The 72,089-nt window shown below is 43.7% G+C and overlaps 1 long non-coding RNA gene across 1 annotated transcript; it reads left to right on the plus strand.

The window, feature by feature from the left end:
• Positions 1 to 1,007: 1,007 nt before the first annotated feature.
• Positions 1,008 to 31,161, plus strand: LOC122464192. The gene is made up of 3 exons (XR_006288131.1): positions 1,008 to 1,106; positions 27,370 to 27,547; positions 30,639 to 31,161. It is a non-coding gene; the product is annotated as an uncharacterized LOC122464192 (long non-coding RNA).
• The last annotated feature ends 40,928 nt before the right edge of the window (positions 31,162 to 72,089 follow it).

Below are 72,089 nucleotides of genomic sequence, written 5' to 3' on the forward strand. Positions count from 1 at the left end.
AAAATTGAATAAAGCAAACTCATCTGCCACATATCTGTTTTAGGTAATATTTTAATCAGTCAACTAAAAGATTTAGGCCTAAATTGAAAACATGTGCAATGATCTCAGTTGCTTAACTTTGGACACCTTCAGGGTATCTGATGTTTAGAAGATGGATATTCAGCGGTCTCAGAAAAAACTAGATCCCTAATTGTTTATTTTACATTTTAATAGTGCTTAGAAGCACTGAGAGGATAGGGCCCCATTGGGCTAGGCATATATATTAATTACACACACACAGAAAAGATGATCCCTGCCCCCAAAGAACTTGGAGACTCAAAAAATGTAGGCATACAAAATTATTAGTCGCTTTTGAAAATCTGGGACTTAAAGTGAAGCTGTACAATGAAAAGTGATTTGGTAAATGTAGCACAGGGGGGATGCCATGTTCATAGTGTCTCAGTAACTCCAGATCAGCTTTCCAGTCTTAAGGGAGGATGCATATTCCTCCTTGCTCTGCCACCAGTAGTTTCCCCTTCTCCCAGTCCACTCTCTACTCAGCTGCAGATATCCAGCCCTGGGTCGCACTATCCATGGGGTAAGAAGAAAGAGGAACAGTGCTGCAGAGATAGACACTCAATACTTTGTAGGATGGGTAAAATTCCCAAGGGGCAGTCCCTTCATACTGGAAGTCAGAGGGAAACAAACAATTTATTACTGTACTATTAGTTAACAATTCTGTTGACAGTATGTGAACCAGAACAAATTCCATCTCTTCTAGAGTCTGCATTGGCTCTTTAGGGCTAAGAGGAGTGAAAAGCAATAAACGCTTACTTTGGTCAGTAAAATCAACAGCTAGGACTCTCAATGCATGCAGGGAACACAGCAGCCAAGTTAGAAGGTGCCCAATATAGAGAGAGACATTTTCAGAGCAGAATCACACTTCAGAATGCCTGTGTGTATTACATGAGTTAATTAGCACACCAGGTGCCTGCTGTGTTCTTAATGGCTAGAAGTTCCTGGGAACAGCTGAGAGAGGATACTAATGGATTAGTCAACACCCATGTTTAATTAGTTTGTCTAGATCAGAGCAGTGCTGACTGGAATGTGTGCTGGCTTCTAAACAGGTTAGATCGGGGTGGGCAAACCTTTTGGCCCAAGGGCCACATCAGGGTTCCGAAACTGTATGGAGGGCCTGGTAGGGAAGGCAGTGCCTCCCCAAACAGCCTGGCCCTCACCCCCTCCCCACCCCCTGACTGCCCCCCTGAGAACCCCCAACCCATCCAACCCCCCTGCTCCTTGTCCCCTGACAGCCTCCTCCCAGGACCCCCTGCCCTAAACCACCACCCCTGACCCCTATCCGCACCCCTGCCCCCTGCCAGGCCCCCCGAGACTCCCATGCCTATCCAACCACCCTGTTCCCCGTCCCCTGACCCCCTCCCCCAGAACCACCCCCTGACTGCCCCCGGAACTCCCTGCCCCTTATCAAGCCCCCCTGCTCCCCACCCCCTTACCATGCCACTCAGTGCACCAGGACTGGCAGCCGTGCCGCCCGGCCGGAGCCAGCCACGCCGCCGCGCAGCCTAGAGCACCGGGGCAGGCCGGCGGCTCTCGCAGCCGCACTGCCCAGCAGGAGCTCGCAGACCCGCCGCCCAGAGCGCTGGCAGCACGGCGAGCTGAGGCTGCAGGGGAGGGGGGACAGCAGGGAAGGGGCCGGGGGTAGCCTCCTCAGCCGGGAGCTCAAGGGCCGGGCATGAGGGTCCCGTGGGCCGGATGTGGCCTGCGGGCCGTAGTTTGCCACTTCTGGGTTAGATTGTCATATTGTTCTGCAGAAAGTCTTTGGCTTTTCCTTTCTTTCTGTTCTGTGTTAAATAAAAGTGAAGCAGCATTCTCTTAAAGCTGTCAGAGAGAATGCCTTGCAAGCCTTTGTTATATAACGCTTACTTTCAGTTACTCTTATCTTCATCATGAAAAGGGCTCACATATTAGAGCATGTTAAGACAAAATAATTATACGTTGGGCCCAGTCTTGCAACCCTTACTCGACAGAGTATATCCCATGCCGATATTTATCCATTCACATAACACAAGACCATTGGATTACCCAATGAAATTAATAAGCAGCAGGTTTAATACAAACAGAAGAAAGTACTTCTTCACACAACACAGAGTCAACCTGTGGAACTCATTGCCAAAGGATGCTGCGAAGGCCAAAGTATAACTAGGATCAAAAAAGAATTAGGTAAGTTCATGGAGGATAGCTCCATCAGCAGTTATTAGCCAAGATGGTCAGGGATGCAACCCCATGCTCTGGATGTGCCTAAACCTCTGACTGCCAAATGCTAGGATTGGACGACAGGGAATGGATCACTTGATATTTGCTGAAGCACCTGGCACCTGGCCGCTGTGGAAAGACAGAATACAGAACTAGATGGACCATTGGTCTAATAGTATGGCCATTCTTATGTTCTTATTGTAATATCATTCCTCTCTGGTATTAGAAGTGAAAGTAGAAACAAACACAACCTCCTCCTGCTTTTCAAGCATTATTTTGTGGAGAGTTAATCCTTATTTACTTTGAAAGTCACAATTTAATCTCTTTCTAAATCAGTTCTAAGTGTTTGGGTTTTTTAAGAAAATAAATCAGCAAATATTTGGTTCTGAGAGGAAAACGAGTACCCCAGAGCAGTGGTCTCCAACCTTTTTATGCACAAGATCACTTTTTGAATTTAAGGGCAACCTAGGATTTACCCCTTCCCTTCCCTGAGGCTCTGCCCCACTCACTCCATCCCCACTCCCTGTTGCTCGCTCTCCTCCACCCTCACTCACTTTCTCCGGCCTGGGACAGGGGTTGGGATGTGGGAGGGGCTGGGGCTGAGGGATTCAGAGTGTAGGAGGGGGCTCTGGGCTGAGGCTGGGGCAAAAAGTTGGGGGGCAGGAGGGAGTGAGGGGTGCAAGCTCTGGGAGGGAGTTTGGGTGCAGGAGGGGGGTCTGGGATGGGGCAGAGTATTGGGGTGCACGAGGGGGTACAGGGTGCTGGCTCCAGGAGGGGGCTTGGGGCTGGGGGTTTGGGGTGCAGGAGGTATAGGATGCTGGCTCCGGGAGGGGGCTCAGGGCTGGGGGTTGGGGTGCGGGCTCCTGCCGAGTGGCACTTACCTTGGGCGGCTCCCAGTCAGTGGTGCAGCAGGGCAAAGGCAGCTCCCTCCCTGCCTTGGCCCCACGCCGCTCCTGGATGCGGCCAACATACCCTGCAGCCCCTGGGGGGGGAGGACGTGGCTTCGCGCGCTGTCCCTCCCTGCAGGCACCGCCCCCGCAGCTCCCATTGGCCACAGTTCCCCATTCCCTGCCAATGGGAGCTCTGCGGGCGGTGCTTGTAGGCAGGAGAAGCGCACGAAGACCCCTTCCCCCCGCCCTCCCAAGGGGCAGCAGAAGCATGCTGTCCACTTCCGGGAGCAGTGTGGGGCCAGGTCAGGCAGGGAGCCTGCCTTAGCCCCGCTGTGCTGCTGGACTTTTAGCAGCCGGAGAGCACGATCGACTCTCAGAGGTTCCAGGATCGACTGGTCGATTGCAATCTACCATTTGGTGACCACTGCCCCAGAGAAATGCAAGCTAGTAGTTTGAGTGCAAGCCAGGGAGCCAGGAATTCACACGCCCCTTCTTTGGCTCTAATGCTGGCTCCTTCTGTGGCTTACGCAAAGAAAAAATTGTCATCTACATTTTCCATATGTTCTGAATTCTTTTTTAATACTAATGATTTATATATAAGCACTTTTCATCTTGAAGGATCTCTCAGTGCTTGACAAAACAGTATAAATAATAAAATAGAGTAGAAAATATCTACATTGTAAAACATAGACATGACAATTACATGCAAAACATACTACTAATCTACTGAATTGCTCGGAGAGTCCTATTATCCCGATTCACTTTTATTGCTCCATTTTATGACCACGTTATTTGTGTGTAAGTAGGGCTTTCCCCTTTTTAACCAGCACCCTCCTGCCTAATTCATTCAGTGATGACATAACCTAGTTGTGGTCATTTCCATGATGAATTGGATTTGTCAGACTCTGGACTGTGGTCTTATAATGTGCCATATCATTACATTTGTTTGCATTAAGACTCCAGTTAACTGAATAACCTCCTTGTCTTTTATTGGAAAGAGTCCACAGCTTTATTGAGTTACATAATTTACAACCAATAGCATAATCAATAAAACTTTAACAAACACGTAACCTTGGACAAACCTCATATATTGATTTATTTAAATATTCTTACAAGGTCTGCCTCTAGCTTGAAATATAGTCCCAGCAACAGCAGCGAAAGTTGCTAACCTTAAAGACACACAGTGTAGAATAGAAAGAATTATCTACTTGGAGACACCTCATCCATCCTTTAAATTCCTCAGCTCTATGCCAGAATTGTCGTCTCCCAGAGCCTCACAGTGCCCTATGGCAGTAAAGCTTTCTACTCTCCCAAAACCTAATTTCAGTTTACAAATGGAACCCTCCTAGCTTCATCTCTCCCACAGGTTTCAGAGACTCTCCCTGACTTCCTTTTTCTGTCTTTGAGGAAAGGGATATCTGGGATCCCAAGGAGATTCTTTTTAGCTCATGTGTAGCCTTTGACTTTGGAGAAGGTCTGATGCTCTCACCCTGGCCTTTTCTGCACTGGGAAAATGCATCGTATTAGAAAACGTATTAACTAACATGAAACATGCACTAGGAAACTAGCATGCACAAGGACAGTCATTTTTAAGAATGTGTTAGCGTGTCATGATTAACCCTGAGGGCAAGAGGGTGAGATCTTAGACTTAACTACAACCAGCTAATGCATTTTAAAACATGACCTGTCCCTGTCTATACTAAGTTGTGTTTAACATCAGGTAGGTGTGACATGCTGGGGTGCAATCCAGACCAGTCAGGGGCTGTGTCTCCTCACCCTGCAACCTTGGGTGCCTTACAATGCCTTGCTGCAGTAGCTTCCACCTGGGCCACTCACAAACAGACTTCCAACATGCAAGCCATACCTGGAGTGTGTGTGTGTAACTACAACCTGCCAGCCACACACAGGTTACACTCTGGCTTTTACCAGCCGTGGTTACTTCTGCAGGGTGACCCCAACATACTCCCAGTCCTGGATTATCCCCCCAAAATGTATGTCTTGTACTTCCCACCCCTCTCTTGAACAGTCCAAATATATTAAGTCCGTTGTTCCTTTAAGGGAATAATATACACTAACTTATTACCTTAAATAGAATTACCCAGAGAGACAATGTGAGTGAGGTAATCTTTTATTGGACCAACTTCTGTTGGGGAGAGAGACATGCTTTTGAGCCACGTAGAGCTTTTCTTCAGGTGTGGTAAGGTACCCCCAGCATCAAAGCAAAATGCTACAACTACATTGCATACATAGAGTTACCCAGACATTTTAACTCAAATACCTTGGATTAGATAAAACAATAAAACAAGTTTATTAACTACAAAGAGATAGATTTTAAGGGAGTACAAGCAATGAGGCATAAGAGTGAGAAATGGATACAAGAAAAATAAAGATGAAATGCTTTCTAGTGTCTAACTTAGTGGTGGGCAACCTGCGGCCCGCGGGCCACATGCAGTCCATCAGGGTAATCTGATTGCGGGCCGCAAGACATTTTGCTGACTTTGATCATCCGCAGGCACGGCCCCCCGCAGCTCCCAGTGGCCGTGGTTCGCTGTTCCTGGCCAATGGGAGCTGTGGGAAGTGGCAGCCAGCACGTCTCTGCGGCACACCGCTTCCCGCAGCTTTTATTGGCCATAAACAGAGAATCGCGGCCACAGGGAACTGCGGGGGGCTGTGCCTGCAGATGGTCAACGTCAACAAAATGTCTCGCGGCCCACAATCAGATTACCCTGATGGGCCGCATGCGCCTGTAGACCACAGGTTGCCCACCGCTGGTCTAACTTAACAAACAATATTAGATCTGAAGCAAAGTTTCTCACCCCATGCTTTCAACAGCATTACTGACAAACCTCTAGGTCAAGACCCCTCCTCCAGAGTCCAACAGCTGCTTCTTTTGTCTTCTCAGGTGCAATGAGTCAGAAGGACAGGGAGAGAGAGAGGAGGCGTGTCTTGGGGTGTTTGCCCCTCCTCTTTTTATAGCTTCAGTCCCCCTCTTAAATAAACCTTTCCAGCAGAGAACCAGGAGACAAAGGGTCTGTGTGAAAGAATGTTCCCTTCTGAGTTTTTTCATCTGTGTATGCTCACATGCAGGTTTTCTTTTGTTTCCTCTCTTCCCCCTTCCTGCTTGATGACTCTGTTTACTGATTAAATGCAAATTAAGGCAAACACACACTCCTTTGTTCAAGACAGGTCTGTTTGACCAGTTTGGTGCTATGCGAGTCTGAATATGCATTTTTAACACCATATGGGAGAAATTTAATAAATAATTTTTCTACACACATTTTATCATGATATTACTGATCAGCAAATTATGTCATATCTTGTACAGAGATTATTACAATAGTGTGTAGGGGGTGAATACAGGGGTGCATTCCATCACAGTAGGTAAGACTTTTCTAACATGATGTATCATGTTAAATTTATTTTCCCATTATACAAAAGGCCTCTGATGTCTCATGAGTGCAGTTTAGTGGATGATATCTGTATAAATGCAGTTATGGAATTGATACAACCTAGGAAGCTAGTATTTTATTATCCCGACTTCTCTAGTTTCAAGTCTATGAAAAAAACCAACAGACAGTGTCTGCTAGGGAATCTACATACATTATAGCAAGAGAGTTTTGCGTCAATGGGAATTTCACAGGTAATTTAAATCTGGATAAGACAGAGCACTAGAAAAAGCAATCTACACTCCTGCACTAGCATTATGCAGAGTAGATGATTTTATAGGTCTTTTCCAGCTTCAGTTTCAGTGGTTCTGTGAATATTACTGAGGTTATAGATATTATTAGGAATAATTAAGACGGTTAATGTTTTTCTAAGCTATGTAATATTTTTGTAACCTAGAGCAGGCCATTTATTTAGAAAACGTATATAGACTTTTCTTAGAGAATAACGCATTCATTGCCAAATGCTTTGAAAGGTTTCATTTTCAAAAGGGATGCGTGAGAGATGCTTCAATACAGCTTCCCAGGAAATGTTGGGGGTTGGTGTTCAAAGTTCCCATGGACCCTTTGTAGACTATTGTTCAACAGCCAAAACTGCTCCTTATTAGATCACTATAAGACAAGTGCCTGGAGGGAGTCAGAAATGAATTGAATTCTTTAGATGTAAATGATTGTGTGGGACCATTTTGGTTTAATAGATACCCTGGAGAGGTATCCTAGTGGAACATGGGAACTTTATTATAAGAATAATTGTTTAGCTAGAGATTTTTATCTCGTTAAATTAATGATTCACTGGGGGCTTATGCTGGAAAATGAAGGGAAGATTTCAGACAGAACATTAGATAAAATGTTTTAATGGAGCCATGTACTGAGATGGTCAGCAAAGATTTATAGGCTAGGGAGGTTAAATTGTTTAATATGAAAATTGCTATTGCCCTGTAGACACAGGGCTTCCAATAAGCTCAGAATCAGGGCTTCTGGGTATTGCTACACTGCAGCTGGGAGTGAGCCTACCTGCCCAGGTAGACAGACTCGCACTAGCTCAAGCTGAGCTAAAAATAGCAGTGTGGACATTGCAAAATGGGCGGTAGCTCAGGTTCTCAAGCCACCTGCCCCACTACTTTTGAGCTCAGGTGGCTAGCCCGAATCCCTGCTGCAGCCACTATGTCCACACAGCTACTTTTAGCCTGTTCATTCGAGTGAAGGTAGCGCACAACTGTCTACCTGGGCTGGGAGGCACGTTCCCAGCTGCAATGCACGGCTACATGTCCTGTTGCTCAGTGCTGTCTGCAAATCAGGGTAACGAAATGCAAATCACAATGTAACCTTGAGACCTTGGAGAGACTCTAGTTTTGCACGTAGCGAGCAAGGTGGGACGTCTCTTCTCAGGATTTAAAGAAAACTTATTGGCAAAACATGGCAGGACAAAGAAAAAATATTTAGGGTCATATTAAGGGTCCTAGTGTTTAAGCTACCCTGTAGGGGGTGGGAGAGCTCCTCTGCTTGCCTGGTTGTGGCTGCAGAAGTTAGGAATAGGCAAAAAGCCATCCAGGCACTCTGTGCTGACTTGTTTGCTTGTGCTGCTCCTCCTTTGGTAAAGGTGCGGAATGTGTTTCCCCCTTCTTCTCTCCTCCCCCAAAGTGGTGGCCTCCCAGCACCGTCCAGTGTGCCAAGGCCAAGCCTCCACCTTGCCCAGACATGCTCCTTCTGGTCTCTCCAATGCTGCCAGCAGAACTAGAGTCCTTCAACCCCTTGCATTCAGGGGCTTATAGACAGCCAAATAATGGAAGCTTCAATGGAAAAAAAGGGGACCTCCTGCATCTTCTTCCTCCCTTGCACATCTGTGCTGAAGCAGACATAATTTGGTACTAGGATATAAGGGAATCTAGTCTGATTTGTTGTGAATGAGATGATGAGGCTAAATAGCATAAACTGCTACTACACCAATGGGAGAGCTTATCTCATCAGCATAATTAATCCACCTCCACAAGATGGAGTGGAACAAAGCCTCCGGTCAACATAGTGCTGTCTACACCGGGGGCTAGGTCGGTATAACTGTGTCGCTCAAGGGTGTGCATTTTTCAATACCGATATTGCTCTGTAGGGTAGACCTGACCTAAGAGATGCCCATTTTGGTCTCAGGGGGAGTTGAGGGTGCTCAGTGTCTCTTGGGATCAGGCGCTTTGTGAGCGACAGATAAACTGGATGAAACTCCTGCAGAGATCCTGTGACGATGTAAAAAGCTCATTGTGAGGAGTACAATACACACTTCACTTACTATAGCTTCAGAAATAATGTCAGAAGAAGTGAATTTAAATTCCTCTAAATGCAATTAGAGTTGACAAGATTTCTCATGGTGAGAGACTGGGTTAAAACAAGAGCTAAAAGTTCCCATCCAGTTCATAAAGCCTTAGGTAGCTATTGGTAATATGAATTAAATTAATCAAAATGGGTAAAAGCTAATGATCCACTTGGGAACAAAATTAGCTTCTTAATGAAAGAAATGGAGTTAAGAAATTATAATAGAATATTAACAGATGTGCCCCTTGGAAATTATAAATTTGCAAAATCCCTTTACGTACATATTAGTTTGAGTCAAATTATCACTAAATCTGGCCCTGGAGATGTGATGTGAATTTATGCATTAGAATCTGTTCAGAGGGATGTGAAAACCTCCCTCAGGTGTTTTTACTGAAATAGAAAAGGTGTCAAAGAACATTTTTCTGAGTGAGAGCCTGGATATGGTTAAAAAAAAATCTAACTTTTCATTGTATTTTGCCAAACTCTTTTAAATTATCCTTGCTCTCTTTTATGGAGGTTGGATCCTTGGGAATAATACTCCTACAGGAAGTTCACATTTGAGTAAACCATAGAGGACCCAGTCCTGCTCCACTCCACGTTGATGGAATCTTGCTGTTGATTTCAATGGGAACAGGATCTGGCCTATCCCAAGAAACTGAAGTGTAAAGACAATTTATCTATATGGATCAGTTTAGTGAGGAACAATAGATTCCTCACAGATTAGAAAAATGTCAGTGTTAATTACAATGAAAAATGCAATAAGATTGCTCAAGTTGTGACTACAAAGCATTTATTTAAAAATGGTATTACTGTTTCCAGCCAACAACTTTTCTTAACCATTTATGGAAAACAAAAAAGCCACTGGGAATTACTTGGGATAAGAACTAGATTCAAGTCATTTTTACACATGCTGCTCACATCAGCGAACAGCTGGTTTTTGGCATTTTGAGTCTGTGAAATTTTTAAGCCATTTATAATAGCATGTGATTTGTACAAAAAATAGCGAAGAATTTATTTTTATTTTTTTAAAAAATATCACTCTAGGGTGCTGGATACAGGCATCCAGAGGCCAAGCAGAATGTCTAAGTGCTTATTAGAGAGACAAGGTGGGTGAGGTAATATCTTTTATTGGACCAACTTCCGTTGGTGAGAGAGACAAGCTTTTGAGCTTACACAGAGCTCTTCTTCAGGGCTGGGAAATGTACTCTGAGAGTATGTCTATGTTGCAGTTAGACACTCACAGCTGGCCTGTTCCAGCTGACTCAGGCTGTGGGGCTGTTTAATTGAAGTATAGACATTTGGGCTTGGGCTGCATCCCAAGCTCTGGGACCCTCCCACCTTGCAGGATCCTGCGGCCTGGCTAGAGCCTGAGCCTAAACGTCTACATTGCATTAAATAGCCCCTTAGCCCGAGTCAGCTGGCACAGGCCAGCCATGGATTTCGAATTGCAGCATAGACACAGGCCAGGTCTATAGCTATGTCAGTATAACCACATCTATGTCGGTATAACTACATTGCTCAGGGGTATGAAAAATCCACAGCCCTGAATGACATAGTTATACTGACCTCACCTCCGTATCGATAGCGCTACGTTGGCGGGAGAGCTTCTCCCTTTGACGTAGCTACCATCTCTCGGGGAGCTGGATTAACTATGCCAGCGGGAGAAGCTTTCCTGTCGGTGTAGTAGCATCTTCACTAAAGTGCTACAGTGGTGCACCTGCATCTGTGTAGCTGTGCCACTCTAGCTCTGTAGCTGTAGACAAGCCCACACCCAGAGTGTCCCAGCTAAATATAAATCGCAACAGACTGTTTAGCATAAGTAGTTATCATATATTTCAACGGACCATTCAAGGTGAAGTCATAGGGAGGAAAGGATGGGAGGGGGCAGGAAAGGCAGCTGGGTAGGGGGGAGTTGTTAGTGGGCTACTGATTGTTGTAATAAGTCATAAATCCAGTGTCTCTAATCTGTCCATGATTTTTAGTGTCTAGTAAAGTTATAAATTCAAGCTCCCAAGCTTGTCTTTTGAAAGTGTTGTGCAGGTTTCCTTTGAAGATGAAGACTGAGAGATCAGATACAGAGTAATTGCTTTGTGAAAAGTGTTCACTCACAGGTGATATGGTATTTTTGGCTTTTATCATTTTCCAGTGTTAGTTCATTTGAGAGCGCAGTGATTGTTTGGTTTCACCCACATAGTTGTTACTGGGGCATTTAGTGCACTGGACGAGGTACACCACATGTTGTGATAGACATCTGTAGGACCCATGGATTTTGAAAGGTGTGTTGTGGGGAGTGTTGATCATTGTAGCAGTGGAAATATGGCTGCAGGTTTTGCAGCTCTTCAGCTGTTGTAGCAGGGTCTGGGGCTGCTCTGAGTTGGTGTGTCATGGTCTGTGGGGAGCTCACATCTGATGATGAGCTTGGAGAGGTTGGAGGGGGGTGTTCGAAGGCCAGGAAAGGGGGTTCAGGAAATATTTCTTTCAGGATGTGGCCCCCATTGAGTATAGGTTGTAGTTGTTTGAAGATACCCCATATAGGCTCCAGTGTAGGGTGGTAGGTGATGACTAGGGGTGTATAGTTGGAGGGGATTTTATCTTTGTATTGAAGCAGAATCTCTGTGGGTATTTGGGTGGTCCATTCCACGATGTGATCTACTTCTCTGGTGGAGTGTCCTTGTTTGGTGAAGGTGGTTCTGAGTGTGTTAAGGTGTATATTCCAGACTTTCTCCTCAGAACATATTCTGTGGTATTGGCGTGCCAATAGTGGCTGTAGATAACAGATTTCTTGGTGTGTTTGGGGTGGTTATTGGCATATCAATAGCTCGTGCTATTTCATAGCAGTCCTGATGCCAAGGAACAAGCTAAGAAAGAAAGTCACTCCTGTATAGGATTATACATAACACAAGACACCCTTAAGCCTCATTTTGAGGCTTAAATGTTACATAGCCCAGTGAATTAGGTCTTCCTTCTATTTACAAGCAATAAAAGACTCAGCACAGGCAACAGCACCACAAGCTTCCCCATACTGCCTTGCCAATGTACTTCAACCCTGTTAGACCACAGAGGATTCTCCATGCATCATTCAATAGACTGCCAACCATTATACAAGGATTTGGCACAAGGAAAATTTGCCCTCAGGGCAACTTCATCCCAATTTGCATGAATCAAAAACAAACAGAAGGTGGACAAATATAAACAGGAGGGGACAAAACATGTCAAAGATAAATCTACCGAAATAAAAAGGCCTCCAGTTGTGCCTTAAAAGCGTGGAACTTCTCTGGGAAAAAGATATGGTATCAAAGGCTGTTGGGCTTGGTCAAGGGACTGAGATACTGTAATCATGGGCGGCGTGTAAACCCACCCGTTCAGGGAGGCTCCTGGCCCCGCCCCTTCTGCCTGAGGTCCGGCCCCTCCCCTCCCTCACCCCTTCCGCCCCCACTTCCCTGCCAGAGCACCGAGCCCCACAGTGCATCCGAAGGAGCCCTAACCCAGCCACACACAGCCCTGAACTAGCTGGCAGGAATATTCCACAGTCCCAGGCTGGCCAGCCAGAGCGCCCCCCAGCCCCGAAGCACTGTGTGGCCCCAGCTGCTCCGAGGCCTGGGCTCCCGGCTGGCCTGACCTAGCCCCAGTCCCCGCATGCTTCATGGAAGAGGTGCAGCCTGGGCTGGGGCCACAGGTGAAGAGCAGGAGGGGGCCTTGGGGCCACACCTGGCTTTTTGGGGAGGCTTAGCTTCCCCTGGCCTACGATATCCGCCACACATGATGACTGTAATGTTAGAATAAATGTACAGTAATAATTAGTGCTTTTTCTAGATAGATCTCCCAGTTCTTTACAAAGGTGAGTCAATATTATAATCCTATTATAATATTACAATCCTATAATGTTATAGATAGGGAGACTCAGGCACAGAGTGGTAGAGAGACTAGCCCAAAGTCACAGAACAGTTTAGCGATAAAGCCAGGAATTTGAGGTGTTTGGGGGTTGGAAATTCTGTTTTGCAAAGGATTTTTGACATTTGGATTCATTCTGAACCAGAATGAAAATTGAAAATGTAGAAATTCTTCAGAAAGGATACTTCTGAAAAGATATAGCTTCAGGTTGACTGAAACATTGTTTTGACATATTCAAAATGTTTTATTTAATTCTGACTTTTTTTAAATGTGTATTAAAATTCATATATAACATGAGATAAAAAAATTAGAAACAAAAAGTTGTTTCAAAACAAAACAAAAAATCAAAATGGTACTTTTCAACATTGTCAGAACTTTCCTCCCTTCTTTTCTTCCAAAATGAAGTTCCAGTAAAGTCGACTTGATTTCACGAAGCATTTTTTATTTTCATGAAACCATATATTCCAATGGAATATGGTTCACCAAAATTTCTCTGAGCAGCTTTACCAGGAATAAAACTCAATGAATGTGGATTACAAAGTATGGTAAGATATTTCTGAGTAACAAATGTCTTAGATATATGGAAATAAACATAATTAAAAGAAGTTCACTTTCATGCCATCACTAAAGTATGAATTGCCCAATTCATGGCTAGCTCCAATATTAAACTGTACTGAATGATAAATACAGGATCTTATAATTTAGATTTAATACCTGGATTATCTCAGGCTTATTTTGTAACAAGTACATACAGTTAATCATTGCAGTTAAATTTTTCTGTCATTTGCTGGAATCTCTATTATGCCTGCATGAGTTGAGAAAGGATACATGCACCATAACCTTGTTAATTCACACTTTATTCTCCTGACTCTTAATATGGGCCTAGTTCCCTATGTGTAAAATGAGAAAGATGGTGCTTCCTTACTTCATAGGTGTGTTGTAACAATAAATACATTAATATTTGTGAGGCATTCAGATACGAAGGTGATGTGCACCGTATAAGTAAGTACCTACTGTAGAGAAAGAATTTTTTTAACTTGACTGCTGTGTGGTATGTGTTTTCTTTGGCATTCTCCTTATCACAAATTCCTCATTATTTGTTTATTGAATATGGAGTCTACTCACTCAGATGTAGATTTATAACTATTTAAATACATTTATAACTATTACTAAAGTATTTCCACTCTCTTTGTGCATAATGCAATAGCAAGGGAGTACCTTGACTGAAACTCAGCATCCAAGGCAAGTTCATGCATAACAGGGAAGAGTGAACCTCATGGAATACAATGTTTTATGATTCTTACAAACTGCCTTTAGGGAATTTTAGGGTTTACAAAACTAGATTGCGTTTGTGACCCATATCCTTCCTGCTATTTAAACACATGGGGCTGTGATTGAGGAGCACACAGTGTGTATCAGAAGAGCCAGCTATACACACAGTTTAAGGCAGCAGTCCTCAAACTTTTGAGGGTCATACCCCCCTAACCCCTGTCCACACACCCTGCTCCCCCTGGAGCTGGGCCTAGGAGCGGGGCCAAGGCTTGTGGGGTGGGGTGAACACAGATGGGGTAAGGGGGCCGAGGCTGGGGCCACAGCTGGGGGTGGGTCTGGGTCTGGGTCCAGGAGCGGGACCACTGTCATGGGCTGAGACTGGGGGTGGGGGCAGGAGTGGAGCTGCAGTGGAGTGGCTCCACTCCTAGCCCTCCTCCCAGCCTCGGCTCTGGGCCAGGAACCGAGCCGTGGCCAGCAGCTGAGGTTGGGGACGGGGCGGGGCCGGCAGCAGAGTCACACCAAGGCTGGGGACAGGGCCGGCCACAGGGCAGGGAGCCAGGGGCGTGGCTGGGGGCAGGACCGGAGCAGAGCTGGGGGCAGGGATGGGCTGGATGGCGCTCCCTCCCCGCCTCCTGTGGGGGCTGCCCTGGGCCCCAATGCGCCCCCCTGACGTTCCTCCATGCCCCCAACGGGGGGGCATGCCGCACAGTTTGGGGACCTCCGGTTTAAGGACTACTCTAATTTACGGCCAGCTGCCAATGCCCCAAGGGGCCATTATAGCAGCTAGGGATTACTGGGTTAAACATTCTACCTCACCTGCTTCTTCCCTCTGCTCTGTGGCAAAGCGGGTGTTACGGGGGGTGAAGTGGGTGTAATAGGGTGGCAAAAGAACACTGCAGACTGGTGATCCTGGGCTGGTGGAATGTTCCCATGGGGACAGTTCCACACACTGCAAGCTAGAGCAGCTCTGAAGCTGCTCTAAGTACTGCTGGGAGCCAAACCTGCCTTGAGCCACCTCCAGGCAGAGTGGGAGCGAAGGACGGAAACTTACCTATGCCCTCACTTCAAGTGCAGTGATTGGTGCTCAGACACACCTGAAGGGGTGGCCCAATGTGCCCTTCTCTGAGGCTGAACTTTAGTCTTCCTAAACATATAATGAAACACTTAAAAGTTTCATGCTCGCCATAATTGCAGTACTTAAAGTGTCACTTCTAAGGAGCACTAGCTGTCTGTTATAAGCTCGGAGTTCATTAGAACTTATGCAGGTCTGACATTGAGTTGGGGCTGTTTGCCCCAGCACGCTGTTTGAGAGGACCCCCAATCCTAATGGCATTGCAACCCGGCCTCCCCTCAGTGTTTCTGTACCCCTAGTTTCATGATTTCTGTGGGTATTCTTTTTGTCTTCAATTTTTGTTAGAAAGGGCGGGCTCAGTTTCAGATTTTGCCCCAGGCCACCAAAGACAGGGTAGGAGAGAGACAGTTAGAAAGAGTCATTTGGATTGGAAAACATTTTGTTGTCTGTTCACATTAAAAACAACACTTTTTTGGTGAAAATTTTAAAAGGGCAGATAACTTACAGATGCACAAAAGATAATCCACTGATGCCATGCTGTCATTTGGATACCCTCTAGGCAAAAAGGATCAAAGATAACAAGCACATTAAATACAAATAGACACAATCATAAAAAAAAATTACATGCCTGATTAAAATATTTTTCAAAGCACTTTTTACATGTGCTAATAAAAGTCTCCATATGAATATCAAATGACTATTTTCCATATAAAGAGGCAAAAAATAATGACATCTTGGCCTTATTTCTGGTGACCATGGGAGATTTCTAAAGTTGACCTTTATCTTTTAAATGCACAGAATTGTTAGTAACGTATTTTGATGAGAATATCAGATGTAAGATATCAATATTAGTTGATGGTACCAGAACTGGAGAGAGACAGAATAATGAGCAACAATGTAACTGGATTTAGAGTGATTTGGATCTTTCAAGCAACTGGGCCAGTAAATAGAAAATGTAGTTTAAATAAGGCAAATGTTACATAATAAATCTAGAGGCAATGAACCAAGACAGACAGAGTACATTTTAAGTGAAACAGTAATTCAGAGTGAACTGACCAGAAAAGGAATTTACTCCGGGGGTTATTTTAGTAAAAACCCTTCAAGTCATTAGGACAGTGAATGGCTTGAGCACAAAAGGCAAATGGGATACTGGGGTGAATCAGGGAATAGAATATAAATCAAAAGAAGTGATAATATTATTGCACAAGGCACTGCACTTCTTCATTTGGAATACTGTGTTCAGTCACCTTTTCAAATGAAAAGGGCATTATTGCCCTGGAGTTGGTGTAACCTAGGACAGCCAGAATGACTGCAGATTTTAGGAAGATTTCCTGTTAGAAAAAGCTAAAAAAGTGAAACTTATTCTCTGGAGGAGAAGACAGCATTTTAAAGTGACCAAATAAATGTGTTCCACTGACAAAAGAGTTGAGTCTGACCGGTGGCCCTTTGGTGAATATCTGCCCCATATTTCAAGAGAGAGACAGATTAGATTACTGTCTAGTTTCTTTCTTCCCAGGACACTAGAAGCAGGCATTATGGGTGAAATTCAGGCCCCATTGAAGTCAATGGTAAAACATTCCCATTGAATTCAAGAGGGGCAGGATTTCACCCAATGCCTCTGGGGAAGAGGTGGGGGAGCACACTCACTGGTGTCTCCTGTTATACAACCCAAGAGTCCCTGGCCAGTGCATGAGAATGTGGGGCCACGGTGAGATGCACAGACCTTTGACTACCTGCATTCTTCTCCAGACCCAGCCGCACAGGTATATTACAGTAGCCATAATTTGGCTTTAAGAGTGTGAATAGACACTACTGTCCCATACAGGACTCCACCACGCCAGAGACGCTAGCATGTGTGTGATCACTGCACGTTTTAGTAGTGGCAGCTTACAGAAACTATAAACCCTGTTATTGTTAGGGTGATTCACCCTTAGCTCAGGCAATAGGGATTTGTGCTGTGATGCCAGAAGTCCATCCAAGTTCTACTGTCTAGCATATGTGATTCTCCTTATATCTAGCTCACAGAATAGTTAAAACTGCAACACCCTCATAACAGAATTTCTGCTATCGGTGCCATGTACCTTCTGCCAGCAGAAGGCAGGTCAGAGTACAGCTCTTGATTTCTAATTGTATCTTAAACTTCTGAACCTTTTTGTAATTTCTATATAACTAACTTCTACTGGTGGTTTTGGGGCAGATGGCTTACAAACATTTGTATTGCTGACGTGCCCTGACATATATTGCCAGCTGTTTATTGGGAGTTAAGGGGAATACAAAGGACCATCTTGAAAATATTATTGAAGGATCGTTTTGGACTAATGGCTCTGCAAGCAGGAGTGTAAGGGGACAGCCATAGAGGATGTTGTTATATTGTCCATACCTGTTGAGAAATGAGCCAGAGGCTGCCCTAAGTATGTTTCAGCCCTATACTGAAGGAGCCACTTCTAAGTTTGAGAAGGTACGTCAGTCCCCAGACTTATTTATTCTTTCCTGGTTATACTGTCAACAAGGGTGTCAGTTATAATATTGGGGGTGGGGAGGAAAAATTGTGTTGTGGTCACCTTTGACCTACTCCAGGAAATGGACCTAGAGCACCAACTCATTTCACACTGACCACCATCAAACTGCCGACTATTTTTGGTCACTATAGAATAGGGTGAAATTCTGGCCCCATTGAAGTCAATAGGAGATTTGCCATCAACTTCAGTGTGGCCAGGATTTCACCCTTGGTCTGGATTTGAATTAATAAAGCTAAGGCTAAAGGCTCCAGATCCCTTAATTAATTCCTTACAGTCTCCAGCAATCTGTATAATATATATAGGAAAGTAAGCAGATGCTGTTTTTTCTTAATTTGTATAACTAACTGACTGGGGACTCGGGGGAGGGGGTCCATTTCATTATATCATTGAGTGATACCCACTTACACTACAGATAAGAGTTTGAAAATTGGGCTTTCTACGCTTGGTTTCATATATTTCTTGACGGTTATGTTAACTACATGGGAGCAAATATTTCATTATAAGAATACTTAATTATAGGAAGCTCACTTTAATGCCATCATGAACATATGAAATGTCCAATTCATGGATAGCTCCAATACCAAACAGTATTTAATTATAAATACTGAATCTTACTATTTAGATTTAACACATGGATTATCTCAGGCTAATTTTGTAAATAGTACCTTGTTGAAATACCATAAAGTTTATAATTACAGGTTCAGTAAAGTTTCTCTTGAAGTTTTTCTGTCACTTTTTGAAATCTCTATTATGTCTGCATGATTTGAGACAGCAAATGCAACACAACCTTGTTAATTCACACTTTGGTTGTTCAGAAACCAAGTAACAAATGACTTTGATTCCAGAAAGCTGTCACTTTATCAGTTTGAGGATTGGCATGGCTTTGTCTAGTCTTTTACTGAAATTGCAGTTTCTATCTTGGAGTCTCCCCTTCAGAAGGAGTGGTTCCAAGATAGCCACGGCTAAGTGACTCTCTGGTGCCTAAGTAACCAAGAACCCTTTTGTAACATAGCTTGAGAAACCTCAGCTTGTGCCCATTGCCAAAAGCTTTTACTCCACTGAGTGACAGAGGGCTAGCAGGTGGACTGCCTACACCCTACCCTCACAGGCAGATTCAAGATGGGGGAGAGTTACTCATTTTCTCTCCCCACTGGACTGCCTCCTGTACAGTAGTTCAAAATTCTAGGGTTTTGTAGAATATTGTTAATACATTTCATACAAACAACTGAGAAACTCTTGGGAGAAACGAGGTCTTTGTTAAAGAGCCAGTATACCCAGTTAAGAGTGGAGCTTGCTCACAACCCACATCTGAGACCTCCAAGGAGTCCAAGCAAGGAAAAAAATCCTTGAAAAGAAACCAACCTCAAACCCCAAAACCTTACAGGCCTTCTTTATACTTGATAAAGAGGCACAAATCAATGTTTTCCTTTACAGGTCACCTTTAAGTTTGTGTGTTGTACAGTGCCAACACAATGGTGGCACTGAACAATACAAATTTTATGCATGCCACTAGCCTACTTTCAGTGAAATAGCAATGGATTTACTGTCAGAGAGCTAAAAATGGGTTAAGGTTTTGGGACACATCCACCAGTTTCTCTGCCTCCTCTTCCCTGAAGTACAGTAGTGTGACACTCAGAAAGACCAAGGATGTGTGTTAGGCCTGGTCCACACTAGGAAATTAAGTCAGTATAATTATGCTGCTCAGCGTGTGAAAAATCCATCCCCTTGAACAACGCAGTTAAACTGACCTAACCCCCGGTGGTGCAGATAGTGCTGAGTTGACAGGAGAATTCTCCCGTTGACCCAGCTACCGCCTCTTGGGGAGATGGATTACCTACCTCGACAGGAGAAACCCTCCCTTCAGCGTAGGTAGTGTCTACACTGACATGCTACAGCGGCACATTTGCCATAGTGCAGATGCATTGCTGTAGCGTTTTAAGTGTAGACGAGCCCTTAGATAAATACACAAGTGATCTAGCATCCCAAATATCTATTTGGAATAGAACAACAACATTTCGGAATAACTGGAAGACCTTTGACCCCCATAAAACTCTCCCTGTGCTGTTCCGAGCCTGTTGTGGACAGCAGAGCTGCATGAATAGGGCCCCCTTGCAAAGACAGGGAATTTCCAGCCGGGTGTTTTTCGCGAGGGGTCTTTTGGTCTGAAATGTATAGGCCACAATTCAGGGTAAAACCCATTTCGGGAGAGTGCAGTAAGGTCTGTGGCAGATTACTATATGGTTGCCCAGGGGGTATTTTCGGGTACTGGCTGGTTAATCGTTTTCAGGTAAACTGCTGACTTTATGCTATTGTAGTTTTTTAAAGTGACATTAAGATCACGTAGCGCTTTGGATGGAGCCTTTTCTTTTTGTGTTAAAAGTCTGAATAAATCAATAAGATAAATGAATATTACTCCCAGGCTGCCTCCTATGAATCCCCAGCAACCCCCTTTCCTGGAATGAGACACTGTTGCCAGCCCTCATGATTTCATCATAAGCCTTGTGATAGTTCCAGCTCCTGGAAAGTGAAATCTCAGCCTTTTTGTTTTGGTTTGTTTATTTATTCTTTTAAACTAAGTGACTAATTCTTGTGGCTGTGGACAGAAACTTGAAAGTGTGAACCAAGTGCGCTCTAAAGGCTCAGAAAACTGAATGCAAAGAACAAGAACCCTACACTGATAATTTTCTTGCCAGTCTCATGACTGGAGACCTGACTCATGATTTTGGAATCCTTGATGTTATTGATACTGCTGATGACCTACCAGGTACAACCATGACAATGATGGGTGCCCATCCCCCTCTCCTACCTTTCCCATAGTCTTCAGGAGGGCACGAGTGGACCCTCTACTCTTTCCATTATGAATCTTTGTTAGGGAGCTGCATTTTATACCAGCTCCCTCACATCTGCCACTAGGTTTAGAAAACAGTTACCTGTTCCTACCTCCCAATAATAGCAGCAAAATCAGGACATCCTTGCCCTCTACTGACCTGGCTAACTAGCTCTCTAGTGCTTGAGATGTCCCTAGCTCTCTGGTACTCAAGACGCCTGGTGCTTGAGATGTCTGGTGTAGCACAGCCTGGGAAATATCAGCATACTGCTACTACCAAAGGCTTTTTCTGGACTGGGTGGGCACAGAACCACTAACTCCCACAGCCTGGCCCCTCATACAAATTCAGGATGAGAGAGGGAGTCTCTGGATCTCCCAGAAGAGTTTGGGAGAAAAGGGGAAATGGCCTTCTGGCCCCAAAGACGAAGGCTAATGGAAGCCTTCTCCGAAAGGCATCATAAGATAAAGGGGCATATGTTAGTAGGGGATGAGGGAGAGAGGCAAGGGACTTGTAGGACAGCAGGACTTCTGGAATCCTGGAAGCAGGAGGCCTTTCAGGAGGTGGGTTTTGATTAAGCAGAATATACTCTGAATCTGTGTTTAAAGCAACTAACAGCAATGTTAGTAGGATATAATGAAAAAAGCTTTTGATTTGCCAAGGCCATATCCATTTTGAAGCAAGTCAGTTTTTCATTTGTAGAAATGAAGGACTATTTCATCAGCCTGGCCTTTGGAGAAAAAACTAAACTTTATTTACTTTGGGCTATTTTACTCTGTAACACGGTCCTATGCAGTCACTCACGGCAGTAAGCAGGCGACAAGTCTCCCTCTGCAGCTACACATGGCTTAGCTAGATTGAGGGTCTGAGGCTTTGTCCACACTTCATAGAATCATATCATATCAGGGTTGGAAGAGACCTCAGGAGGGCATCTAGTCCAACCCCCTGCTCAAAGCAGGACCAACACCAACTAAATCATCCCAGTCAGGGCTTTGTCAAGCCAGGCCTTAAAAACCTCTAAGGATGGAGATTCTACCACCTCCCTAGATAACCCATTCCAGTGCAGCTGCACCACTGTAGTGCTTCAGGGCAGACACTACCTACACTGATGGGAGGGGCTTTCCCATTGGCGTGGGTGATCTATCTTCCCAAGAGGCAGCAGGTAGGTCAGTGGAAGAATTATTCTGTCAATCTAGTGCTGTCTACACAGGCACTTAGATTGATTTAACTACATTGTTCAGGGGTGTGGATTTTTCACAGCCCTGGAGTGACATAAGTTTGGTTGACCTCATCTTCTAGTGTAGACCAGCCCTGAGTATGAGGGGACAGAGCGGGCTCTGCATAGCTGCTATCCAACTCCAGGAGCAAATGGTGGAGAGGTCAGGAGTGGGCACAGCCTTGATTCTACCCCTTCCAATTCACTGGCCTGCAGAGCTGTGCAGTGGGGAAAGCTGTGCAGGAAATAACTACCTCCTGGAGCCAGGAGGGAAAAAGGGAAAGAACTGTGATTCTGTTAGACAATTCCTTCCCAGCACTCCAGCTGGGGACATGCCACTTCATGCCACCCCATATTCGGGGATAAGAGCTAGCTCTTGCTCTAACCCTTTGTTTTTTCCTTTTTTTACATTAAGTACCCTTATGGACAAGTCTTATAGGTATAAACTTATAACCATTCTATGGGGTTTTTTAATAGAGAATTTTATCTCTGTTGAAAGATGCTATACGATGTTTCAAGTAGCATAGAAAAATTCTAATATCTATTCATTTCTATAGGTTTGAAAAGTAATGTCAACAGAACTCTGTTGATTTTATTCTCTGAGGCCTTCCAAGAAGGGCTAATTTAATCTGAAGGAGCTCACATCTGGGTCATTATCCTTTCACCATGACTTTTTCCTGAAAAATAATACTGGCCAATCTAGACTCAACAACAACTTTATTATTTATTATTATTATTAATAATAATAATTATATTATTATTATATATTTTTCCCTTTCTTCCTCTCCACCAAAGTGACACCCCTCATCTCAGGACTCTGGCACACAAAAAGATGAAGCAGCATGACGCTGCTGCTATGGGCTAGAAGCCAAAACATTTTGTGCAGGTTAACTCTCCTCCTAGACAGAGGACATATGCAATTCAGACATATGCTTTAACAGCCAGCTACCTTCTCTTTCCCTCCCCAGTGATTCCTCCCACTCAAGCCTTCATGTTCAGTCCAACTTGATTAACATGTTTCTGCCATTTTAAAAGTCTCTTTCCCCACAGTGGCTTCTTCTGTCAGATGGCCAGTTGCTTTTAAACTGTTCCTGACAGAAAGCAGCAGTACTTTCTGGATTTTCTTTAGTCTCTTCTATTAAGAGCTCCTACACGGGGGTGTTTCCACTCCAAAGCTCTTCAGGAAAAATGTCCTCAAGCATGCTCTGTACGAGCCTCTGACAGCATCTCTTCTAACTGGCTGATGCCTGTTGCTAACCCACGTGACCCATTTTCAGAGCACATGATCTTACTGAGTGAAGACCTGCTCCTGTTACTATTCAGAAAGTTTCTAAGCTCTTAAGCAGACCCAAATATAGGGAAGTCGGACATTTGTCTTAATTATAATTCAGATTTGGCTCATCCCTACAAAATTACACTGCCGTAAAGTAGCTATACTTCAGGCAGACACAAGATGGCAGTGTAGTTCTGTTTGTTTATTACAAAGGCAAAGCATGCACAATACTCTAATCTCTCTTATACTTGTCTGAAGAAGAGCTCTGTGTAGTTTGAAAGCTTTCACCAACAGAAGTTGGTCCAATAACAGATATTACTTCACCCACCTTGTTTCTAATATCCTGGGGCCAACATGGCTGCAACAACATTAAAAACACACTTTTTTTATTAGTTTAGAAATGGGCATGGGAATTAATGGGAATTTAGTTTGCAAGTCAGAACATCTGTGAACTTTTAGAGTCAGTTTGAAATTTGAACGTGAATTCAGATGTAAGATACATAGCTGGCATTATCCCTAAAACAGGCCAAATCATAATCTTTGACCCACACACCTCAGAACTTTGCGGGGGGGAATCTTCAAAGCTGGATCTGAGGGCTAGTCTACACTGGCAATGCTAACGTGCTGCCGCGGCAGTGCTTTAACATGGCTCGTGTGGTCGCGGCAGAGCGGTGGGAGAGAGCTCTCCCAGTGCTCTAAAAAACCCAGCTCCATGAGGGGCGTAGCTACCAGCGCTGGGGTACGGTCTACACTGGCGCGTTACAGCGCTGAAACTTGCTGCGCTCGGCGGGGTGTTTTTTCACACCCCCGAGCGAGAAAGTTGCAGCGCTGTAAATTGCCAGTGTAGACAAGCCCTAAATCCTACAATTTAGGTCATCTGTATTTAAATTATAATTAACCCAAGAAAGTGATTCAATTCATTTTCTTTCAGGTTGACAATTCATTATTTGACAACAACTTTGGGAACTCATCCCTATCTCAACCATCCAAACACTCAATGGGTGACCTCCAAAATGTGCGGCAAAGGAAATAAGCTAGAGATGGACTTGTATTTGTTTAAGGTATGCAATATATTGCATATTTACAATAGATATCAATATTTCCAACCACAAAGGAAATAAAAAACAATTAAGAGATTCAGGCTGCCTTTTCCAGTAAGCAGACACTGATTCCGGTTGCCTCAGAGACAATGACACTGAGCTCTTTTGAAAGTGTGTGCTGTTGCTGCCCAACGCCTTCTCTGTACTGGCAAAACAATACTGACTCTCAGCTTAAATTTCACTGGGGCCAAAACAGCTTCTAACCGAGTACAGGCCTCGGCCAGAGGAAATTTTTTGAACACAATTTGGCCAAGTCAGGCAGGCGGTCACAAGTGTCCCATATGTTACTCTCTTCTCACTCGTTGCCTTTTGATCCTATTCACACTAGGCCTCATGACCATGTTCGAAGCAGTTTTCAAACACAGTTACAGCTGAATGCAGTTGTAAGATGGCTTACATCCACAGTCAACATGGTTACAAACTGCTTCATTAGCAATCAGTGCTATGGGCAGGCAGGCAGAGTTGGAAAGGGGTCTTTGCTAAGCAGGCACAGCGGTCTGTGGTTGTCTGGTAGAAGCCTGGGCCAGCTTGCACTCCTAAGCGCCTGGTGTCACAAAAGAGGTCCCTTCTGCAACATGATCCTCTCTCTCCAGTTCCACTCATGTGTTACACAAATACATTTAGAAACTCTGCTAAGAGGAGGGCCTGTGGAATAGTTTCTACTAGCGTGGATGTTTTATTAAAATTTCTGTTCAATTTCTGCCAGAACTATACTTTGTCAACCTATAAGTACCTGATAGGACTGGTGTGTCTCAAACACAATCTCTGGTTAAAAGGGCAACAACTTTATCCCAATTAGAAGCTTACACAGAGAGCTTCAGCATTACAAAGTAGGGATGGGCCAAATTTAGGCCCTCCTTGCACTTCAACAATAACTGAGTGGGGGGATCGGGTGACTTCTAAGGCTATGTCTACACTAAAAAATTATGTTGACCTAACTTATGTCAGCATACAGCCACCACAGTTACTCAATCGCTTGTATACGCGTGCACTTAACTCCTTGTGCATATAGATAAAGAAGAGAGATCTATATGCACAGTAAGGCAGGTAACAATATAATCTCTATTTCCTACTAGTGGATGATCACATTTTTTAATGCAGTTGTAGCATCGTTCTGAGCCATGCATAGACAGGACACATGCATGCTCTCACTCTCTCTCTCTCACCATCCCTTTATTCTTTGTCTTTCACTAGTCCTTTCTTTCTTTTATTGCTCTCAACTTCAAGGACCTGGTCTCCCTCACGGAAATGGACAGAGTGACTTAGGATTTAGTTTTGTAAGACAGAGAAGCCCAGTTATAGCCCAATACATGTTTAACAACAAGTTTAGGAGCAATTAATGCAGTATGGCTAGTATTACCATAGCACCTACAAACCCTAGATATGGACCAACCCTGCATTAGGGCACAGTTCATTAGTATTATTATAGCACAATTTGGTCACACAGACAAACCAGATAATGTTACGGCAAAATGCATTTAAGCCATCACTGTGTTCAAGCCTGATACTTAAACAAATTGGCCTAAATTTTAAAAAATGACTAGCAATTTTGTTTGCCCAGTTTGAGAGACCCTAAATGGGGTCTGATTTTCAGAGACTGGCTGCTTGGTACTTTTTGAAAATCCAGCCCCATGTAAGGTTTGGGCTACCAAAAAATGGAGTCACTTAAAATAACTAGCCACATATGAAAATTTAGGCTAGCAAATTTTGTAGACTAGAATGGGCAGATAATAAAAGAATTGAGTCATTGAAGCCATCATAACCAAAACAAAACCTTCAATTTTATTTTATTAATCTACTTAACCAAATATCAGTTCTAATGTCATTCAAACCATATGCAGAGCTGGTCAAAACTTGGAATGTCTGTTCCTTTGGCAACGTGCAACATTTAAACATTTGTTTTTGTTCAAAATTAAAATAACAAAGCAGCTCTAATTGCTGTACATGCACATGGGTAGGAAAAGAGCACATGAATCCAAGCTGACAGATAGCTGACAAAACTTCATCCTAGTAGGATCTAAAATGATTGATACATGACCTCCTGGAAAAGGGCTAATGGAAACACCAACTGGCCCATTTCAATGACACACACAGTGATGCTAGAATTACAGACATTAATGCCGATTAGAGGATGCAGTTGTTCAAAGAGCATTTGCATTGCACACTAATCTCTGGATATCCTGTGGGGAAATATTTTGAATTCAATACCTGATAAATAAATCTGGCAAGTGAATAAACGCTCCACAAACCTATTACTGAAATGTTATGCACCTGTTCGGAGAATACTGCTGTGCATTAGCCTGTATAGTGCCATATCCCTTTTAAACTGATATTTGATCATGAAGTGAGTAAACCTGATCAAGAAAATATGCTGCCTCCTTTACATTACTTTGAATGTGGTGTGACGATCAGTGACCTCCTGTGAACCTTGACTCTTAACAGAGTCTAAACACGTTGGGCCTGATTCACCACTGCAAAACTCCAGCTGCTTTGAACTGCTCTGTACTGAGGGCAATGTGGTTTCACCTCCTGCCTCCACAAACATTCAGAGACATGTCGAGCTCAATTCTCCTTTTCCTTATACCAGTTTTCCCTGGTGTAACTCCACTGACTTCAGCGAAGTACATTCTATTCACCAAGTAACAAACGAATAAAGAAAACCACAAACTGCTCATGGACAATTCTTAAAAGAGAGGCCAAACTTATTGAATAAATTATTTGCTATAAATCATTCACTCTACTCTAATTAACAAGTGTTGTGCACTCAGCTTCCTCTGCAGCATTTTAACAATCTGCCCCTGAGGGTCAGAGTCCCTGAGAAATCCATCATTTTACTTTTAAATATGTTTTTATTACATGATAGTCAAAAATAATGACAAAGACAATTTGAGAGAGAAGTTACCACAGGGAACAAGTGATGCTTGAACTGCAGTTAGATTTGGAGGAGTTCTGCTTCATCACTGAAAAGTTTAGATGTTTATCTGAACAACTGAACAGAACATTTTGAGGAGCCTCTCAGCAAGCTATCCAATCCTCCCCTGCTCCCTTAGACGCCATAATTTCCCTAATCAGTCATCAAACCATGCCATTCTAATCCTTCCCTCTCCCCCACCCTGCAATATTCTCTCCCTGGATTGCCACTGACACAATTAGCCTTTCAATTCATAATTCCTACAAGATTAGAGGTTCTTGTGGGAATGCACATAGGTCTCTAAGAGGTTCTGGCAGGAAGGCATGGAGGGCTCCATGAGATTAGAGATGTTAAGCTATGCACTTTGGGGTGTAACCTCCAGATGACTTTCTACATTTTATAGAAGGAGCTCAGGCAAACCACGTAGAGGAGTTACTGGCGCTCACTGCACCAGGGCAATGGAAAAGTCCAGAACATTACATCTCTGGATTGGAGAAATGGCCTGCGCAATTCACTTACTGAAGATGAGACTCTAGCACTGTAAGCTACTGAACCTTTCGTGCAGGAAGATCTGCCACCAGGTAACAAGGGAGGAAAAGAGTTTATCAGGTTTACTCTTTACCCTCCCCCCCTCTCTTTTTTTCTCCAGTGAAGCTGCATAGTCGTGTTCTTTGACCTCTCTTCCTGCAGCTTGATAATACACTCACAGGCTCTCTTTCTTGTGCCATTTTTCAACATGGTAGAATTTCTTTCATTCCCATTGACCAAAGAGAGTGAGAAAGTCTGGCAGAGATTAAATAAAAGTTCATACAGCTAGATCATTTTCTCCTATACAATCACTCCGGAAACTAAATAAACGTCAGTCTATTGAACAGACCAAAAAAAAAAAATGTATTTGAAACAACCATTCCCCTAGAAAAAGGCACCCTTCTATACAATAGTCAAGCCGAAGTCAAAAGTATTCATATTAAAGTGACCACGTTATAGGATGTGTAGTATCCAGTTATAGATACAGACTGCATTATACAAATATCTTCAGTTGAAGGACATAAAATTATGGCTGTGTGATTCTGCACTCGTGTTCTTGATAATCTATGAGATTAACTCGCATCGGGACGAGTATAAAGAATAAGTACAAATCTCAGGCTTTTTTGTCCTCTCACGCTGGTGTAATTCCATTTACTCCAGTGGCGTTACTCCTCATTCAAACCAGTATGAGAGGAGGCTCAGGCCACACACTATGTAATTTATAAATATACACCAACGTTTTATATGTAATTATTATTATTGTTTGTATTGCAATAGCGCCCAAAGGCCCCTGTCAGGACCATTGTGCTGAGTGCTATACAGCGCATAAATACACACTATACATACATATAAAATGCCATGCTGTCTATCCAAAGGATCTTATAATTTAATTTGAATATGTTCTCATAAATAAATGGATAGAGGAAGTTAGTGGGGCATACAAAATTTCCTCATTACAGGTAGACTGAAAGGCTGTTTTCTGTTACAGATGTGAAAGGTAATCTGGGGAGAAAGATGCAGTCTAGGCCAAAATTATCCCTGGTTCAAACCTGCTGAAGGTATAAATCTATGACAAGGATGAGTTTAGCCCTATCATTTGTAAATGCTATCTTAACCCAACTAAGACAGCTCACTATACAGTCAGTTTTTCAATTTCCCCAACTCCAGCTAAGGCTGATACTGCAGCTCATATTCACTTGAGTAATCCCAATGTTGCCGAAGAGACTGCTCAATCAGACTGACTGACTCACACAAGGTGGCGTGAGTAGGCCCTGCACCTGTCAATGCTATTTCCTAAAATTTTGAATGAATAGTTTCTTCTAAAACTAAAATGGAGGTGCTGCCAAAATTAAAATCATATACTATCTAGAGATATCCTAGCTCGTGCTACAGATAACACTTTAGGAGAGATTATTTAGCATGGAGAATTGTTCAAGGGGGCGGCGATTTGAGTTTTTTAGTTGCCAAGCTGATTGGTGGTGGGTTATCTTTAGTTCTACTGCCATGCTTAGGATATATTTTTAAGAGATGAAAAGGATGCCTAAAGCAAAGGTTCTCAGACTGTGGTCTGTGGACCACCAGTGGTCCGTGTGCTCCATTCAGGTGGTCCACGGATAGTTCCCTCTAAGATGCGTGCCTGGGCGGATGCACACGAGAGAATAAAGGGCCACTCACCTAATTAGTGGAGCCGCGCAGGTGTGGCTCCACTAATTAGGTGCCTGGACCCTGGAGAAGATGCACATGTAAGGTGAAGTGGTGGCCTGGGAGGGAATAGGGGGTAGGTGGGAGGGGGCAGTGGGGTGAGAAGAGGGGGTGGGGGGAATTAGGGATGTGCAGGGCTGCGGCAGCCAGAGAAAGAGGTGACTCTCCCCCGCTCCAGTGCTGCAGCTGCCAGGGAGAGATGGCCCTCCTTCCCAGCCTCAGTTCGGGGGCTGCTGCGGTGGGGGAGAGAGCGAGAGAACCCCCTCCTTCCCAGCCCCAGCTTGGGGACTTCCATGGCAGGGGAGAGAGGACACATCCATCGCACTAGAAAGTTAAGGCTACTGATATTAAAATATGAGTTGTGTACTTTTATTTGTCGAACAAAAAACCCATTAATTATTAAGTTTTTTTTGTATAGCGCTTTTATCCAAAATACTTTTCAATAGTTAGCTAACGGTATGAACAATATTTGGAAAGATCATTAAAGTGGTCCGCCAAGACCCTCAGCAGTTTTCAAGTGGTCCACGAAGAAAAAAGTTTGAGAACCACAGGCCTAGAATAGAGGGAAAGATGTGCTCTTCCCCCTCTGCCCCCCCCCCCCCCATTTTTTAGCATTTCTAAAAAATGAACTAGCTAACTAAATAAAAATTACTAACACAAATAATTTTTTAACTTTTGAATATTTTTGGTATTTCGTTACTTTTGCATTTCACAGTGTAAATTAGACTGGCCTGTGTTTCTTACTGCCCACAACCTCTTCTGTGGTACTCATGTGCCAATAACAATGCTACAGGCAACGGCGTACATATATCCACCACCCTCTAACCTCTGCGTTAACACTCAGTTAAATATAAAATTAATGTAAACATTTCTAATTCACTTTAGGCTTTGGAAAATTGACATTGGCTCTTTAATAAGATTTACAAGTACATACTGAGGTCTCAGTTCAGAAGAGCATCCCTATTTAGGGAAGGATTTAACCTGGTGCTTAAAGTTAAGCAACATGCTCAAGTGCTTTCCTGAATAGGAATGGACTTAAGTATGTGCTTAAGTGCTTTCTTGAATTAGGGCCTGTGTGTGTTAAAATGATAATGATGATGACGTCCTTCCTCTGCTTTTAAAAATCATCTCACCAGGGCCGGCTCCAGCTTTTTTGCCACCCCAAGTGGCAAAGACAAAAAAAAAAAAAAGAAAAAAAGAAAAAGAAAAAAAAAGCAGCAGGACCTGCCGCCGAAGAGGGAGAGAGGGAGTGATGGACCCGCCGCCGAATTGCCGCCAAAGACGCGGACGTGCCCCCCCTTTCTAATGGCTGCCCCAGGCACCTGCTTCCTTCGCTGGTGCCTGGAGCCGGCGCTGCATCTCACTACTTTTTTCAGATTGTTCTTCACAACTGTGGAATGACAATTCTCCCCTAAAAAGGACCTAAAATTCTATTTCTTTCAGATCCAGAATGTCTCTTCTGTAGTTTGGTTGTCAACAGTTCTCCAGTCCTAAAAGGAAGAGTGCCCGAATGCATTTCTAGTTAGCGATAGTACCAGAACTACTGGAAGGCCATTTTGGCTTCCAAAAAAGTTTCAGAACAACATTCCAGAGTGTTCTGGCTTGAATTGAACCATAGCTGTCAAATCCCCATTGGAAGGCTTCAACGCTTGTCCACACAATTTGATGATTACTCTTGACATTGTAAAGCAAGAACTTCAAGATATTAGATGTAGATAATTAGGGGAATTCAAATCAAGATGACTGTATATGTATTAATATGCATCTCCTTACCTTTTATTTCATCAGCTTGTTGAATATATGGCTTTCATTATTCTGTGTGATTTTGCATTCAGGCACATATGTTTTTAACGTTGGCCACATTAAAAAAAACTACAATATTAATAAAAGTGTCTGGAAATAACTTTTAGACTCTAATCATAAAATTTTCATCTCAAATTCATAAATTGAGGCAAATCTGCCCCTCCCACTAGGGAATATTATCTAAAGTTAACACAGCTCCATGATTGCTCAACAATTTCTGTGCCCGCCTTCATATCGCAATACTTACCACATGTAAAAATCCATTTATTGTAGGTATCCCAGGACTCCTATCTGGGATGCACTATTAACTGGACTCTGAAAACAGTATCACATGATAAAAAAAACTTATTGTCACCTGTGAACAAATATTTTTAGATTCTTCTTGACAAGATGGTCCATTTGGATACGAAAATGAAATTACAGAGCTATATAATCTAGTTGTGTATATTTTGGCCCAGCATCAATCCTGCACTGAGATCTGCTCTGTGCGGTGGTAGTAAAGGAGCCATCAAGGAGCCAGTTTAGGCTCCCCTGGTGCTCTGAATCAATTTGCACCTGCCCTGGCATAGGTTAGAACAGTCATGGGGCTGATGTAATTTAGGGTTAGTCTCTACTAGGAGTGCTACAGAGGTGCAGCTGCACCAACAAAGCGGTGCCACTGTAGCGCATCTGGTGAAGATGCCGTATGCCAATGGGAGAGAGCTCTCCCTCAGCATAATAAAACCACCTCCCTGAGAGGCAGTAGTGATGTCGGAAGGAGAAACACATCGGTGCTTAGGGCGCTGTAACTTATGTTACTCAGTGGGATGGCTTATTCACCCACCTGAGCGACAAAAGTGGCAGTGTGGATGTAAAGGTTTGGTCTCACCCCTGTAGTGCCTCCGCAGGTCGTTGGGAATTAGCTCTTTTCCAGCCTGGAGCGCCCTCTGCAGGCCGGTGATCCACACAGCTCTGGCCCCCGTGTCCCTCACAGACCCTGGTGCCCCTTTCTCTGGGGTTCTGCCCCCTGGCAGTACCCCCACACTCTGCCTCTCAGTCTCCCCTTCCTGGGGAACCCCCAACCCCCTATCCCCACCTTGCCTCAGTCTGGGCTACTGCCAGTCATCACCAAGCCCCCGCTCCCTGGGGCAGACTGCAGTGTAAAGACCACTCATCGTAGGCAAGGGGGTTCGGACCTGTTGTCTTCCTCTGCCTCCCAGTACCTCTATGGGCCTGGAGCTCCCCTGCTCCTCTGGCCCTCCCCAGCCATGCTTCACCCCCAGTACCCTGTCAGCCAGGCCCTGCTTTCTCCCAGGCTGGAGAGAGAGTCCTTGGGCCCCGGCTCACAGCCTTTTTATGCAGGCCAGCTGGGGCCTGACTGGGGCGTGGCCCAGCTGCGGCTGCTCCCCCAATCAGGCATCCCCAATCACAGCCCTCTCCAGAGCTGCTTTTAACCCCTTCTATTTTAGAAAAGGGTAGCCACCCCGCTACAGTGGACAAGTGCTTTGTTTACCTTGCTTCACTCCCACACGGGACTGCCAGATGGGGATTGCCAGAATGCACCACATCCCCTTACGACTCCAGCATGCCTTTTATACTAGGGATGGCCTCTGTAGCCACAAAGGAGCAGAGTCAGGTTACGTCTACACTAGCACTTTTGTTGATATAACTTATGTCACTGAGGAGCGGTAGTGTAGACATGGCCATAGAGTGGCTACGCAGGAGATCTTACAGCAGTGCAGCTGCATTGGTACAGCTGTGCTGCTGTAAGGTATCTAGCATAGACATGGCCTTAGAATCTGGCCCTCTGTGTCCTCAATTTTTAATCCTGCCTTCCTAGTTTCATGAAAAATGCAAAGAAAATCTTAGGCTAAAGACATCAAAATAGATTCCTTAAAATATTATTAATTTGGCATTCTGAAATATTTGTCCAACAAAAAAAGTTGCCAGAAAGACTGCAGACAATGATTTGGAATTGTATAAACTGTTACACAGATTTACAGATTATTTTTTCTGTGCACTGTTATTTTTTTACCAGAAATTCACGAGTTTTTGCATTACTCTCAATCATATCCTGCAGTGGACAATTACAAAATGTGGACAACAGATATGATGAAGCCATCCACTTGTTTTTGCTTTGTTTTTAATAGAACAATAAAAAAACACATTAGTATTGTACCTGTGTACACACAACCAAACACTTTTAATGGAATGCTGAATTCTAGAGCCATCCCCTCAAAACTCGAAGAGGAAATAATGGGACCCTGCAATGGTAGTGACTAGCACACAGGACACAGTAAACCTGGTAAGCTGGAGAGTAGTGACCTCTGCTGGAAATCTCACTGCTTGTAAAGAAAACATCTGTAATCTCTATCTGTAGTCTATATTTATAAAACAGATCTGCCCTTAATGTGTGACGCATTCTAGTTCAGAAGAAAAGCTGATATTCAGAGTATGATTAAAATGAACAGTGGATAGACTGCTGTTTGTTTAAAACTGCAGTTTATATATAAACTTAATGAGAAGTGGATATAGTGAAGTGGATGGATCATAGCTGACATTCTTCGCTGTGAAATTCACCCATCCGTGCACCAAGCCTGAACAAAAGGGCTTTTTATGGAAACCTACAGGGTGGAATAGCAATCACAGTCCCGCCGCACTCTTACATTGCGATTTCTGGCTTCTAGATCTTCAGAAATGCCCACCCTATGGGTCCACTCTGAGTCAAGTTATTCAGAACCAGAGGCTCCAATTTGGAACTTCAGTGGCCCCAAGGGCCTTGAAATGGACCCTCCATGTTGAAGTGAGTTTCACCCCTTGCAAATAAGTAGTCTTTTTACAATGACAGGGGTTTAGCCAACCCAGCTACTGTAAATTCTTGTGATGGAACCCTGATTTTTCCCACCCAGAAAAGCAAGCTCTAATGTACAATTGCCAATTCATTTTTTCTTCCTTGTATGGAATGTTTACATTGAAACTAAAGTAGAATAATTATTATTCCTTTATATTGTTGCACATTGCTCAGCCCTGGTGCAAAAAGAAAACCCTAAGATCATCTTCCATCAGAGAGTCAACATATTGGTATTGTGCTGCTGTATTTCTCCATCTTCCCCTTGGCACTCCTTTTCTCCACCTTTCTGTTTAATCTTTTCCCGTTGATGCCATTTACGTGAAATCATGAAAGATGATTTAATGACGAATCTTAGCTGCTAAACTCTTCCGGATCTGAAACAAGAACTGATCCTTGTTCATTTGCTGAATGTTCTGACAAGCAGAAAATACTTGAAAAGGGAACCATGGTTGCAAAATGTGAAACGGTGGACCTAATATATGTTGGCACTAAGGCAAACTAAAAGGGGGAAATACCACTGACAAAAAGAAAACTGAGACTGCACATAGCTGGCCAACAACCCAAGACGCTCACAGATGTGAAGAGTTGTCTAGGACTCTGCTGCTATTACAGAAGGTTTTTTAATATTGCAAAACCACTGCATAGCTTGGGTGAGAAGGGGAAAATATTTCAGTGGTTAGCAGAGTGTAATGTAGCATTTTCAGAGTTGAAAAAGGCTCGTGGGACTGCTCCTGTCTTGGCCTATATGTTTCAAACCCTTCCATACTGGACACAGGTGCTAGAGTTTACAGTCTGGAGAACAGAAGTTCGGCTTGGTTATCCTGAGAATGTAGCTGTAAAATCGAGGTGTTATACAGGTGAATTCCCCATCTGAACACAATGGGCAGGTTCTGCCTCACCCAGAAGATATCTGAGAAACAACAGGCATTCCTTAAGGGCTGATGGAAAGAAAGTCCATCAAGGAACGAAAAATCCCACAGAGGTTTGGGTGGGACTAAAAATCAATTTGGGTTGGCTATGTGAAAACATCTAGACAGAAGGACACTGTACATTTGCAGATAGGTGACCTTGTATCTTTTTAATGTATTACTTTTTTTTCTGTTTGGGATGGGTTATTGGGTGTCACTATTTTAGGCCCCATGAGGATGATGAGCGAAGCTAAGGTGGGGGATGTGCTGCGTTAAACCTTGTTAGGGGTTAACTTCAAAGGTCTTTAAGAATGCACCCTTCAATTAACTTAACTGTAAGGATAAATTAATCACAAGCCCTCACCTTAGACAAAAGGAGTATGTGAAGCTCCCCTGGAGTTTTGAACTCTGTGGGTGAAGGGTTGTTTTTTTTCTTTTCTGAATATTGTTTTGGGTAAGGGAGGGCATGTGTGTGAGAGGGAAGGAGAACACAGAACAAGACAAATGTAGAGGAGACACACTGAAGAAATCCAAGCAAACAGGTATGACCCCAGGAGAAGCTAAAGACAGAACTTTTGGATCTGCTGCTGGATAAAGAGGCTTGAGGCTGTAAGCTAAGAAACCACTCCTTTCGCTGTTGGTTCTTCCTGTGTTTGCAGAAGCAGAACTTTGTACTGAAGGGTATAGTGTGTTCATTTTAAACAAAATGTGATTTACAAGGTACTTATGCATAAAGAACCATGCTGTGGCTCACCACACTAGGCACATTCGAGAAAAAGCCAAGAGGAGGGGAGCGAGCTCAACATGTGGAGTGGAGAAGTATAAGCATGTGATGAACAAATCCATATATGGAAAGGTTAAATATGAGTGGTTAAAGGTTTGTGTTATGTAACTTGTTATGCAACTGCCATGTGCTATAAAATAGCAATGGGAGGGGCTCCTTGCTGGAGGAACTCTGGCTGATTTTTGTACCAGGGGCTCTCCCTCTGTGCACATTGAATAAAGTCTTGTTGAATTAAATTGAATTGAATTGAAGACCCTTGATTCTGCCCGGCATGTGACTCATTTGCTTATTATTGGGAATCACAAAATCCCAACAGTACATTTCTTGTAAAAAACCAGACTGCATCCAACAAAACACCAGACTCCACCACAAATTTCTGCTCCCATCTGGAACATCTCCAGGGCCCCCAATTTTGACTAGTCACTTGGGCCAAAAGAGGCTACAATATATCAAAAATTGTGAGGTTCTTAGGCTTTGATGCATGAAAAGAGTGGTCCCAGTTGTGGGACCACTGAGATGCACATACCCACCCGGTGAAGCCTCTAGGCACTTAAACTCATTTGAGGTCTAAGGTTTTGCAGTAAAAGTTCCCCAGATGTCTGTGTTTCTGTCTCTGGGCATGAGCACCGCTACCTCACTCTAGGCTTACAGACACGTATCTCGATCCTAAGCCCCAGAGTGATTCACAAATTTGGGGAGCACCATGGGCAGCGGGTATAATAGGCCAGGGGAGGCTCTGCCTCCCCTGGTGCGGCTGCTGCTGCTGAACCTCTGGTTGCAGGGTTTTGGGGGAGAAGTTTTTGTTTTATTATGCCCCATGCTGAGAAGGTGGTATGTGCTATTCAGCTTCCTGGGTTCATCAGTAATCTCCGTAGACGCCATTACTGATGAACCCAGGAAGCTGAGTAGCAAATACTGCCTCCTGAGCTGTCCTGGAACCTGCATGGGGCATATCAAAAGCTTCTTTGGATGAGAGTGACAGGCTTTCCTCTGCAGCGGCTGGGGTCTGGGCTGGGAAGGTGCAGCGTGGCTGTGGATGGCCCGGGGCACACCTTCAGGCAGGTGGGAGAGGGGTGGTGGCCTGGGGCTCCTCCAGTTGAGGGGGGACTCATGGGTCTGGCTGCAGGGGAGGGGCAAGGGATCTCAGGGCTCCGGCAGAGGGGGAACACGGGGGGGAAGGGGCTGAGCCGGGGGCTAGCCTCCCCTAAAGGGGGCTCCACCTGCCGCCCATGGGGAACACAGGTGTTTGGCTTCCTGAATCACATACAGGGTCCAGTCCAGTAGGTGGCCGCTGAGCATACCTACTGGATTGAGCCTGTAAAGGATTATGTCTATTTTATAGTGCCCTCTTCCTCTCCGACCAACTTCTGTTCTGTTGGGTCAGCTCACTCCCTGGACTAATTTTGCCTGAGATATCGCAAGGAATCCAGGAAGCCACCTTCAACTAGGATGTTTCCTTTTAACTGAGTCTTCTTAACAACATTATCAAAACCTTAATACAGAACCTTACTTCAAAGTCTGTGTAAGTACAAGAGTACCCCACCCGAATCTCTTTCTCTCTTCATCAGTAACTTCAGGATCAAGATTTCCAGGCTTTTACCCCTGAGCAATAAGTGGCACCCAAAGAGTCTCCATCTTGGTCGTTTGGTTTTCTGCAGCAGTTCCTCTCAGAAGTAATAGTCCATGAGGAGGACCACTCCAGGCCCTTCAGCTTCCTGAAGGTGTTGTAGCCCCTTTCCCTCCCCCATCAGTTCTTGCTGCCCTCATTTTTATAGGGGTCAGATAACTAAGTCCCACCTCTTTTCTCAGGTGCAGCAGGCAGGCTCCTCAGACAGGCAAGTCCTCTGACCCCAGGGAAATGGCATCCCCTACTCTTTCACAGGTTCCCTCAAGTGAGTTCACACCAAACAACCAGGGTAGGGAGGGAGAAGAGGATGAGGATTTCCCTTATTACTTTTATCCCAGAGGCCAGGGATGGGGGTTCAAGTCCCCCCTCCACCTGAGTGGGAGAAGGGATTTGAACAGATGTTGCCAACTCTCATGATTTTGTCATGAGTCTCATGATAATTACTGTTTTCCTTAAAGCCCCAGATCCTGGAGTCAAGTGGATATGTAATGATTTTAGCTTTCACTCTTAAAGAAAAAGGACGTTTCTAGCCCTCGTGACTGGAGAAAGCTACAAAATGTGACCCCAGTGCATTCTAAAGGCTCAAAAAGCAGAAGGCAAATAAAAAGAACACCCAATCTATTATTTTTACATCATCTTACGATTTTAAAGCCAAACTCATGATTTTCGGTGGGCCTGACTCTTGATTTTTGAGCATTTGGGGGTGGCAATACTGCACCTCGCAAGAGAGTGTGCGCTAACCACTGAGCTATGGGATATTCTGATGTGGCCCTTGTTTAGGTGGCTCCCTGCATAGCATACTGGCTTTTGTGAATCAGAGTCTAAGGCACCTCTCTCTCCCATTCATGGTATAGGGAGCCAAAGTACCTAACACAGGCTTTGTGAAGTGCAGTGATTTTCTAGGTGCCTAAAAGTTAGGTGCAGTAACACTCAGCATCATAATGCCTAACTCCCTTTGTGAGTCCAGGTCTTTGATACCATAGTAGTTGGGGCCATATAAGTACCTAAGATAGACAGAAAACTCATTCCTTATACATGAACATATGGATTTATTAGCCCTGCCAGCCTACTGCTAGCTAAAAGACAACATAGATATTACCAGATTCAGAATCACAGAATCATAGAATATCAGAGTTGGAAGGGAGCTCTGGAGGTCATCTAGTCCAACCCCCTGCCCAGAGCAGGACCAATCCCCAACTAAATCGTCCCAGCCAGGGCTTTGTCAAGCCTGACCTTAAAAACTTCTAAGGAAGGGGATTCCACCATCTCCCTAGGTAACGCATTCCAGTGTTTCACCATGCTCCTAGTGAAAAAGTTTTTCCTAATATCCAACCTAAATCTCCCCCACTGCAACTTGAGACCATTACTCCTTGTCCTGTCATCTGCTATCACTGAGAATAGTCTAGATCCATCCTCTTTGGATCCACCTTTCAGGTAGTTAAAAGCAGCTATCAAATCCCCCCTCATTCTTCTCTTCTGTAGACTAAACAATCCCAGTTCCCTCAGCCTCCCCTCATAAGTCATGTGTTCCAGTCCCCTAATAATTTTTGTTGCCCTTCGCTGGACTCTCTCCAATTTCTCCACATCCTTCTTGTAGTGTGGGGCCCAAAACTGGACACAGTACTCCAGATGAGGCCTCACCAATGTTGAATAGAGGGGAACGATCATGTCCCTCGATCTGCTGGCAATGCCCCTACTTATACACCCCAAAATGCCATTGGCCTTCTTGGCAACAAGGGCACACTGTTGACTCATATCCAGCTTCTCGTCCACTGTTACCCCTAGATCCTTCTCTGCAGAACTGCTGCCTAGCCATTCGGTCCCTAGTCTGTAGCGGTGCATTGGATTCTTCCGTCCTAAGTGCAGGACTCTGCACTTGTCCTTGTTGAACCTCATCAGATTTCTTTTGGCCCAATCCTCCAATTTGTCTAGGTCCCTCTGTATCCTATCCCTACCCTCCAGCGTATCTACCACTCCTCCCAGTTTAGTGTCATCCGCAAACTTGCTGAGGGTGCAATCCACACCATCCTCCAGATCATTAATGAAGATATTGAACAAAACCGGCCCCGGACTGACCCTTGGGGCACTCCGCTAGATACCGGCTGCCAACTAGACATGGAACCATTGATCACTACCCGTTGAGCCCGACAATCTAGCCAACTTTCTACTAGCCTTGTAGTGCATCCATCCAGCCCATACTTCAACTTGCTGACAAGAATACTGTGGGAGACCGTGTCAAAAGCTTTGCTAAAGTCGAGGAATAACACGTCCACTGCTTTCCCTTCATCCACAGAACCAGTTATCTAATCATAGAAGGCAATTAGATTAATCAGGCATGACTTTCCCTTGGTGAATCCATGCTGACTGTTCCTGATCACTTTCCTCTCCTCTAAGTGCTTCAGAATTGATTCAGGTCCAATAGCAGTTGGATGTTAGCAGTGCACTGCAGGACTGGGTGGCTGATGGTAACAAGGTGATCCCTCAAAGTTATTAGTCAATGATTAAAGCAACCAGACAGGAAAGATAGATGACGAAACAGAGATTTGAAATATGCAGTTGCTGGCTGCTGGCACTTTGCCTCATAATGCTGTCAATTTATGCTGAAAACATTCTAAATTAGTGAAACGTGTCCTTTTGAACAATTCTGTTTTGGGCTGCTTACTGGGGTGGTGGGAATTGCCTCTGAAGCTCAAGAAATCAAGTCACTCTTAGTACATTCTTGTCAGTGCCTACCAACCAAGCCAAAGTAAGAGCAACCCTTTGCTGCCTGGGGAACTTCCAAAAGCAGCACACTATTACTTGTGGTAAAAGTAAGTGGCATCATCTGCCTTGAGTTCCAACCGCATACACGAGTTGTATGTACATAAGTTTTGACGACAGTCATTTCACCCTGCATAAGTTTCATTGTACACAGTTCCGTGTGTCATTTTGAACTGGTTTGTGTAAGAAAGCAAGAGAGAGAGGGTGTTCGATAGCAAATTGTACCTGTCAGATATGTTTTCCCGTAATGTTTAAGAAAACTAGGGTGGCCAGTTGGTTGCCTGCTGTTCTTCCCTGGACAGTACAGAAAAATGTCATAAATTAAAAAAAATGAAGTTGATTAAAAACAAAACAAAGAACACTCAAAAACAACAATCCCCAAGCCCAACACAAACTTTCCCACATCAGCTCTGAAACAAGACATTTCCCCATCGTGTAATGTCATCATCACGCATGGACATAATCATTCGGCTTACTGTATGATCTATGATGTAAACCAGAGGTCCACAAGGGTGTGGCGTGAACCCGTAGGGGGGCATGGAGGACCATCAGGGTGGTGGGGGTGAGGGTGAGGCCCAAGCCAGCCCCCACGGAGGTGGGGAGGGAGTGCCACCCAGCCCCTCCCCAGTTCTGCTTCTGTCCAGTCCCCCAGTCGTGTCCCTGGCCTCATACGCACCTGGTCCCATCTCCAGCCTTGGCCACTAGCTGCAGCTCCGTTCCCGTCCTGGGGCAGAGGCAGGGGGCAAGGCTGGGAGTGGAGCTGCACCTGGCTGTGGGCCTGGCTATTAGCCCCCAGCGCAGTCTGGCTGTGGCTCCGCTCCCACCCCTGCCTCCAGCTGCGGCCCCTGGCCACAGCCCTGCTCCTGGCCAGGCCCCACTCCTGGCTCAGGAGGAATGGGGGGCACAGACAAGGGTAAGGAGGGCACGACCCTCAAAAGTTTGGGGACAACTGATGTGAACTCTCAAGCATTTCATGCTACTTTCAATATTGACAAAACTATTGAAACTTCAGCTTGGGAATAGAGGGGTGGACATGCTTTCTGGCATAGAGTTTATTTAAATTATTAAAGTTATAATAAATTAAGCGTAAGGCATTTCTGAAGATTAATGACCAGCTGAGAGAGTTTATGATCCCAGGTAACCCCAAGCAGTCACTAATGAGGGAGAACTTTGAAAGTACTGTACCTTTTCTCTGGCTTTCTAGTCATGTGTTATATTTTGCTAGATGTGAATGACTTGTGTGGTTTGGCTTTCCCGTTTCTGGAGAATTAATGCACAGTCCACTTGCCAATCAGGTCTGGAAGGTGCATTTCTAAACATTCCATTTAACTTGTAATCTTATTTATTGCAGTTTGGATCCAGTAAAAACTCCTACAAACCTATTTTCAGTAAGGTAAATGCTATTTTGTGAAGAGCCAAGTTATAAAATTTTTGGACAAGCTGTTAATAGCGTTAGAAGAAAACTGCACTGATTCCTAACATATAGTTTAAGAAGTATTTATAGAGGCACTATAGTCAAGTGGATAGGATACAGGTCTGGCAGTCAGGATGCCTGAACTATATTCCTAGCTCTGCCAGTAACCTAAAATATGACGTTGGGCAAGTCACTTTAAATGCCTCAGTTTCCCCATCTGTAAAATAGGGATAATGAAATATACACACCTTTGCAACCTCCTGCTATTTATAAATGAAAGGCACTAGATATGTGCAAGGTATTATAATTTAAATAAAAATATAGATTAAAAATATTTTTTTGTCAGAACAGCTTTTAGACATACATATTACAGATTCTAGTTGTCCATATTTGTTAATTAATGGTGCTGGCGTCACTTAGGTCTTGTCTACACTACAGACTTTTGTCAACAAAAGTCAGCCTTTGTCGCCAAAACAGTGGCAGTGAACACACAACAATGCTCCTTCCGCTGACAAAAATAAAACCACATTTATGAGAGGCATAGAGCTATTTGCGACAAAGTTATATTGACGAAGTGTTAGTGTAGATACTGTGCTTGGTTATGTCTCTGTAAATGGCCTCAGGGCGGTATCCCACAGTGCCCATCCTGACCTCTCTGGTCAGCAGTTTGAAGTCCACTGCCCTGTACCCAGGTACACAGGCTTCTGCCCCTCCCACTTTAAAGCCCTGGGAATTTTTGAAATTCCACTTCCTGTTTGCTTGGTGTGGACTGCTCACATAGTATCTTCCCATCTGACCATGGTGGCTCCTCTCAGCAAACACTCGCCCACTTGGAGCACACCTCAGTTGGATCTGCTGGCTCTGTGAGAAGAGTAGGCTGTGCAGTCCCAGCTCCGCTCCAGCTGTAGGAACTTCAATACCTACAGTCAGATTTCTCATGGCATGTTGGATAAGGGCTATAAATGGGACAAGCATCAGTGCTGTGTGAAGATAAAGGAGCTGAGGCAGGCATATCAGAAGGCAAGGGAGTCAAACCATTGCTCTGGTGCTGCGCTGAAGACCTGCCGCTTCTATAAGGAACTGGATGCCATCCTCGGTGGCGACCCCACCTCCACCGCCAAGAGCCCTGTGGATACTATGGGGGGACTGGAGAGAACTCAACCCTGAGGATTAATTTGTGGACAGGGAGGTTGCGTTGGAGGACGAAGTGGAGCACACGGTAGGGTCGTCCAGTGGTGCGGTGGGTCAGGCCCTCTTTTCCAATCCAGAGGGGTCTAGCCAGTCCCAGCAGTACATCTCTGGCCCGTATGATGCAGGACTGGAGAGCTCTGGCAAGCAATCTTTTCGAGTTCATGCCGCTCAGTTATATGAGGTAGGGCTGTCCTTCTAGAAGTAGATGAAGGAACAGAAATGTACAAGACCAGCTGTGTTTGCATGTGCTTCACATTCCCCTGTGTAGTTAAGCAGTGCAGCGGAACAGTATGTTAATGCACACTGAGATTTCATAGGAATCCTCCAGCGAGATCACTAGGAAACTTTCCTGGAATACTTGCCAATCCTCTGCCGAAGGTTCCTTGGCAGAGCTGCTTTGTTCCTTCCCCATTGTAAGAAACTTTCCCACGCCAATTGGCAATCACTTGTGCAGGGACCAAAGTGGCACGCAGGCAAGCAGCATAGGGACCCAGTCTGAAGCTGCACGCATGCAGGAGATGCACCCTTGCATCCTTGCTTATCCTCAGAAGTGAGAGATTGGCTTCAATGTCCCTCACCTGTGGAAAATGCTGGCCGAATGTACAATATTTCCCTAGTTGCCTGCAGTGATCCCCTTAAAAAACCACCAAGACCCTTTGTCTCATCTTGAGCATGTCCCGTCTCTCCCCGGGATGAACTCACCATGTTTAGAATGAGCTGTGTACTTGCCAAGGGACAGTGAGAAACTGATTCGTATTTTTAAAAGGTGTATTTTACTATAATGATTAAATGCTGTGTGCAGGGCCAGATTTATACCTTACATGCCCCTAGGCACAGCACCTTCAGGGTCCCTCACCCCCTTGCCCACAGCTGACCTTTGTGTTGCAGTTTTAGAGAGGTAAAGCGCCCCTAGAACACTGGCACCCCTAGGCATGTGCCTACTGTGCCTAACTAAAAATCCAGCCCTGGCTGTATGTGCACGAACAATCATGCTTCTGTTTATTTTTTCTCGTGCTTCTGCAGATGTGGCCTTCAGGGGAACCCCCTACACACTGGCAGAGTGCCTCAGATAAGGAAACGACCAAGGAGGACATGTTTTGAGAAGTGCTCTAACCCTCAGAGGCTGAAAAACAAGAATACAGGATGTGGAGAGAGACTTGAAAAGAAAATTATAAAATAGACAGGCAGGACAGAAAGGAGAGCCGGGAGCAAATTTTAATGGGCCAGGAATGGATGATAAAAGTGATGGAGGAGCAAATGGAGATACTGAAGTCCCTAATCACGCTGCAGGTAGAATTCATGTGTGCTTAGCCCCCACTGCAGGAGACACAGAACTGCTCTCCATACCCTCCCCGAACTCCTTCCACACATTCCTTGCAACTTCCTGGCCTGTCTTGGTACCCCGTTCACTCCACCTGTTTGGACAGCTTCCAAAATGATACCTGGACTTACACACAGCTGTGAGAGCCTACACTGCCCTGCACTCTTATCTCTCTTTCCATCAAGCCTTTTGTGTGTGCTGTTAAGTGGTATTTAGTAAAAACACTCTCTGAAAGATAACACATCTTTATTTTGTTGCTGCTGGAATTAATACACAGTGGAAATTCGATCATTGCTGAGTACAAATCATGGTCAGGAACCAACAAAATTTTCATGCAAGGTGGCAAGTTAACAAAGCATGCCAGAGTGCTGTAGAAAGACACACTACTGGAGCTCATTCTCAAAATGGTGCCTCAAAGTCTCCCTGATTCCAATAGCCCCCACATTGTGCCCCTCTAATAGCCCTGGTATCTGGCTGCTCAGAATCAGCCACCAGATGATCTGCCTCCGTGTTCCATGCCAGGGAAAACTTTTCACCCTTAGCCTCACACATATTATGGAGCACACAGCAGGCTGCTATGACCATGGGAATATTTTCCTCATTTAGGTCTAATCAGCCATAAAGGCAGCACCAGCGTGCTTTTAATCTGCCATAGGCACATTCTATGGTCATTCTGCACCTGCTCAGCCTATCGTTGAAGCTCTCCTTGCTGCTGTCCAGGTTTCCACATAAGGGCTTCATGATCCATGGGAGTAAGGGGTACGCCGGGTCTCCCAGGATCACTGAAGGCATTTCAACATGCCACACTGGAATTTTCTGGTCTGGAAAGGAAGTCCCTTCTTGCAGATTTCTGTACAGGCCAGTGTTCCTGAAGATGTGTGCGTCATGCACCTTCCTGGACCACCCCGTATTGATGTCAGTGAAACGACACTGGGGATCCACAAGCGCCTGCAAAACCATAGAGAAATATCCCTTTCTATTAATGTACTCCATCGCAAGATGGTCTGGGACCAAAATGGGGATATGCATGCCATCTATCGCCCTGCCACAGGTAGGAATCCCACTGCCGCAAAGCCATCCACTATTTCATGCACGTTGCCAAGAGTCACAGTCCTTTGTAGCAGGATGAGATTAATTACTTGCACACTTGCATTAATGCAGCCCCAGTGGTGGACTTCCTGACTCAAAACTGATTTGTGACCAAACAGTAGCAGTCTGGATTCGCCAGCTTCCACACAGTGATCACCACACGCTTCTCCACCAAGAGGACAACTCTCATTTTGATGTTCTTGCGCTGAAGTGCTGGGGCGAGTTCAGCACACAGTTCCAGAAAGGAGGCTTTCCGCATCCGAAAGTTCAGCAGCCACTGCTCGTCATCCCAGATCTGCCTAATGATGCGATCCCTCCACTCAGTGCTTGTTCCCCAAGCCCAAAAGTGACAGTCCATTGTGTGCAGCTGCTTCAAGAACGCCAAAAGTAATCTGGTGTTGTTTCCTTCCCTGGCACACAGCAGGTCAGGCACCTCTGGTTCCTGTTCAGATTGGGAGCTCATGATATACTGCATGACCAGCCACAATGTGTTCATAACAGTGATCACAACAGCAGAGAGCAGTGCAGGATCCATTCTTTCAGACAGAGATGGCGGACGCACAGTAAACAGAGGCCATTGAAAAATGCTGTGAATGCAATGAGATGGAATGGTGGGATGGAAAAAACTGCATCATGGGATGTTGAGCCACACGCATAATGCACTGCGATCCATTTCACCTTCCCACAACTCCTAGCTGCAGAAGGTAGAGAGTAGCACAGTGGAATAGCTACCCACAGAGCACCCGTCTCTCTGTTGATGCTAGAGTATCAACTATGGACACGCTCTGCTGACAGAAGAAGCGTTTTGTTAACATGCATAAGCGATGTAATTATGGCAGTTTTAGATCATCGGTGTAACTTGCGTCGATAAAACTCTGTAGTGTAGAGATGGCCTGAGTGACAACTACCTTTTTAATCATACCTGCCAGCAGGAAGTCCAGTCTGTGATATCTTAAACACAGGAAATGCAGGTAAGCATGTGAAACAGTCAGAAAGGCAGGGTAAAAGATTTTCAAAGTTGTCGTAAAACTTCCTTTTTTTTTTTAATTTGACGGGTATTATTCCAGGGGGTTGAGCTAAATAATACATCTGTTTTCTACACAAATCAATAATAAAATAATAGAACTCACAATACAGCAACTTTGAAAGTGTTGTACCTCTCTCATATGCTGAGCTGCACTTCTTAGGTTTCAACTGCCTCATCGATCTGCGTTGGCATTTCCTGCCTTATTGATGATTACTCAATTGTTATAATAGATACGTGTATAGTTTGTGCATCTACAGACCTTTTAGCTGAAGAATTATAATGAATTAAACCTCTCAAGACCCTTCTGACATAGGATTTTCTTCATTTTACAGATGGCAACACTGAGACACAAAGAGGTGAAGTGACTTACTCAAGGGCAAACAGCAAGTTAGTAGCAGAGCCTGGAACAGATCCAACCTAGACCTTCTGACTCTCAGCCTCTTGCTCTAATCCTCATGCATATTTCCTTTTCAGGCTTTAGAAACATGTATTTTCTTCTTCTTTATAATTAAATGTAGTGGTTAGAAAAATCTTATATGTTATAGTGTCATTTTTCTTTCAGGTGGCAGCATGAGCAAAATACACAAATCCAGTCCTGCCTCCATGCAATGAAAAGCAGCCAGAGAGATTTTAGAAAAGACAGAGAGAAATAAAAAGACTGTACAAAAAGATGTGAAACGGTACAAAAAGTATCATGGCTTTTTCTGTTTTATTGCCAAATGTAACTACTCTATTATTCTCCTTTGTAGTACTACATTTTTGCCCCCAAACTTTCAAAATAATTTAAATTTTAAGAAAGAGGTTTGGCCCGGGAATATTTTAAAAACTAATTACCATAAGTAAACTCAGGTCAAACAGTTATTCACCATTGGTGCTTTTTCTGCTTTCTTCAAATAGTTCACTAAGGACAAAAGGCCAGTAAAGCAGAAAGCTGCAACTTGCAAAGATTTCTGCTTGCAATATCATTATTTATGATTGTGCGAAAGTTTATTTTTATTGTTTTTATAAAATGCATTCGTCACAATCTCTGGAGGCACGTACAGAAATGTCAACCCATTGACACCACAGACTTTATTAGACTCTCTTCCTGGAAGAAGAATCCTTACATTGCTCACAATTGCTGCTCCCTAAGTCAAAAGGCTGAATAAACAGATAGGTCTTATATCATGCCCTAGTGTCCCTTGGACCAATGGAGGAAGAAAATCCCAACAATGAAGGCCACTCCCCAATAATGTCCTGCTTCTAGGTGGGATATTAAAATCTAGAGTCTGTAGAATAGAAAATTTCATCTCTTGTGATGTCACATAAAGAGAGAGTCAGAACACAACTCATACAAGGGCATACTGACCTTGAGATCTACTGATGAAATATACTAAAAAAGAAGAAGGTATTATTATTAATGCACTGGGTTACATCCATAACTGAAGAGGCCAGTGCAGTCATTGGGACACTGATTTAACAAGCTGCTCATAATCAGACACCATTAAGTAAGCAAGTTACTACACTCTGCACACACTGTATGCTTCCAGGTTAGTGCCATATAGAGTATAATGCTATAATCTACTCTGGAGGTTGCAATGATATGGATAATGATCGCATAGTCAAACACAGATGGGGAAAAAATGCACTTCTGGCCATCAGTGCCACCTGAAAACCCAGGAGCATCCCCCTCAACTACAACTGTTTGACCAAAGGTGATTCACCCATTCAGTAATGTAAGCAGAAACAATCCCCAACACAAATCCCAGATGCTTCCTTCAGCCTACCAGAATCACTTCTATCTTGCCTGGATTTTGCTTTCATCACCCATCTCTGTGTCTTGGCCATATAATAGGAAAGCAGAATGACTGCACCATCCACGTTTGACACAAAGGATCAGAGGGGTACATATTTGCATATAAATGGCACCATAGAACAATTTATCTCACTCACATGTAGGGCTCACATGTAGGACATGCTGAATAGGAAGAATGACTGCTTGCATGACACCCCTCATAGTAAATGAGCCTAAATGACCCAACAGCACCCCCTGCTATCTCTGTGATAGCCAGTGCTATCCTGCCCACCCAAGCCAGAATCTTCTGACAAGTCAGGAAAATCTCATATTCAATCGTTTCAAATACAGCTCAAAAAAGGAATCAGCATGTAACCAGCAAATTTAGTGTAGTCTTCACTGTGTACTCAAGATAAATGCCAGATTAAAAGGAGTCGGGTGACGCCAAACTTGCTTCATTACAAGGGTGGGCAAACTTTTTGGGCCGAGGGCCACATCTGGGTGGGGAAATTGTATGCAGGGCTGGGGCAGGGGTGCGGGAGGGAGTGTGGGGTGTGTGTGGGGGGGTGTGGTGTGCAGGAACGGGCTCAGGGCAAGGGATTAGGGCAGAGGAGGGGTGCGGGGTGTATGAGGAGGATCAGGGAAGGGGGTTGGGGTGCAGGAGGGGGCTCAGGGCAGGGGTGCAGGACAGGTGCGGACTGCGGGAGGGAGCTCAGGGCAGGGGGTTGGGGTGCAGGGTGTGACGGGGCTCAGGGCAGGGAGCTGAGGTGTAGAAGGGGTGCGGACTGCGAGAGGGAGCTCAGGGCAGGGAATTGGGAGATGGGGGTGCAGGAGGGGTTCGAGCTCCAGCCTGGTGCTGCTTACCTAAAGCGGCTCTGGGGTGGCAGCAGCGCACATCGGGGCCAGGGCAGGCACCCTGCATGCCTTCCCTGGCCCCACACCGCGCAGCTCTGGGAAGCGTCCGGCACCATGTCCCTACGCGGCCCCTGGGGGAGGGGGTGGCACAGGGCTCCACGCGCTGCCCTTGCCACGCCTCCAGGTACCTCCTCCGAAGCTCCCATTGGTCGCGGTTCCCCATTCCCGGACAAAGGGAGCTGCGGGGGGTGGTGCCTGGAGGCAAGGGCAACGCACGGAGCCCTCTGCTCCCCCCTTCCCCCCGGGGCCCCAGGGACATGGCAGCCCCGTGGGCCGGATCCAAAGCCCTGAGAGCTCCGCAGGACTGCCACGTCCCTGGGACGGATCCAAAGCCCTGAGGAGCCGGATCTGGCCTGCAGGCCGTAGTTTTCTCACTCTTGTTATAGACTATTATAGGGTCCAACTGGTCCAAAGATTGCTTATGACCATGGTTTATAACCATCTAAGATACCTTCGATTGATGTCCTTTTAATAATCTATAACAAATACTACTCAGGTCTGCAACATGCTTATAAACAGCTATTAATCATTTATTAACCTTTTCTAAATGGAACCTCAGTATAAAAAATGTGCCCCATATAAAAATATAGTACCAGTAAGATGGAGGGAGACAGACCAAAAGAAGGGATCTCATCTCACATAGACATGTTGATAACATAACCAGAAATTTCACATGATGGAAAAGGCTTTCGAATACCGGGCACAAGTTGAAGTTTTCTGATTAGCTAATGGTGGTGTCATATGCTAATTTATAACTCCCTAAGAAAAAAGGATTATGATCTTTTCTTAGTATTTCTTACAATGCCTATTTTACAGGAACACCGTGACACTCTAGCGGGGGTATTACTGGGTTGTTTGGATATTGGAAGTCACTCTGATTTCAGACTTGTTCCTTATAACATTCTCTAGGCTAGAATTATTGTCCTTTGGAGGGCTTGAGCCCCACAACACTAAAATACAGGAGTGGCTTGGTTTTTTAAGACTGACATGAGCTAATATGAAGTTTATTTTAACTTTACCTTCAAAACCAACAACCTGCACAGGCCCCACGCTGTAACATCTTAATTTTAAAATACTGCTACAGCAATTACCCCAAATGCTGCAGTTACATTATTGTATTGCTGAAACTGGAGATACTTCCGACTGAAGACAAAACTCCTCCTCCTTAATCAGCCATAGAGGATGCTATTGGGTGATAAAAAGTGCTCTATTCCTGCCGAGAAACACAAGAGCAGGAGACCCCACATCAAACTCTGATCTCCCATTTTGCAGCACAAGCTGACTCCAAAAGTTTACATTTTAAATTTAATTTTCTTCTGCCCAAGAGGTGCTACAAGCCTTAATGAGCTGCTATTTTTGCGTCTTTAATTCAGACCATGGTAACCATAAGACATGGACAGAGCATACTTGGGTATCTGTGTAAATGTATACTTTTAATCCCTGTGGCTCCCTTCCCTCTAACCTCCTCATTAATTGTTTCTCTCAGTTGATGTTTCTTGTCTTACATTTAGATTAAAAGTTCTTACGGGCAGGGAACATGTTTGTCTTATTTGTCTGTGAAGCACCTAACAACTTTGGGGGGTTCAAAACAATAAATAATACAGTACTACTTCTGCTACATCATAATAATGGAGATGCATCCTCCACTGGCCAAGAAGGACAGGACATGGCTGTCTTTGGAGCCACACAATGCTGCTTCTGAACATTTAACAGGAGGGAAGAGAAAATATAGAGTTCGATGTGAGATACCCCTGCCTCCTAGATCTAGTAGCTGTACTTAGTCACTACACTCCCTGGACCTTGACACCTCAATTTGATTCCCCATCTGGGAACATCAAATAGCCTGGTGAGTTCCTGGATCTTTCAAGGGCAGAGTTTCAGGCAAAATTCAGAAATTCATCCATTTCATATTAAATTTTTCATTCTGAGTTTGGGGTTCATTAGAACATGCTGTGTGTGAATCACCCCTCCTGCACTCTTGTCAGTCAGTGACAGAAAGCCTGGTCCCCAGGTGTGCTGACCCAGAGCTGTACAGTTGCTAACCTACCAGTGACCTCTCCTCTCCTATCTTTGATGGTGTCTCTTTAGTATCTTTGAAAAAGCAACCAGTCCGGAGGAAGTTGGAACAAAATACACGCTGGGATTTTAAACCCTCTCAGCCAAAAATCTGGATTAAGTGTCGTTCAGGGCAGTTGTTAGTCTGATGCATATTAATATTATCATTATTCATAAAACGATACCTTGACTATATAACTATAACTATATATCAACTAAACTTGACTGTATGTAACATAAAATTCTCAAGTCAAATTATATTTTAAAAACCCCAATTCCTGTTATAGGAATATCTGCGAAGGCAAAATCTCAAAATTATTTTTTTAGTGGTGGATATAACCCTACAATGAGGAATATCTTTTCAGTCCAATGAATTTGTAGAAAGAGAAGATGACTCTACCAGGGATGGGGAAATCTTTCAAGGATACACCCCTACCTCTTACCCCCACGATCTTTTTCTTCAATGAGCTGTTGAGTTCTTGTTTTTAAAAAAATAACGTAGCTGTAGGGCCTGGAATCATAGGGCCTGGAAATATATATGAAAGGTCAAGAACATTTTTTTGTCTCACAACTGCATGATCAGAGTTCAACCTCCCAGTACCAAACTGATAGAAAACTACAACATAGCCAGGAAAATGACAAAATGAGTTGCACACCCATATTTGAGAACTGGTGTTGTTTTTAGTGCATGGCCAGTTCAACCTTAAGCATTTGTTGATTTTTCTACTAGTGACAATCTTGTTGTATCCGTTTGTGATCCAGATAAAACCAATTGTTTTTAATAGACTTACTCAACACTCTCCACTCACTCCTCAAATAATCTAGTTTAATTTTATCTCATGCTTTTTTTTTTTAGTTGCTACTGATAAGAATATTTTTGGCAATTGCAACCTCTAAGACTTCTCCGGATGATGAGAATAAATAGATTCTCGAAAGTTCCCAAGGTTTCAACAAAAACTGTGTTGTCAGGCCTCACGTAGGACTTCAGAATAGTGACGGATGCCGCAGCTTGACAAAATGAGGCACAGGCTGGTTTTAATGAGGCCTTCCAAATGAAGGAGCACAGAGCTTTTTTTAAAGCTCAGCGGCAGAATGATGAAAACACAGAGTGATGGCCTGCTCTGAATCACATGTCACTCAGCAGATTTAATTATATAACAACTGCCAGAGAAGTCCTTAAAGATGGTCTCCATTCCCTGCAAGCCTGTTCCAGATTGCCTCACAACCCTTTTCTTCTGCCAAAGAGGCTCCTATATGTACACAAACATTTGAAGACTTCTCCATCTCACATCATCATTTAGTTCTCAGTTTTATGACAGAAGATTTCCACAACTTTTAAGTGTCAGCAACCCATTTCTCAGAGTACACCAGTGCATTTATTTAGCTACCAAAATTAGGACCAGAGAAAGGGACAACATAGCTAAGCTCAATTTAAACCTATAATGTATAGCAGTGGTTCTCAACCAGGGGTATGCATACCCCATGAAGTATGAAGACGTCTTCCAGCAGGTACATCAACTCATCTATATATTTGCCTAGTTTTACCACAGGCTGCATTAAAAGCACTAGCCAAGTAAGTACAAACTAAAATTTTATACGACTTGTTTATACTGAGCTATACACTGAAATATATTCCAATTTATTTATTTTATAATTATATGGGAAACAGGAGAAACTCAGCAATTTTTCAGTAACAGTGTGCTGTGACACTTTTATATTTTTATGTCTGATTCTGTGAGCAAGTAGTTTTTAAGTTAGATGAAACTTGGAGGGTACTCAAGACAAATCAGACTCCTGAAAAGGGTACAGAAGTCTGGAAAGGTTGAGAGCCACTGATGTACAATAATGAGAAATTCTACTCACCACTCCTGTATTTTTATTGTTTTGAAAGCTTATTTTGCCACTCCTTGTTCTTCAAGCTGCTCCTACTTCAAGGTTTCTTAACCTTAAATGAAATTCAAGCAAACATTCTCTATCAATAGCTTTATCAATATCTATATCAATACAAATATATCCAACTTTCCTGATGCATAAAGTATTGGTTTTTCACTTGGAAGAAAATAGGCAAGCAATGTTCTGCTGCTGATCTAGCAAAGAAGAATTTATAAGAAATTTCCTGAAAGGACCTTTGAAAGGTATTAGGGAGATGTTTTAGTTGTAGGAATTTGGGTTAGGGTTGCTAACTGTCTAATCACACAAACCCAAACACCCTTGCCCCACCCCTGCCCCCATCCCGCCCATTCTCCGAGGCCCCGCTCCACTCACCCCATCCCCCCGTCCCTCCCCCATCCTCACTCACTTTCAGGGTTCAGTCACTCAAGGGGTTGGGTTGCGGGAAAGGGTGCGGGCTCTGGGTTGGGGCTGAGGGGTTCAGAATGTGGGAGGGGGCTCCAGGCTGAGCCTGGGGCTAGGGGTTGGGGTGCAGGAGGGGGTGCAGGGTGCAAGCTCTAGGAGGGAGTTTGGGTGCTAGAGGTGGCTCAGGGCTGGGATAGGGGGTTGGGGTGCAGGAGGAGGTGCAGGGAAAAGGCTCTGGGAGGGAGTTTGGGTGTGGGAGGGGGCTCCGGGCTGGGGTGCGGTGTGCAGGCTCTGGCCAGGAGGTGCTTACCTCAGGCAGCTCCCAGTAAGCGGTGCAGTGGGGCTAAGGCAGGTTCCCTGCCTACTGTGCCCCGCGCCGCTCCCGGAAGCAGTTTCCAGGTCCCTGCGGCCCCAGGGGGCGCTGCATGCTGCCCGCAAGAGCCGCTCCCGCAGCTCCCATTGGCTACAGCTCCTGGCCAATGGGAGGTGCAGAGTCGGCACTGGGGGCAGGGACAGAGCCCCCTACCCCACCCTAGGGTCCGCAGGTACATGACAGCTGCTTCCGGGAGCAGCACGAAGCCAGGGCAGGCAGGGAGCCTGCCTGAGCCCCACTGCGCCGCTGGACTTTCAGGGCCTAATATCTCCCGGTTTGGCTTCAGTAGCCTCTGGAAGATACGGCCTGATTCCAGGAGACTCCTGGTAAAACTGGGAGGGTTGGCAACCCTAATTTGGGTACTTTTTGTATGGCTTAGCTTACCGCCAGACAACCACCTACTCAGAACCTCCACTGAGAATCCTCTGTAAGTTGGTATGTGCTCTGCTTTTTTTTGCGCACTATACTTAACGTTGGGGTTGGGACATTTCTGATTATTGAAAAAGAGGGAGAGGTGACTACTTTATAGTTCATTATATTGGGGTGGGCTAAGAAAGTACAACAAACTGGGTCAATCCTGTGACTCAAGATATCATTGCAGTCTGAAGTAAGCCACTCAACAGTGAATATCAGGAAAGAACTGAGTCTGTGTCCTGTGGTTTTAAAGGAAATAAAGCTAACTCATTAGATGTCCAGACCAATTTCATACTGTACCACCACTTTGTTCTCATTCATCTAGCACACAGATGTGTTCAGTCATTTTAATGCTTACCAGAAGAACCCAGTGCAATGAAATCTTCATGTGTCGGTGAAAATCATGGACTGGCAAGTTGGTGATAAAGCACTTATTTTGTACTGACTGTGGTGCTAGCAGACCAGGTGCCAGTTCATGCCAAGGCCGCTACTGAACACTGACAAATGCATAGCTAGAAACCAGTCTGGATCATCTGTATGTTAGTATTGTTAAAATAGATATTAGAGTTGTAAGAATGTGCCATGGTTAGACTTTATGTTCTGCCCTACTCTAAAGATGTGTGTGTGTATGTTTACTTGCTTTAATCTTGTAAATAACTCATTTATTTTTTTAGTTAATAAATCTTTAGTTAGTTTACTATAGGATTAGCTACAAGTGTTGTCTTTGGTTTGAGATCTGAGGTACAATTGTCCTGGAGTAAGTGATTGGTCCTCTGGGACTGGGAGTAAACTGGATATTGTTGTGATTTTTGGTGTAAAGGACCATCTATCACAAAGACAGGCTTGCCTGAGTGGCAAGAGAGACCGGAGAGCCCCAGGGGAATGTCTGACTCCATGTTAAGACTGTTCTAGTGCTTGAAGAGTTGATACTTGGTTGGTGAAATCTAATTATAGAACACACAATCAATTTGGGGTTTGTGCCTTGGTTTGTAATAGTCTGCCCTGAGGTTGGCACCCACATTTGTGAGCCACTCCAGATGGCTTGACACTTACGTCAAATTTTTAACCAAAAAATGAAAAACAAAACAAAAGGAAGATCTTGTAGATGGAAGATAAGGATTGATGAGTTGGCTTCCATAAGGTAAGAGACTTTGAATGTTTTACCAAATATCTATCAAGAGGTTCTGAAATGCTGAGATAAGTATATTTTCACTTCCCCTGTCAATAAATCTCTGAATTAAAATGTTTGGAAAATAGTAGGCACAAAATTGCCACAAGCCAATAGAACAAATAAGAAAGCCCAATCTTGAGGTTATCTACACACAGTTTGGGACTTGTATATCACTTTAGCAACCAGTTAAAGCTGTACAACTCCTAGTGTGGATGCAGCTACACTGATATAAAGGGATTAATAGAGATATAGCTGATTCCTATAAGTTTATTCTTATTTATTAACTAATTCCGGTAAGTTTCTAACCAGATATAGTTACAGAGGTACAAAAACCATGTGGAAACCAGTCCCAGGTAGTCTATTGCTGGATGCCTAGAATAGGTGTGACTTCATGAAATAAGAGATATAGCTTATACCTCACCACATCTGAAAGCTAAAATTGGAGACATTTGAAGAGATAAATAGTAGAGGTGGGACCAAGCCACAATTTTTGGATCCAGAATGAGTTTCCCCAAATTTTGCGAGTTCTGAAAGACAAAATAGTTCCATTGAAATACAGTGGACTGGGAAAGCTTTCCAGAAAGAGAAACTGGAAAACCAAGGATTTTGCTCAAAATAATCAGTGCACATCTCTGAACACCAAAAATCAGGGGACCCATAAAGTCAACAAAGCTATGCTGAAACAAAAAATGAAGTCAGTGGAGCTCTGTTGATTTAAACCAGTTAAGGATCTAGCCCATACAGCTTTTGGGGTCTAAAAGGACTCTGTTTCTCCAGCCTTTTTATTTTCTACAGGATCCCGTCAAACAAAATTAAATACCACAGGCCTAGTCTACTCAATTACCGTTCCTGTTCTGCCCTACTCTAAAGATCCATTTTCAGAGTAAGACACTGCCCCAGTGGCAGGATTCAGTCGCATAATCCCTTTTAGTGCCAAAAAACTAATATCAAATTAGTCTATGAACATATTCAAGTCCCTGATGTGCCAACTGCAAACCAGACCGTGCCCTTAATCACAAAACATGAAACCGTTGTTAATTCATGTAAATATTGAGAGTGATTTAGGACGATTTCAGATCCCTCCCATGTGTTTTACTTAACACAGTTGCCAACCTTTCTGAGTTGGAAATAGTTAATTTTGTTTAACAAGAAGGAATGGGGGGAGAAGCAAAAGAGAGCTCACAGAGTGAAGCTGAAGTCTATGTACTAAAGTAGTTAAGGTCAATAATACAGTTTACATTCAGTTGATAAAAAAAAGACACCCAGATCTTCCAAGTATTTTCCATGGCCTTGTCTAATCCGAGCAAGGTGCTCTTGTACTTGGTCACACTTTCATAGAAAGAGAGAGCTACTAGCAAGCAAGCAGGAGCCTCACCCTGAAAAGGATTAGAGCACGTGTAGCTTTATTTCATGGTCTGCCAAATGCCCCTTGCTGTGTCTCTGAATGGAAAATAGGAGAGAAGAATGAACTGGAATTTACAGCGCCTTTGAAAAGCAACTGGTGTCAGCATATGCTCCAAATATGCCAAGTACTTCTTTCAATAGGGAGAAGGCCTCTTCTGGCTTTTATGGACCACATGACATTAGGCAGAAGACAACAAATATTACGCTGCTGTGACCCTGGCAGAGAGAGAGAAATCTTCCCACATTCCACCTTCTATTCAAACAGTGGTAAAAATCATTCTGGGTATGTTTGTACAATATGTGTGCGTATGTCACAACAATGTTTTGGCATCTCTTTAATACTTTCTATGTTTCCTATGAAATTAAAAACATCATAATACAGTTTGGGTTCTTTCCCTTTGCTGCCTGTTTTCTTAGGTGCACTTGGGCATGTTTTTAAGCTTTTCTTTGCAACATTAAGGGCTAGACACTTACTGTTTTAAAATGGAAGCTGAGATTCTTCCATACACATCTGTCTTTAGAAGCTGGGACTTTTAGTCCCACCAACTCTGGCAAGAGCTGGCAACATTGTTATCATTTACAACATGGTCAGGTTATGAGATATATGAAGACTGACTTCAATTGGATGCACAGATGGAACAGAGGTCAGAATTTGCCTGAGTGGCTTTAAAGCAGTGAACAGGCAAACATAAACAACATACAGTTCCCAGTGGAATACAAAAATTAATTCAATCAAAATGTCAAACTGTGAGAGCAGGGCTCTTGTGTGGCTGATGAACAGCAATGGAATTTAGATTGAATTACATCCCACGAATTCATGGTGGATCTGTATATTGTTACTCCTCTGTACAATCTTTTTATAGTTTTTGAATTAAGATAACAAGAAAAAAATTTGGATTTAAAAACAGCTTGCATGTTTGATGTAGAAAGATAATGTAATGACATATGATAATGAAAGATATGTGATAACATGAAACACAGATAATTGGAAAACACAAATATCTATTTAATTGTCTATAACCGAGGGCCTGATCCTGCAAGCACAAACGTAACTTTACTCATATGACTAGTTCTATTAAGACATTAAACCAACAGCAGCTCCAGTGGGCTCTATTTTTCTGGTGATTCAACATCACCATCACATATTGCCCTGGAATGAGAAATGGCAAGGCGGACACCTTGTCCTATAGCCTTGATATTGAACCCCACAGGCCTAGCCAGCAACCAGCCCATGTCCTCAAGCCCCGTAACTTCCTGAATGCTTGTCCTCACCAGGATCTATTCTGCCTGATGAACTAGCTGCCACTGACAAGAAACCACGCAACACTCAGGAGGTAGTCACGTTCGTGAATAGCCTCATTTGCCTTTCCCCAGATCAGGTGAGTGTGGCAACCCTACAGCTGTGCCATGACTCCCCACTGGCAGGACACTTGAAGACTCAGCAAATGACATCCTGTCTTGACTGGTGGCCCCAAATGCTCCTCCCAATACATGCCTTCATAGCAACTTGCAATGTGTGAGTTCAAGCCCAGGCACCACGCCACAAACTCTGTCGTCTACTTCAACCTCTAGACACTCTGTCCCGGGCCATTATTGCATTAGATTTGATCATGGAGCTCCCAGAGTCCAAGGGATTTATGATGATCTTGACAGTGAGGTAGACCACTTCAACAAAATGGCCCACTTCGTGCCCTACACTGGTCTGCCCTCTGCTGAAGAGACAGCCCAGCTCTGGATAAGTTCCCAATGTAGACCACCCCTAACTCTTCTTTGTCCTGTGACAGCAGAAGTGTTAATTACCCACTTTTTCATTTTGGTTACTTGCAGCATTTGTTAATTCCTTATGCTTAACAATCTGTTCCACATTGTATTTAGCTGTGATGCTCCGGTTACCTTTCCCAGACCTAAAAAAAAGCTCTGTGGTGCTTGAAAGCTTGTCTCTTTCACCAACAGAAGTTGGTCCAACAAAAGATATCACATTACCCATCTAGTCTCTCTTCTAACTTTCCATATTTTTAAGATATATTATTAAAATTACAATGTAAGTTCTCAATAAATAACCCTTTTTTCTGTCAGACTCACATCTTGGCTTAAAAGCTTTGCCTCACTGAGAGGCTGTGTTGGAGTATGAAATTGATGCAGTAGCCATCTTATTACAATTGGAAATAAATAAGACTGAAAATGGAGTTAAAGAGGATCACGTTTCACTTGACAAACCCTTAATGTAAAGAAATGTGATAGTGTACTACTGTGCAAGGGTTATAACTTAAGGGACAGTGTGAAAATGCAGAAAAGACAGATTCTTCTGAAAAATGTTAAGCAAATCTTTGAAAATAACTAACATGTCCTAACTACGATTCTTATTCCTGAAGTCTCTATATGCCTGAATATATTACATATCAAAATGTATTTAATATATCTATCACTCTATATAAAACATTTTTTTTGAAAACAGCAGATCCATTTATATGTATATAATTGCTATGACAAAATATCAATATTAATATAGCACTTCTTTGAAATATGGAATGTAAGCAGACAACATTTCAAATAAACACAAATGAGAGAGAGTGGGGGGTTGGGGATATTCAAATCTAGATTTCTGGAGGCAAATGCTGCCAGAACCCTTAGAATGTTACATCTCTTATATTCCATGGTTGCTATATAAAGTTTACATAAATACACCCACATTTATATCTAGCTTGAGCACAGATTATAGTATGTATATATTATATTTGTCTATCTATTCCTACATATGCTTCAGAGACATATCTAGACACCCTCTCATATATATTCTAGTACATGTTAATTGTACATATAATTTCCATAATTTGTTATTCTATAAAGTAAAACTCAAGGAAATTACAATAACATGATGGTGCAAAGAGAAATATGTTTCCTCTTGCAGACAAGCTTTTGCTCTTTGCTTAATTAATCCCTAAAACTTTCAGGCCTTAAAGAGAATAATTAGATCTGACAGTTCTGAGCTTAGCGTATGGCTGCAAACAACAAAAACTGTGTTCAGTTTATATGCTTCCTAGAGCCTGTTGAAAGACAGCTCTAATGTTATTTACAACAGTTTCTGTTAGGGGCTGGAAGCAAGGCTTGGACTTTAAATGTGTCTGAAGTTCCCCAAGGGCTGCACTTCCATGCAGTGTGTTACTATAGTCCCTCCTTTGTGACTTTCACTCCATAACAAACCATGGTCTAGACAGGACCAGGCTAGAAATTCCAATATTACCACTCCAGCCAGACTACATTTATTATAACCTTGAATGTAATGCTAGCTTGAAACCTCCAGGCCTCTCAGTTTCAAACAATGAACTGAGGCAGCTAAACCTGCTGCACTCCAGTCAGTGTCTGTCAGCTTCTGGAAAGACCTCATTTTATAGAAAATAATTCATTGCTCAAGAGAGAAATAAAGTTTAAACCTTAAGTTACATCAGGCAGGGCTATTGAGGGGGATGCTGAGCACAGTGCAAGAGCATAGGCAGCACATGAACACCCCCGTTCGGCGAGGCTAGCCCTTGTCCTGCCCCTTCTGCCCAAGGGCCCCCCTTCCCCTGTGGCCGAGGAGCCCCAGCCAAACCGCCCCGAACACTGTCCGGTAGAGTTGCCAACTTTGGCTGGGTGAATTCCTGGAGATTTCATCACATGACATTATCTTTAATTAAAGATTAATCTGGAGGGTTGGCAACCCTAATGGATGGGCTGCTGGTTGGCCTGTCCTAGCTGCACCAGCCGGCCTGACCCCCAGGCCGAAAAACCAGGTCTTCTTTGGATAACAGGATATTTCTAAATTTCCTTTCCCCCATAGGATTGTGTTTCTTGTATTCATTAGCAAAGTGCTGGCCAGCTAAGTCACTGCATCCATAAGAAGCATGTGCGTGTACTCCAGGCCAGGAATCGTGTTTTACCATCCCAAGGGGACTATTCTAGCTGGAAAACCTGAGCTGGAAGACAATATTTTGACCAGCTTGATGTAACAAGTGGGAGTCCAAACTATGGGCTTTTTCTTCCCTCCCCTTTTCTTAGTAGAGACTTCCAAAATACAGCGATTATTGTAATATAATTTTGTGAGGCTCGTGATATGCAATAATTTTTATAATGCTAGCCTGGATTAAGCATTGACACCTCCTCAGTAACCAGGCCACACAGATGCTGCAGAATAAAAGCAAAACAGTAAATCCAATAAACAGTTTGGTATTTCTCAGCTTCATAACTATTCCCCATAAACCTAAAGCCTCTCTCCTGGCACTAAAATGAGGCCGGATTGTGTAAAGTCTGGAAGTCAATGGGAGTTGAGGGTATTCAGCATCTAGCTGAATGGACTCTAACTGGACTCCTTTGGTAAAATCCTGATCCTACTGTAGCCAGTTGGGGCTTTGCTATTAACTTCAGTGGTGTTAGGATTTCACCTCTAACGTCCATCACGGTCAGAGGCAGAGCACGGCAGAGCACAGCAAAGCATGGTGATGTTAGATTGTATTTGGAAATAAACCCAAACTCAGGGCTCATTATCCCGCACAAATCAAAGGGAGAGAGAGGAAAAACAAAAAAGCAGGAACTGTGGCCACTTTAACAGCAGCAGGACACAGCATTCTTGTTTTAAATTTTCAATCAGGTACCTAAAATAGACTTCCGAGGGCATTTAAGCCGACAGTTTTATTTTCTCTGTGAGCAGGACGAAAGATGAATAGCGTAAAGCCAGATCATTCTCAAAATAATTGCATCCTTGACATATCTAAATTTGTCTGAAGAAAAAAAAAATTACAGTGGCAGTTGATCTTATTAATTAGAGATGTACCAGGATTGTAATACTCTGTTATTCACAGACTGCCTGCAGCTACTAAAATAAAATTAACCACTTCTCTAGGAAAACCAGAATTTACTTCCCTGACCCTCCCTTTAAAAAAAAAATATCAGTGGCTCTCTGCATTTTTTTTTTGGGGGGGGGGAGGGGGGGAGAGTGGTAGGTAAAAGCTCCGTTTTAAAAAAATGTCTTCCGTTCTTTTCCCTTCTCTATGTTTCACTGGGTTTCTGATAGATTGCACTGTCTCATATGGAACAGGATCATGTTACAAATGAATAAAAAACAAGTTTCTTGACAAAAAATATGTTTTGTAACATTATTTGTTAGTCCTTATGATTTTATTAGTGACAGGAAAAGGGAAATGGCACTAGGTACCGGTTAGAGTTTCAATGCTCTTTTTCCCTTGCCCCTTCAGATCACATTTCCATTATTATTGTTGTAAGAAGTAGTATTACAGGTCCCCACTGTGCTAAGCACTCTACAAACGCATAGTGATAGAAGGAACTTACAATCCAAATAGACAAGACAGAGAAAGAGTGGTATAGGAAACAGTGGCACAGAGAGTTGACTTGCCCAAGGTCATGCAGCAAATCAGTGGCAGGATCACTGATTGCCAGGGCAGTCCTCTATTCACTGATCCATGCCAGTGATTAATCTTTAAATAGAAGATAGTGATTGTTTACAAGTGCAGCTCTGCCCAAGATGAGTAGGGGAAACATATTGGGTTGGCAGAATTTAAGCTTTATGTTCATCTTCTCAGGGATATAATGTAGCCCATTATCTTGTCACATCTTGGGCTTTCCCAAAAGGCCAGGTGAAAGTAAAACATTAAAGTCAAAAACATCAAGTGGCCATTAGTTTTGGATGGCCAACTTGAGACTCTTTGGGCCTGATTTTCAGAGGTGCTGAGCACTCACAACGAGGATGGCCAGGTGCTTGGTTTTTGACTGGAAAGTCCAGTCAAAAAGGGGACCTGACAGTGTCCAGTCATATCTACCAGCTGGACACCCAATGTCCAGTTACTGCAGCCAGGGAGGCACCAAGTCATCACCTGCTCCAGCTCCTACTCAGCGAGGGCCGCCTCCTCCCTGTGTCGGGCGCTTGCCGCTCCCAGCCCCGGCTCCCACAGGTAAGTCCCTCCCAAGCTGGGGGGGGGAGGGAGGAGGGAAAAGCAGCAAGCAATGCGGGGGGAGAAGGGAAGAGGAGTGGATGGGGAGGGGACTCAGGGGAAGAGGTGGGGCAGGGGAGGTTCCAGCACTCCTGCTGGAGTGTCCAGTTTTTAATATTACCAAGGTGGCAACCGTACACAACTAGGGGTGCTTTAACAATGTGTATAGCGGGGGTGCTGAGAGCCAGTGATCCAAACCGTAAACCCTGGATATGATGGAAACAACTTCAAGCCAGAGGGTGCGCCAGCACCCCCCAGCACCTCTAGTTCCAGCACTTACGCCCACAGCTACTCTTGACCTTAGTTGGAGTTCTTGTGGCTGCACAGCTTCTGAAAAATCAGACCTAGGTGTCCTGAGTAGAGCTGGCCTACCCTCTTGTTTGAAACTTTTATTTGATAAAAAATGGCCTTTTTTAAAAATGAAAATTTTTTCAGAAAAGAACAGAAGAATCTACAACAAAGGAATAAGTTTGTGCTCTTAAATTATGACTTAATTGGCATCACAGACATTTGGTGGGATAAGTCTCATGACTGCAATATTGGTATAGAGAGGTATTATTTGTTTAGGAAGGGCAGGCAAGATAAAAAGGGAGGTATTACACATCAAGAATATATACACTTGTTCTCACATCCAGAAGAAAGTGAGAGGCAGACCAGTTAAAAGTCGCTGGGTAAAGATAAAAGGGGTAAAAATAGGAGTGATATCATGGTAGGAGTCTACTATAGATCACCAAATCCAGAAGAGGATGTGGGTAAGGCATTTCTAGAACAAATAACAGAAATATCTAAAACACAAGACATGGTAGTAATAGGGACTTTAACTACCCAGACACTTGTTGGAAAAGTAATATGGCAAAATACAAAATTTCCAGTAAGTTCTTGGAATGTACTGGGGACAACATCTTCTTTCAGAAAGTGGAGGAAGTAAGAGGGAGGCAGCCATTTTAGATTTGATTCTGACCAACAGAGAGGAATTGGTAGCAAATCTGAAGGTGGAACGCAATTTGGATTAATGTGATCCCCAAATGATAGATTTCATGATTCTAAAGAAAGGAAGATGAGAGAGCGGCAGAATAAGGACAATAGACTTCAAAAAAGCAGACATTAACAAACTCCGAGAACTGGTAGGTAAGGTCCCATGGGAAGAAAAATCTTAAGGATAAAGGAGTTCAGGTGAGCTGGCAGATTCTCAAGGAGACAATATTAAAGGCACAAGTGCAAACTATCCTGATGCAAAGGAAAGATAGAACCAATAGTAAGAAGCCAATATGGCTCCATTAGGAGCTCTTTAATGACCTGAAAATCAAAAACAAAGCCTCCAAGAAGTAGAAACATGGACAAATTCCTAAGGAGGAGTACAAAAGAACAGAGCAAGTATGTAGGGACATAATCAGAAAGGCACAAAATCAGTTACACTTCACGAGGAACAAGAAGAACCTCTACTTATTGCCTTTTAAATACCTTAGGAGCAAGAGAAAGACAAGCTTAGCTCCTCTACTTAGTGGGGAAGGAAAGTCAATAACTGATGACATGAAGAAGGCTGAGGTGTTTCAATGCCTATTTTGCATCTGTTACCCACACAATCTAGGGTGATGGCTCTGCACACCACAGTCATGCAGAGGGGTAAGAATTCTAGCAGCTTGATGCTGAACTGTAATCCGGAGACGATTCCCAAAGAGCTTTGTTTTTGATTTACATTATATAGGTAAAACTAACTACCTCCTTCAAATTTACTGAACCTATCACATTATCCCACGCTCCTAAGTAACAAAATTTTAACCAATTACACACTGGCACCTATGTGTCCTCCTTCCTGCCCAAGTTTTTTACATCCTATCTTTAATGCCCAAATTGTAACTATTTGTGACCTTTTCTGTGTATATGGTCAGCATAAATTTACTGGTCAGAGCTTATCTTATCATTTGTTGAGTCTCTCTGTATCCTCTCTAAAATTTCCCAGCACCTGGGTGTCTCTACTTCATAAACTTGGTGCTTATAACTCTCATTAGGGACATTCCTGCGCTGGGGGTGCTTTATGAGCAGCAGAACGGTCTCTTTTCTTTTTCTTTTTTCCCCCCCAATTTTAGCGGTGAACTCCCTGAGTTTCACCCAAGGCTGGTTTAATATGGGAGGGAGGGGTGATCAGGTCCCAGGCCTATACATAATTCTTCACTAAAAAGGTTAATGGTGACCAGACACTCAACACACTTCATATTAGAAAGGGGGGAAGGAACACAAGTCAAAATAGGGAAAGACTAGGTTAATGAATATTTAGATAAGTTAGATGTATTCAAGTCAGCAGGGCCTGATGAAATTCATCCTATGGTACTTAAGGAACTAGCTAAAGCCATCTTGGAACCATTAACAATTATTTACAAGAACCCATAGAGGACAGGTGTGGTCTCAGAGGCAAATTTAGTACCTATCTTTAAAAAGGGGAACAACTAAGACTCTGGGAATTATAGACCAGTCAGCCTAACCTCAATACCTGGAACGATACTGGAATAAGTTATTAAACAATCAATTAGTAAGCACCTAGAGAATAAGAGAGTTATAAAGAATAGCCAGCATGGATTTTTCAAGAACAAATTATGCCAAACCTATCTCATTTTCTTCTTTGACAGGGTTCCTGGCCTAGTGGGGCGGGGGGGGAAGCAGTTGACATGATATATCTTGATTTTAGTAATGCTACTGACACAATACCCCATGAAATTCAAATAAGAAAACTAAAAAAATGCAGTCTAGATGAAATTATTATAAGGTGCGTGCACAACTGGTTGAAAGACCATACTCAAGAAGTAGTTATCAATGGAAAGTAAATGTCAAACTGGAAGGGAGTATCTAGTAGGGTCCCTCAGAGGTCAGTCCTGGGTCTGGTATTAGTCAATATTTTCATTAATGATTTGAATAATGGACTGGAGGGTATGTATATAAAATTTGTGGATGACACTAAGCTGGGAGGAGATGCAAGCATTTTGGAAGACAGGATTAGAATTCAAAACAACCTTGAGATATTGGATAAATGACTGAATTCATCAAGAAGAAATTTGATAATGATAAGTGCAAAGTACTTCATTTAGGAAGGAAAAGTCAAATGTACTACAAAATGGGGAATAACTGGCTAGGTGGTAGTACTGTTGAAAAGTATCAGAAATGTTATAGTGGATCACAAATTGAATATGGGTCAACAATGTGATGCAGATGTAAAAAAGGCTAATATTCTGAGGTGTGTTAACAGGAGTGATGCATGTAAAACACAGGAGGTAATTGCCCCACTCTACTCAGAACTGGTGAGGCCTCAGCTGGAGCACTGTGCAGTTCTGGGCGTCACACTTTAGGAAAGATGTGAACATATTGGAGAGAGTCCAGAGGAGAGGAACAAAAATCACAGAAGGTTTAGAAAACTTGACCTATGAGGAAAGGTTAAAAAAAACTGGATGTGTTTAATCTTGAGAAATTTGAGAACTAACCCTAATCTGCAGCAAAGGAAATGTAATTTAGATATTAGAAAAACTTTCTAACAATAAGGGTAGTTAAGCTCTGGGAATAGGTCTCCAAAGGATGTTGTGGAATCCCATCATTGGTGGTTTTTAAGAAGATGCTGGACAAACATCTGTCCGGGATGGTTTAGATTTACTTTATCTTGCCTCAGCATAGGGGGCTGAACTCAATGACTTCTCAAGGTCCCTTCCAGACTTACATTTCTATGATTCTCAGCCTTCGCCCATGATTAATGTCTAGTAATGGATGGACCAAAGAAATGGTATGTAGGGTTGTTTTGGTTTTGATAAGCATGCAATCATTCTTTCCTTTGGAGCCCACACAGAAAATACTAGAGTACAGACGTCACACTGTTAGCAACTGAGGAGAGAATCCAGGTTTCCTTCTTTTTCTAGAAGTCAGGCAGCAGAAGGCTAAAGATTCCACCCACCAGACAACCCATGTCAGTGAGACAGAGAATAAACGAACAGGGCAAAGTGCAGATCTTTTTAGAAAGAAGGTGCACATTTAAGAGTGAGGTTCTTCTATTTACAAGCAATAAACAAGAATAGGAAATAGCTAATCATGTGTGTACTGGGGTTGGGGTTACTTTTCCTTTATTGAAATATTTGGGATTAAAGCTGTTGCAAAAATTAACATTCCTAATGAACAAAATCAGGTTGTTTTCTATTTTAATTTTTTTTTAAATGAGAAAGGTAACTCTTAGCTGAAACACTATCAACCACCAGCCCTTATGGGTTTTGCAGCAGCCTTGTACTGTTGGCCTGACGTAGAAGGAATTTAATGTGGGCCTATTAAAGGAAAAGACAAAACAGCAAAACCACCACCCCTCTCTTTAAGAGCACAGTAGGCTTCTTCTTATTTCTGTTGAATTGGGTCCAAAAAGGCTCACAAAACATGAGGTTGGAGACTTACATTTCCTTTTCTAGTAAAAAGCACCAAAAACATTCAGAGGATGTTGTAGCTGAAGAAGATCTTTTGGAGAGAAAGTCCAGCCAGTTTTCTCTCAGGAGTGGGGTGGACTGGGCTCCAGCAGATATGCCAGTGCTGTTTTTAGTGGAATCAACAGTATAGTATCTTCTCCTGATACTGTAATCACAGAAACAATAACTGGTAAATCAAGAGAGGTCATTTGGCATGTGCAAGTGTAGTTTTCCCACTAACACTAGGAAAAGCCAGACAAGGCTCACGGAGATAACAAGACAAGAGGTCAACTTTGTTGCACAATCACACTGCTTTCTGTTGCATCCCCTCCCTCAGCTTTATTTGCATATTGTCACTATAGGCCCTAATTCAGGAAAACACTGAAGCATGTACGTAAATCCATCCCTTTAAGAATGCTTTTGTGAATCAGGGCCTTAGACTGTAAGCTCTTTGAGGTCAGGTACTTCTTCTTCTGGTCTGTAAAAGTACCTAGCAGAATTTTAGCACTCTATAAACACTTGATTTCAGCTAATGCCTTTGAGCTATGTAGTGCAATTCCACATTACAACAATTTGTCCCTTTTTTGTTAAAAAATGCAATAAAATGCCCATATAAACAGAACAGCAGAACCATCTTCCAAATCAGTCAGTGCTAACATGGCTTCATTTCAAGTTTGTAAAGGTACATTTTATCTCCAAAGCCACACTCACTGTCAGCTTTATATATTATATTTACATTTGGAAAAAAACCCTAAAATTGAAACTAAAGAAAATTGTTTCCCCATGTGAAAAAAGAATTGAGAACCTCTTCCACCCTGCAGAATTTTTCTTCCACAAAAATTCTGCTCACAGTGGTGCATGGGACTTTAAAAATTGTGTTGATTGTGTGTGGCTACTGCACCTTTAAAGTCTAGAATGTTCTGTGTGGCAGAGTTCAAAAGACCTGTCTGGAGTGGCCTTGGTGACTGAAGTCAAGAATGAAGTGATGATGAATATAGCCTGTAAATAGGGACTCACTAGTGCTTTCCCCCTGATAACATAGCAAGGTGCAGTTTTGCTATGGTATAGAATCTCCAAGTGAATATTAAAAGTAGATTAACCATGATGGGTCTGATTTTGCAAATGCTGAGCATCTCGCACAATGGCCTGAGTGCATTCTCAGTGTTCACTGACATCAGTGGGAGTGGAGGTCACACAACATTTCACAGGAAGTGCTTGACACCTTGCAGAATCAGGTCCTATATGGCCCATTTGCACAGTCCTGTTGTCGAATACAAGAGCAAGAACAGATGTTATGGGGCAGTCTATACTCATTGGTGATTTACATTCAGAAATATCTTGTTATCTCATGAGTGAACCAGGATTCAAGCTCACATGCTATCACTGTTGAAGTGAGTGATGGTAATGTCATTCTGAAGCTACTCAGATAAAAGGTCAACAGTGAAATAGGATCTGTGGGTATTAGCATACTTGTCAAGTCTCCCTCATCCGTCACAATGAAGCGCTTCAGAATCAAGCTTGTTTCCCCTCCTTCTCTTCTCCTTCACTGACATAACCGAGCTACATCCCACTAAGGAAAGCTGGCTTACATCAGAAATTAAAAATTAAAAACATTAAACTTGAAGGATGTGCTCATCTTAAAGGAACCTCCAAGCCTTTCTGGAGCTGAACCTGTTCAGTGAGGATATCACAAGACCGATGTCTCCCTGGCGATGGAATCAGTCGCCATGGTAACTTCAAGATTGCATACATCAACAGATTTTAAAATGTTGACAGTTTAGAAAGTGACTATTTAGAAATTTAAATGAGGGACGATATTTACACATTTAAAGATACCAAGCCATTTAAAAAAAAATCTATCACAGTGACTTTAAGCAATGCCAAAGTAGAAACTGAGCCTTAAATGTATTCCTCAAGTAGAGGCCCATTTGAAAAGTGGCGTCAAAACGTCAGAGAAAAGAGCAAACAATGAAACTGAAACCCGACTTGTAAAAAAGCAAAAAACTCCAACACCACCATTCAATAAATTATACAAGCTTTCCATGGAACCATGCAGAGGAGTCTGGTCATGGCAGATGAACTGAGCAAAAAACCATATGCAAGGCCCCAGGTACTACACAGGAAGCTGGACCTAAATCCTATGGATTCTGTGGTACAGAGACCATTCTGTGGTAGCTTAAGGTGTATTAAAAATGTGGGTTGTTAATTAAATATGAAATTAAATACAATCATTTCACTGTTAATTATTTTGGTATTAAATACAATATGCCACAGATTTTCAATAAGCCACAGATATTGGTAGTGACAATGCATTACTGCATTAGAAATTGCCAGGGGAAAGATGAAGAATTTTGACAGCTAAGTACGAGTAGTTGGGGCTTTTATCACCTGGGGTGACATGGGAAGCAGTCTGGGAGCGTGGGACAAGCATACTAGCTGGAGTATTCTGCAAATGGAATAGATAACAAAGCTGACATTTAAATGTTATCTCAGGGTTTTTAGATTTAACAACCCATTGAGGTGACTGAGGCAGTTTATACCTCTCAGAGCTATTGTTTCAGGCTGTCTGAAGGCTCAGGAAGATACTGTCTGTTTACATTTAGGTTGGGTTTTCAAGGTTTTATTTACAATCATAGAGCTAGAAATATATAATAGCAATACCCTCCAGCCCCTCACCCAACTTCCTGCTCCTCCATGAAAGCTTGGCTCCTGGAGAACAATTTTGTTACAAATGGTGAATTTTGTGGCAAATTCTGTGCCTGCAGCACATGGGAGGCTCTCACCATCAGGAGGAAAATGACTATGCACATGCACACCTGTCGCCAAAAGTATAAAAAAATTAAAATAAATAAATGTAAAAAAATCGTATCAACAAGATCCTAAACACTTTAATCAAGCCAGGTGAACAACACCACACAGATAAAGTGAAAAAGTTAATAGCCATGGTTAAATCGGAGGCTTCGTCCTCCCTAGAAGAGAAGTCCATGGTCTAGAGAAGTTTCAGCATAGAACCAAGAGCCAAAAGATCTTCTCTAGTTCTCTCTCTCTCTGACACCAAGGGCTTGTGAACACTGGGGGAAAGGGTGGGTTTTTAGCATCTGTCAGCTAACACCTGGTAACTAACATGGTAAAATTAATGTGTATAAGGAAGTTGTAGTTTTCACATGTATTAGTAGATTGAGGGCTCTCCCTTGTGTTTACCTCAACCTGCTACTTCGTGTGAAAGCTACAAACTGCTTTGTCCACATTAAAGTTTTACGATGTTAGTTACATGTGTTTACTAACGTGATAAAGAACACCTTTTCCCTTCAGCAAATCCCAATCTCTTTGCCTCAGTTCTATATCCCCAGCTCTTGTAACTATCTGTCTGACTAAAGTGTTTCTAAGGTACCTATCACCTAGATAACTAAGGCTACATCTTTATTGCAATAAAAAAATAATTGTTTGGGTTGACCTTCGTTAGTTACATCAAGGTTAAACACTACCTGTGGTTGTTTCACTGGGATGTTACATGGAAAGAGCCATATTGATGTTAAACATACCTTTGACATAGCCTAAGTATCTAATTGTTATGAAGATTAATTCATTAGACAATTGTCCCACTCTACTTAGCATTGTTGACGCCTCAGCGGAAGTACTGTGTCCAGTTCTGGGCTCAATTCTTTAAGAAAGATGGGGACAAAGTGAAGAAAGTCCAGACCAGAGCAACAAAAATGATAAAAGGTTGAGGAAAACTTGAGGATGGCGAGCAATTGTTCTTCAAGTCCACTGAAGATAGGACAAGGAGTAACGGGCTTAATCTGCAGCAAGGGAGATTTAGGTTAGATATTAGGGAAGGGTGGGGGGGAATTAACTATAAAGATAGTTAAAGACTAAAATAAGCTTCTAAGGGAGGTTGTGGAATCCCCATCCATGGAGGTTTTTAAGAACATGTTAAACAAACAACTTCCAGGGATAGTTTACGTAAATTTGAGTCCTGCTTTAGTGCAGGGCACTGAACCAGATCTTCTCTCAAGGTCCCTTCCACACCTACATTTCTATCATTCTATAATTTGGAAATAACTTTGAATAAACTATAGGGATAAAAAGGGTGCATGGAGATGAAATATTCCTTCTTCAGAACCTTTCCTATTTAATTAACCAGTGTATCACAGAGGGTCAATGGCATTGATGCATTCATTATCTATTAGGCTGTTCGAGACTGCGATCCTTGAGTGCATAAAGAGGGGAATCTTGAGTAAAAGAGAGATTATTTTACCTCTGTATTTGGCACTGTTGCGACCACTGCTGGAATACAGTGTCTAGCCTGGTGTTCACAATTCAAGAATGATGCTGATAAATTGGAAAGGGGTCAGAGAAGAGCCATGAGCAGGGTCAGTGCTAGCCCACTGAGGGGCCCTAAACAAGAATATTCCCCCCGCCCTGCCCCCAATACTAAAACAGGGAAGTTATAATAAAAAGTGAATAGGGAGCTGCTCAGGGGCCTAAGCTTAGTCTTCTTATGCCTAGCACCGGCTCTGGCAATGAGAAGGATTGAAGGATTGAAAAACATGCCTTATAGCAGTGGTTACCAACCCGTCCATCACGATTGACTGGTCGATCCTGGAGACTCTCCCAGTCATTCACGAGCTCCAGCCATGGCAGCGCAGTGGGGCTACCTGCCACTAAGGCAGGCTCCCTGCCTGCTGCAGCCCCATGCCGCTCCCAGAAGCGGCCAGCACTCACTGCAGCCCCACCGGGGGGAGGTGAGGGAGGGGTCTCCACGCAATGCTCCTGCCTGCAAGCACCACCCCTGCAGCTCCCATTGGCTGGGAACGGGTAGCTGTGGCCAATGGTAGCTGCGGGGGTGCCTGCAGAGAGGGGCAGAGTGCTGAGCCATGTGCCCCCCACCCCGAGGGGCCACAGGAAAGCGTTGGCCCCTTCTGGGAGCGGTGTGGCCACATAGTGTGCTACTGGCTGGCACGGTGGGGGTGTGGCCCGACTCGTGATAGGGAGGAGGTGCCAAGGTGCCTGAGTGGGGCCAGGGCTGGCAAGGAGCCTGCCTTAGCCCCACTGCACCGATGTCCAGGAGCCGCCCAACGTAGGTGCCCCCCGGTGGGAGCCCACACCCAACCCGCAGCCCTGAGCCCCCTCCCAGAGCCTGCACCCCATACTCCCTCCTGTACTCTGAACCCCTTCTTGCACCCCAAGCCCCTGCCCCAGCCCTGACTCCCATCCCAGAGCCAGCACCCCATACCCCTTCCTTCACCCCAACCCCCTGCCCCGACCCCCTCCCAGAGCCAGCACCCCGTACCCCCTCCTGCACCCCAACCCCCTGCCCCAGACTCAGCCCAG

This window comes from Chelonia mydas, chromosome 2 (genome assembly GCF_015237465.2).
Source record: "Chelonia mydas isolate rCheMyd1 chromosome 2, rCheMyd1.pri.v2, whole genome shotgun sequence".
Classification (NCBI taxonomy): Eukaryota; Metazoa; Chordata; order Testudines; family Cheloniidae; genus Chelonia; species Chelonia mydas.